Source organism: Gossypium arboreum, chromosome 9, assembly GCF_025698485.1.
Source record: "Gossypium arboreum isolate Shixiya-1 chromosome 9, ASM2569848v2, whole genome shotgun sequence".
NCBI classification, from domain to species: domain Eukaryota; kingdom Viridiplantae; phylum Streptophyta; class Magnoliopsida; order Malvales; family Malvaceae; genus Gossypium; species Gossypium arboreum.
In genome coordinates this window covers 73,929,521-74,001,609 of record NC_069078.1, presented here as the reverse complement: position 1 = coordinate 74,001,609, position 72,089 = coordinate 73,929,521, and the positions used below count along the sequence as shown (strand labels likewise).

General features: G+C 33.4%; 6 protein-coding genes across 10 annotated transcripts; 4 read left to right on the top strand and 2 right to left on the bottom strand.

The window, feature by feature from the left end:
- Nucleotides 1-4,745: 4,745 nt before the first annotated feature.
- On the top strand, nt 4,746-8,516 carry LOC108457308 (leucine-rich repeat receptor-like tyrosine-protein kinase PXC3). Its single transcript, XM_017756295.2, has 2 exons — nt 4,746-7,736; nt 7,842-8,516. Exons 1-2 carry the CDS (start codon nt 5,210-5,212, stop codon nt 8,147-8,149), a joined length of 2,835 nt encoding a protein of 944 aa, XP_017611784.1. The 5' UTR covers nt 4,746-5,209; the 3' UTR covers nt 8,150-8,516.
- Nucleotides 8,517-19,974: 11,458 nt separating this feature from the next.
- On the top strand, nt 19,975-22,786 carry LOC108457190 (protein SENSITIVE TO PROTON RHIZOTOXICITY 1). The gene is made up of 2 exons (XM_017756100.2): nt 19,975-20,347; nt 21,082-22,786. The coding sequence occupies exon 2, from the start codon at nt 21,125-21,127 to the stop codon at nt 22,556-22,558; it is 1,434 nt and encodes a 477-aa protein (XP_017611589.1). The 5' UTR covers nt 19,975-20,347; nt 21,082-21,124; the 3' UTR covers nt 22,559-22,786.
- Nucleotides 22,787-33,091: 10,305 nt separating this feature from the next.
- On the bottom strand, nt 33,092-36,594 carry LOC108456821 (FHA domain-containing protein PS1). Of its 2 annotated transcripts, none has more exons than XM_017755510.2 (7): nt 36,209-36,594; nt 35,911-36,107; nt 35,576-35,662; nt 34,342-35,487; nt 34,107-34,242; nt 33,628-34,004; nt 33,092-33,557 (listed from the first exon to the last, which is right to left on the bottom strand). In XM_017755510.2, the coding sequence occupies exons 1-7, from the start codon at nt 36,465-36,467 to the stop codon at nt 33,315-33,317; spliced, it is 2,445 nt and encodes an 814-aa protein (XP_017610999.1). In that variant the 5' UTR covers nt 36,468-36,594; the 3' UTR covers nt 33,092-33,314. The 2 variants fall into 2 exon arrangements, with proteins under 2 accessions (XP_017610999.1, XP_017611000.1); XM_017755511.2 differs by having other exon boundaries at nt 35,914-36,107.
- Nucleotides 36,595-38,082: 1,488 nt separating this feature from the next.
- LOC108456823 (pentatricopeptide repeat-containing protein At4g38150-like) lies at nt 38,083-39,632 on the top strand. The gene has a single exon (XM_017755514.2). It carries the CDS (start codon nt 38,183-38,185, stop codon nt 39,125-39,127), a length of 945 nt encoding a protein of 314 aa, XP_017611003.2. The 5' UTR covers nt 38,083-38,182; the 3' UTR covers nt 39,128-39,632.
- On the bottom strand, nt 39,392-46,613 carry LOC108456822 (protein-tyrosine-phosphatase PTP1). Of its 3 annotated transcripts, none has more exons than XM_017755513.2 (9): nt 46,098-46,613; nt 45,916-46,012; nt 45,672-45,754; nt 45,427-45,567; nt 44,632-44,766; nt 41,242-41,390; nt 40,976-41,117; nt 40,078-40,163; nt 39,392-39,926 (listed from the first exon to the last, which is right to left on the bottom strand). In XM_017755513.2, the coding sequence occupies exons 1-9, from the start codon at nt 46,296-46,298 to the stop codon at nt 39,923-39,925; spliced, it is 1,038 nt and encodes a 345-aa protein (XP_017611002.1). In that variant the 5' UTR covers nt 46,299-46,613; the 3' UTR covers nt 39,392-39,922. The 3 variants fall into 3 exon arrangements, 2 of the variants coding, with proteins under 2 accessions (XP_017611002.1, XP_017611001.1); XM_017755512.2 differs by having other exon boundaries at nt 39,392-39,922; nt 46,098-46,580; XR_008270831.1 differs by lacking the exon at nt 39,392-39,926 and having other exon boundaries at nt 40,976-41,112; nt 46,098-46,579.
- Nucleotides 46,614-52,259: 5,646 nt separating this feature from the next.
- On the top strand, nt 52,260-55,313 carry LOC108454780 (protein DETOXIFICATION 54). 2 transcript variants are annotated; one of them, XM_017753352.2, is made up of 3 exons: nt 52,260-53,217; nt 53,306-54,178; nt 54,596-55,313. In XM_017753352.2, exons 1-3 carry the CDS (start codon nt 53,167-53,169, stop codon nt 55,178-55,180), a joined length of 1,509 nt encoding a protein of 502 aa, XP_017608841.1. In that variant the 5' UTR covers nt 52,260-53,166; the 3' UTR covers nt 55,181-55,313. The 2 variants fall into 2 exon arrangements, with proteins under 2 accessions (XP_017608841.1, XP_052874766.1); XM_053018806.1 differs by having other exon boundaries at nt 52,293-52,331.
- Nucleotides 55,314-72,089: the final 16,776 nt, after the last annotated feature.

The window sequence follows — 72,089 nt, the reverse complement described above, 5'->3', positions numbered from 1 at the left end:
TTTTGCAGATCACAGACTCTGTCAGGTAAGAGAAGGTAAGTTTCCTTAACTGGAATTTAAAAAATCTGAATTTTTAAAATATTTGGCCTTCAAAGTACGCGCTAGTAAAGAATTAGCGTCAACTTTGTTTTGCCAGTAACGCGATATTAAAAGAATTCATATTACGGAACCCCATCCCACCTTCCTCCTTTGGAACGCATAACGATTTCCAATCACACCAGTGCAGTCCTCTTTTTCTATGAATTTTTTGCCACTAAAAACCCCCTAATATATTTTTCATCTCCACACATAACATTTTTGGTAAAGGAAAACAAGACATTGTATAAGTAGGGATTGCTTGTAAAACTACTCTTATAAATATCTCTTTTCCACCCTGAGAAATATGTTGTATACTCCAACTGTTGATCTTCTGTTTCAAACTGTCCTTCAAGGTTTGAAAAGCCAATTTCTTTTTTCGTCCCACCATATTCGGTAAACTCAGATACTTCTCTGGCTCACTCGAATAATGAACATTAAGAGATTGAACAACCAAGTTTTTATCTTGATCATTCACATTTGAACTGAAAAAGCCCGTGGACTTTTTAAAATTTACACACTGACCCTAACAAAGCTCATATTCTCTTAATATGTCTCAAATCACCTGAATTCACCTATTTGAAACCTCTCCAAACAGTATACAATCGTCCGCAAACCTAAGATTGGTGATTGGTGGAGCCGATCTACAAACCTTTGCACCCAAAATTTTTTGCTCCTGGCTTGCAATTCTCATTAGCGCAGATAGCCCCTCTCCACAGAATAAAAATAAATAAGGACTTAAAGGATCCCCTTGAAATAATCCTCTTGATGGATTAAAATTAGGCTCTTCTTTACCATTAAACAAAATTGAAAATTGGATAGAACTAATGCAGTGGAGGATAAAATTAATGAAAGGAACACCAAAACCCATTTTTAACATTATACCCTTAATGAAAGGCCATTCCACACGGTCATAGGCCTTGCTCATATCCAGCTTAAGAGCCATCAAACCCTTCCTCCCTGTTCTTTTGTTCTTAAAAGAATGAAGTACTTCATATGCCAGCAAAACACTGTCAGTAATGAGTCTACCCTGTACAAAGGCACTTTGAGAGTCGTCAATACAATCATCCAACACTTTTTGTAAACGGTTAGTAACTGTTTTGGCAATAATTTTATAAATTACTGTACAAAGGCTAATCGGTCAAAAACTCTTCAAATTGAGGGGATTCGAGATTTTGGGGATTAGAACCAACTGTGTTCTATTTATCTCATCCAAAGCTTTACCATTATTCAAAATATCCAAACAGAACATGCTGGTATCTTTACCAATAATGTGCCAATACTTTTGGTAAAAAATTGCCGGAAAACCATCAGGTCCTGAAGCTTTTGTGGGCCCAATTCCTTTCAAAGCCATAATAATTTCTTCTTCTATATAAGTAACCACCAAACTTTGATTCATACTGTCAGAGGTGCAACGCGGTAACCTCGACAAGATATGATCCAAGTTTCCAAGCAATATTCCCAGTTTTACTACAATCTGTAGCAAGAGAACCATCATTTCTTTGCAAACCACGAATACAATTTGTACACCTTCTCTGAGAAGCAAACTTGTGAAAAAAATAAATGTTCTTATCTCCTAATATTAACCAATTCGCTGTTGCTCGTTGCTCCAAAAAATGTTCTTCCTTTTCCATCTCCATATTTAGGTGTAATTTGATATCAACAAGCTCGACCAAAGATTCCTCTGAACGCTCAACACAATTCAGAGCCTCCAATCTCCTATTTAATCTTTTGACTTCATGACCTCTTATAGCCTTAATCTTGTACGCCCATTTTGCAAAACTTTAGCTAGCATTAAAATATGATTTGAATAAGAACCCGAGCTGACTTCCCACAGCTTTCTAATTTCATCCTCACAAGACTCTTCCAAAACCCACCACGCTTCAAAATGAAATCTACTAGTTCTATTGTTCATTTCTCCTACCTCCGTCTCGATAAGCAAAATGACAGTGATCCAAAAATGAGTGAGGAAGGTGTCTCAGAGAATACGATGGAAAAAGTTGAACCCATGCATCCGTAGCAACACCCCTATCAATTCTTTCTCTTATATTGTTTTCCAATACGCGTCCCCTCTCCCAAATGAAACATGGTCCAAAGAAACAAATGTCCACTAACTGAAAATCTTCCAAAGTTCTGCGAAAAACCTTCATTCTAGTCTCATCCCTTAAATTCCCCCTTACTTCTCATTAGCGAAAAGAATATCATTAAAATCTCCTCCAACCAACCATGGTAACGAATTATTCCTCCCCAAACTTCGAAGAAAATCCCATGTAACAGCTTTATCCTTTACATCTGGAGCTTCATAGAAACCCGTGAAACGCCACCTTGGTGTACCTTTCTCTTCTAGAATTTCCACATCAATATGATTTTTTAAGAAATTCTTCAAAGTTACCAATTGACCGCCATTCCACCTAAGGCTTAAGCTCCCTCAAGTCCCCTCCGCAGAAACATCCAAACCATTAAAAAACCACAATGTCTCTTAACTTTTTCCATTCGAGTAGCATTCAACTTTGTCTCCATAGAGAAGACAATATGGGGATGATAAATTTTTAGCATATGCTGAAGACGACATATTGCTCGCGAACTCCCCAATCCGCGAACATTCCTGCATAAAATCTTCATGACTTCCTGTTGGCATACCCACTGGTAGCCGCCGATACTTGTTTTTGGTGAGCTGAATAACCCCTATTAATATCCAACGAATCCTGAACATTGGAAACCTTGGAAATTAAAAAATCAGACCGTTGTCTTTTCTTTCCCTCTTCTTTGGAAATTGGGTCCTCCTCCAACTGACAATCCATTCTCGTCAATTCTAATCCGTAACACAATCCACATCAGCCCAGGCCTTCATTGATTCTATTCCATTCAAACGAAATTCCATCTGTTGGCTTTGACAATGAGCCAAATCTTTCCTAAAAAAGTGGCGTGATTCCTACCTCTAATTTGAATCATTTGAAGATTTGAAACCTTCCAAATTAATTCCAAGAATAGAATTAAAATCTACCCATGATCCTCTCCCAAGATTATGCCTAGAATTTTGTCCAAGCTGCACATTAGTACCGCTCTTTCCAAAAAATGAATTTTCTCCCTCCTCCTTTAGCTAGATGCTATTAGCGGTGGTAGTCTTCCTCGGCTGCGCCCTCAGAGTCAAATCCCACCCAATTTCTATTTCCTGCATCCCATATTGTAACTTTATAGGACAGAAACTATCACCATGACCAAGGCAGCCACATAAGAAGCAAAATAAAGTTAATTTTTCATATTTGAATTTTGCATATATAAACTTCGATTCAGACAACTTGATTTTTTTTCTTTTCTTTAGAGGCTGCTTAACATCAATTTGAACGCGAATTCGCAGAAAATTTTTATAGCCATTAGATAAATTCTTCATATCATATTCCATAAATTTACCAATGAAATTTTCAAATTGTATCGCCATTGACTCTTTGATAAACCCCGGAGGCAAATCATGAATCTGCACCTACTAGTCGGAAAACACCAAAGGAATAGACATTGGACCTTCATTCTCTTGAACCCTATGGAAAATCAATAGATGATTGTTGAAAGTCCAAGAGCCCCTGTTATAACACGATGAATATCCACTTCGTTAAAAAACTTGAACATAAATCGCTTTTCACCCAAATCTAAAATTTGAACACCCTCCAAGGGGTGCCAGATATTTGCCAATGTATTTCTCATGGCTAGAAATTGGATCACACTAGCAGTTAGAAAACATCCCACCAAACAGAAACTAAATGCTGGATCCTATGCTTCGTTCCCAATCTGAATAGAAAAAACATCCATTTCACTGTTCTCCAAACTTAGATTCGCTAGCCCTCTTTCCATAAGTTATAGCTCACAAAATAAAACCCTTCAGGAACAGCAGAAAACCAAAACCAAGGCGAGAAAACAAAAAGACGGGGGAATAAAACTAGAGAAAAACAAAAAAAAACCAAAAGAACCAAAAGAAAACCCAAACATGACAAAAACGGCAGATAGAGAGAGCGTGCGGATAAGCTAGCTATATTTAGGGGCGGGCTGGGGGTTGGCATGGGCCTCTACTTCCTAAAATGTAAATTTACTCTTTTAGCCCTTAAAATTTTTTAAAAATTTTAAATTAGTAAAGGTAAAATTATACTTTGGCCCCCTTAAAATTATAAAAATTCGATTTAATCATTTACAAATTATAAAGATATAAACTATAAAAAATTAAAATTTTATCCAAATTTCTAACAATTTGTTCGGCTTACCCCGACTATATTGAGGGTTAATTTTAAAAGAATGAAAAAAGTGAAAATTATTATCTTAAATTTTTTGTTGTTTCCATATTTTGTATATTTTAATCAAATATAGTTGATAATTTTTTTTCTTTTACCTCTTTAGGTGAAAGAGTTATAAAGAGAAGCAAACCACACAAAAAAATCAAATTACATAATGTGTAAATATTAAAATTGAATTTTTAGAATCAAGACTAAATTGATATAATGTATAAATGTTAAGAGTTAATGTTATTATTATGTTAATTGTAATAATTACCATAAACTAAAAAGATAAAATTAAATAGTTAAGTGACGTGGAATTAAAAGAAAAATGTTAATCCCAGTTCTTACGTTCCAAGGACGTGGTCCATAAGGTAATAAAAAAGTCGTTGAAACGCGTTTTCTAAATGCAGACAGTAGCATTCAAAAGTGGGCTCTCCAGTTTTCCTTCCACTCAAACGAAGACTTTGAATTCAGTTGGGTCTTTGTTTTAATTCTTTCCCTTTTTATGGATTGTTTTCTCATTACGTTGCTAATAATGATAATAATAAGGTGATGGAAAGTACGCGAGTATGAACCTGTAAGAATGAAAGTCATGAACAATCTGAAACCCAATCTCTTCCAAGAAAAAGGCCATTGCTGTCATCAGTCTCTGTCTCAGTCTATCTGTGGCGTTTTTAGTCAGTCGGTCAACTCCACTCCCAACACGCCCACCCCTCATCTTTCTTTCCCATGAATTTCCTCTTGGAATTTCTCAAATCCCATCTTTTTCTTTTTCTCTTTCTCTTTTCTCCTCCCCTCCCTAACTCAAACCAGACCCTTTTCTGAACTTATACCAAAAACAAAGCTGAAATATAATCTCCCATTGAGCTAAAATGAAGAGCTCCATTTACGGCATATCCTTCTTTTTCCTCTTCTGTATATTTCCTTGGGTCTCCGGTCAGCTTGCTTCAAAGCAGAGCAACACGATGATCACCTTTTCTCACCAGCTTGCAAATTCATCCTGGAATGTTGAGAAGGAGCAGAACCCCTGCCTTTGGGAAGGGGTTACATGCAACGCTCCCCACAACGACTCCATACTTTCTCTTTCATTGTCGGGGTTTGGTCTCTCAAACTCTAGCTTCTTACCCTTGCTTTGCCAGATTAATTCTTTGCAGTCGCTCGACTTTTCCAGCAACTTGTTCAACTCAATCCCAGTTGAGTTTTTCAACAGTTGTGGAGAGATTGATGGGTTAAAGAGCTTGAACTTTAGCAAGAACATGTTGGTTGGTTCTTTGCCTACCTTTCAAAAGTTTGTTGGATTGGAATCCTTGGATTTATCTTTCAATTCTTTGAATGGAAGTATCGATTCACAGTTGAATGGTTTGAGTGCACTGAAAAGCTTGAACCTTAGTTTCAATCATTTCACTGGTTCAGTTCCAAGCCGCCTTGGAAAATCCAGGGTCCTGGAACAACTTGAGCTTTCTATGAATAGGTTCACGGGTGAAATAGCTAGTGAAATTGGGGAGCATGGGAATTTGATAAAGATTGATCTCAGTGGGAATCATCTTAATGGAATTATTCCTGAATCTTTTGTGAACCTTACCAAGTTGGAAACCCTTATTCTATCTTCCAACCAGTTGCATGGGGCAATCCCTGCAGGCCTTTTAGGTATTACAACATTGCAGCGCTTCTCTGCCAATCAAAACAACTTTGTTGATCTTCCTAGTACTAATCCCTCAATGTCTCTCAAGATTTTAGATCTTAGTTATAATAAAATAACTGGGAGAATTCTACCGCAGTTGCTGTTGGGATCAAACTTGCAGACTGTGGATTTATCTTATAATATGTTGACTGGACCAATTCCTGTAACCATTTCTTCCAGTCTGGTCAGGTTAAGGTTGGGTAGCAATTATCTCAGCGGCCCAATTCCTTCTACGAGCTTTGTATCTTTGTCCAGCTTGACGTATTTAGAGTTGGATAACAATAGCTTTACTGGAACCATACCTCCTCAAATTGGTTCTAATCGAAAGCTGGCATTGTTGAACTTGGCTCAGAATAAGCTGAATGGGACTTTGCCTGATGAATTGCTAAATCTTACCCAACTTGAGGTTCTGAAACTTCAACTCAACAAGCTTAGTGGTGAAATTCCAAATCAGATTGGAAGGCTGAATATGTTATCCGTGCTCAATATCAGCTGGAATTCACTAAATGGAATCATACCACCTTCAATTTCCAACTGTGGAAAGCTTATTAGCCTAAACTTGCAAAACAATGGTCTCACTGGTTTAATACCTGATGCCATCGGGAACTTGAAATTTCTGTTGGAACTCCAGCTGGGAGAAAATAAATTGCATGGTAGGATTCCTGATATGCCACAAAAGTTGCAGATTTCTTTGAATCTCAGCTTCAATAATTTTGATGGACCTATTCCAAAGACTCTTTCCGGACTGAATGATTTGGAAGTTTTGGATCTCTCTAACAACAGGTTCTCAGGTACAGTTCCTGATTTCCTGGTCAGGTTGTCTTCCTTGTCACAGCTAGTACTTTCCAATAATCAGCTTTTTGGTGATCTTCCTCAATTCAAACCACATGTTTCGGTCGATATAAATGGAAATCCGCAACTTCATCGTCCAAAAGATAGTCCTCCAGTGTTGAGTAAAAAAAGAAAACCAGTTGGTGTGACAATTGTCATCACATTTGCAGCTGCTGTTCTTGCTGTAGTGGTAGTTGCAATTGTTTTTCTATTGATCTCAAAACGCTTAAGCAAGGTTAATGAGGAGCAATTACAGTCATTGGAAGTTCTTTCTCCTCCTCGGGTGATTCAAGGCAACATGTTGACAGCAAACGGGGTCCATAGATCTAATATTGACTTCACCAAAGCCATGGAAGCTGTGGCAAACCCTGCAAACATTGTGCTGAAAACCAGGTTTTCGACCTATTACAAAGCTATGATGCCTTCAGGAGCAAGCTATTACGTTAAGAAGCTTAACTGGAGTGACAAGATATTCCAACTAGGGAGCCGTGATAAATTTGAGCAAGAGATAGAGGCTTTGGGGAAGCTTAGCAATTCAAATATCATGATTCCACTGGCCTATGTATTGACAGTTGACAGTGCATATCTATTCTATGAATTTGCCCCAAAGGGTACCCTCTATGATATTCTTCATGGGAGCTTGAAATCTTCTTTGGATTGGGCTAGCCGTTACAGTATAGCAGTTGGAGTAGCTCAAGGGCTTGCATTTTTGCATGGATGCACATCAAGTCCGATTCTCCTCATAGACCTTTCAAGCAGAAGCATCGTGCTCAAGTCATTGAAGGAGCCACAGGTTGGGGACATTGAGCTTTGTAAAGTAATTGACCCTTCCAAGAGCAACGGAAGCCTTTCCACAGTTGCTGGTTCTGTAGGTTATATTCCTCCAGGTAACAAATCTGGCAGACATGCATCCTTATTTTACAATCTCCTTTGAATATGAACTGTTTTGAGTTTTTGTCCTAAGCCTGTTTTGTTTTAATGGTGGTGCACAGAGTATGCTTATACAATGAGGGTAACAATGGCTGGAAATGTTTATAGCTTTGGAGTTGTATTGCTGGAATTGCTGACAGGAAAAGCAGCAGTTAGTGAGGGAACTGAGTTAGCCAAGTGGGTATTAAGCAACTCAGTGCGGCCAAATAAGCTGGATCACATCCTTGATTTTAGTATCAGTAGAACATCACTGGTGGTAAGAAACCAGATGCTTGCTGTCTTGAAAGTTGCACTTGCTTGTGTCAGTGTTACTCCAGAATCAAGGCCCAAGATGAAAAGTGTGCTACGGATGATCCTCAATGTAAGATAAAATCATCTCCACCTACTACTGCCTTTAATTACCGAGTGAGCTTTGTTTCATACAAATTATAAAAGATTGAAGAAAGCCAATATTGGCCATGGTGGCTAGGAAGCCAACAACCTGCACGAAAGAATCGTTTGGTTTTGAATTCATTCTCATACGTAGTATATGCTTTTGTAATTTAATGGTGCCATTGTAAAACTCAGTTCTATAATAGGTGAATTCTCACATAATTTCATGGTTGCTAGTGATTATATTGTAGATTTCTACTATAGATATTCCCAACCCAAGAGGTTATAGCAAAAAATTGTTACAAAATAGAAAACAAACACGTCAACTTTTATTGGTATAATTAATTCACAATTTAGCTCCTAAATTATTTTCGTTTTCTCATTTTAGTACCTAAATTTTTTTCTCATTTTGGTACATAAACTTTGCATCATTGCCCATTTTGATACTTAAAAGCTAACCCCGTTAATAAAAATTTGGTCACCCAAAATGTGTCATGTGATTAATGACATGATAGGTTGACCAATGACATGACACATTGACCGTGACATGGCAGGTTCATCAATGACATAGCACGTTGATCAAGTTGATTGTCATTAACCAGTGTTGACTCATGTTGATTGGCAGTTGATCGATAAATAATCATTAAAAATTATTATAAAATTGAAAAATAAAAACATTTTAAAATTAGTTAATAAATTTTAAATTTTATTTAAAAATTTTAAAAATTGTTAAAAATTAAAATTTGTAAAAATTTATAAAATGTAAATTTTGTTGAGGGTAAACTATACAAATGGTCACCAAACTAAGGTAACATTCTGGTTTTGGTCAACAAACTTTAAAAATTTTCAATTTAGGCTTTATCGTTTAAGTTTGTTCCTGTTTTGGCCAACCGCTATTAAATTGATAATGAAAGCCTTTTTCTAACATAATAACACATTTAGTCCTTAGTACTTGCACATTCTATCAATTTGATCCAACTTCTAAATAATTCAATAATTTAATCCTTCACATTTACAAATGTTATTAATTTGATCCTTAAACTTTATAACCAAAGTTTTCGCTTTTAAAATAGAGACATTCAACATCTATTAGTTGTTTTATTTATGGTTGAAATTATCTAATTCGATACATAACCCTTTCTATTTATATTTTTAAGAAGTTAATGTTAGAAATTAACTAAACACCATTAAAAATAATAAAAATACAAATTTTAAAATGTAATATATAATAAAATTATATAAATAATTTAATATTTGTAAAAAATTCACTTTGATTGGTATAATTTTAGTTTTAAATTAATGTGATAAATGATTTGACACTAAATCATATTATTAGTGATATGTATTGCTTCTTGGGCTTGTATATGGTCTTGAACACTTCTGAACACCCGGAAAATGTTCCTAAATGGTTTTAAATTGATTTTAAAACCTAATAAATGTTTCACATTGTTTACTCAGACGTACCGTGCAAACAAGAAGGTAATAACATCTATAATTTTATCTAAATTGTTTAATGTTTTAATTATAGTAAAATCTTACATACCTCCACCTGAAAATCCTCGATTTAAGCCGATAAATCTCAAACATTGGGTTTACATTTCAAATGGGTCCTAAGATGTGTTCAATGACCCAAAATAATTTCAAATTATATTTTATTTTTTTTAATGTTGAGTATTGTCTTAAAGAAATTTTATATGGTTACTAAATGGTGTTTTATTTAGAAAAAGAACTTTGCTTTTAGTTTGAAAATGTTCCTATAACACGTTCCATTTGTGTTGTATGTTGAAATGGTTGAGGGATATTATAATAGAACAACCATCAAAACCCTTAGAGTTCTCCTTAAGATTCTCCAAAATAGAGACACCCCACAATCTCATTAGCATATCAATTATCTTTACATTTTCTTTCCCTTTCCTATGCCCCGTACCTTCAACCCCTTATGTGAGCCCTATGTTGTGAGCCCTATGTTCGATACATTGACATGCCAAAAGATTGTGAGTACTCAGCTATAAGTTATGTGATTTGGGCGTTGTGGCCCTAAGACATTTGGAGAAATAAGGGAATGTTGAGCTATGCTCCATTCAAAGGGACATGTTGGTGTATAGAAGAGTGTTTGGTTTTATGCTACACTTGTGAGACATGTTAATGACTCTCTGAGTCACAAGTGTTATAGTCCAATTTTGGGCCGTTTATGAGACTCAGGCCCAAATACATTACAATAGGACTTAGCTAACCCAAACAACAATATTAGACCCACCTAAGCCCATTAAACCTAACTAAACCCATTCAATAACCCCCAAACCCTTACAAACCCAAAACCCAATACACAGAAACCCAATAACCCCAACTAACCTAAACCCATAACACCAGCCCAAACCCGAATGGCCCATTGAACCTAAACCTAGCCCCCACTTGCGTCTGACCAGCACCGAACTCCACCAGCACGCCCAACCTTGGCCACCACGCCCATCTTGTCGACATTCCCATCACCTGCACCTCCACACCTGCACATAAACAAAAGAGGACAGGAAAGGAACGAAGAAGCATGCGAAGCAGAAAATAAAATAAGCAAGAGAGCAGTGGGAATCACATGTAATCGGCTATAAAGCCGAGAGAGAACTAATGTAATGGGTTCTGGTTTTTTTTTTGAAAAAATAAAAACGATAGAAAGGTTCGATTGTAGAGCAAAAAATAGCAGCCTAATTAGAGTTTGAACACAAAATAACATCCAAGCGGTGAATACAAAAGATCGAAGATTCAAAAGTGAGTAAAACCGAAGGTAGTTCTTCATTTCAATAACTGTTTTAAGTCTATTTTTTTCACCACAAATACATAAACATTTACAAATAAACATAAAGAAATAAAAAGCAAAAAAAGAGAAAAAAAAATAAAAAAATTACCTTTTCCACCATCGTCTGTGGCAAGGCCCAAGCAAACAGATATCCCGCGATCGGACCGAGCCTCCCCTTGGCGGAAATCGCTCCGGCTCCCTCTCCTTCTCTCCTTTTCTCTCCTTTTTTTTCTTTCTCCCTAACTCAAATGATTTTTTAAAATTTTTGACTTTTATAGGGGTCAAACGCACCGTTTTGGACCCCGGTTTTAATGAACAAAACGACGCCGTTTACTTGGCCCGACCGATTCGACCGAACCCGCCTCGGGATCCGCGTGTTTTTAACTCAATGGGATATTTGTGCAATCGGTCCTTCCGCATTTTTGTTGTTTGAATCAGTTTATATTTATTTACAAATCGACCCTAAAATTTAAACCGATTTGTGATCTAATCCTATTGATGCTTTGCGTTTTGATAGAGCGGATATATTGTTGTTTCAGTCCCCCATGTTTCATGCGCGTTTCAATTCGGTCCCGTGGCTTATTTTATTTAAATTTCGCCTAAAATTACATTTTGAGCTCGATTTAGTCTTTTTGCTAGATTACGGTTTTATTTTCAAATTATTTGTTTCTTATTTTCATTAATTATTATTATTAATTATAATCTTTATATTCTTATTATATTTACTATATTTAATATATGTAGTGGTGTATATTGTGTTATGTACAGATATGCGTATGTGTTCTATATATATTTATGGAATATTATTATTAGTTATTTTAATATGTGTATTATGTAAATATTTTAATATTGTATTCTATACATTATTCCACATAATATTAAAGAACACGTGTTCTCAATATAACCATGTGCATTTAAATATATACCTGTATATATTTGGGGAAGCATTGTCGATAGTTTTTTATTATCTTTTAACATGTATGTATCATATAAATATTTGAGTGTTATATTATGTATGTATATATATATATATATATTTTCCAATGTGTATATTTTTATTGTATTTTTATACGTCATATATATTTTTCAAGCTATATTACATTTCACATATTATCATATAAATATGTACATATATTTTTAACTACTTTACACACATTATTTTTAACTTCACATTATGTATATATTTTGAACACCATACATATTGAGTATTTCTAATGTCCGTTTATTTATACCCACGTCATTTAACATATCCATGTAATGTACTAGTAAGTTCATTCTATGTCGTTATCATTTCTAATGTATATGTATATTTCATGCAATATAATTAATAGTTACTCTTTTAACATTATTTTGAAGTACGTGTATATTATATGTATTCTTTTAATATGTATTACATGTATATATATAAATATATTCGATTCTACATTGTGTATATATATATTTTCAATGTTATCTTTTTAAATCATACGTCGTTTTATATATTTTCCATAGTCTTAACTAGATTTTATATTTTATATGTATATTATTACATTTATTTTATTCTTATCATATATATTATCAATACATGTACTTTATTATATGTATATATATACGTCATGTACACATATTAATATTATTATGTAAATCTTTTCATCCCTATTTTTACGTATATATTCGTAATGTCACTTTTACATATGTATATTCAATGTTTTTCGTTTTCAATATTATTGTCATATTTAATCTTGCACGCATGTTATTGTTTTAATATTTTTGTGATGTTTGTCATTTGCTTAAATATGTATACCTAGTCCTTTCATTTGTTTATTTATTTACGTATTCGTTTTGTCTTACACGTTTTAAAAATCACGTTTTGTTTCTAAATTAATTTTGATAATCAAAGGCAACATATCGGTTTAATACCAAGTCGACGGTTCCATTGCTATGTTGAGTGGAATTTGTCGGTTCGTGTTTAATCGGTATACCCTTCTCAAAAAGGGAAATCAAAATTGAAAGTTTTCGTGTTTTGAATCGGATCACGATTGAATATTACTTTGAACTCATATTTTGAAAATCAAGACAACACTTGTTTATGAGATACCAATTTTTGGGCGTCATGAGGTGCTAATACCTTCCTCGCGCGTAACCGACTCCCGAACCCTAATTTTTCTCTGATTTTTAACGTAGACCTCAACTCGGCCTTTTCCTCGTTTTTAAAAAAAAAAAATCTAATAGGTGTCCGATCACACCTAGAAAAAGGATCGGTGGCGACTCCTGGTTCATTCTAAAGCCAAATTTCAACTTCCAATTTTCTAAATCGCCACAATTTAGCGACCCGAATCCAAACTAAAATTTTTACGTCGCTACAACAAGTGAGGCGTTATAAGGAGATCTACTTATCCAACTATACAGATATAACAAGTATAAGAACATGTTTTGTAATCAGTATAAGAACAATAACAAGAACAAACTCAATGACTTGTTAAGTACATGAATATATTTTATGCTTTCTTACGAAAACAAGCCAAGTTTTTAAGTTTGATTTTCAACTAGTACATGTGAAACTATTTTACAAACTTATATGTTCTTCTGACAAGCAGGTAACTAAAACTGGGTCTCGCACCTTCACGGCGAGACTAGCTTGTGAAACGATTTTCAGTTTAAGTTTTGTTTTAACTCCGTATTTTAAGCATACTTTGGTGTTTCCTATATAATCACTGAGTCTCAATGAGTTTACCCACTCCCCTCTTACTTCACAGGTAAATAGTTCGCGAAAGGTAATGACAAAGTGATTAATCCAAGCAAGGCTTATCAAGATGGGTACCAACGAATCCTGAAAAAAGGTGATGTATTTGTTTTGCTTGGGATTAGTGATATTGTGTCCAATGACTTTGCTATTTTTGTCAGACTTAATTTTTCCTTAAGTTTTTTTTTTTTCATTTTCGCGAACCATAGAGTTAAATACTTTTTTGTTTGATTTTGTCGAATTCTTTCAGTATGAATAAAGAACTAAACTTTCTTTATCCTTCCTTTTGTGCATGCCCTTTTGTGTTCTTTAAATTCAGATTGAGTATGACTTAACCCCCTTATGCAAGCCAGAATTGATGCGAGATATCCATGAATGTGACCCCTTTGAGTTTGCGACCTCGATTTTGCATGCGAACCCTTATTAACCAAAACCTTACTTGTTAGCGAACCCAATTAAAGTATGAGAACCCTTGAATGTATGACATTTCTTGTTGCGAAGCCTATATTACATGCGAACCTATGTTATATGAAGTATGCGAACCTATGTTGTTGAGCGTGCCTTAATATTGAGTTCTAAGTACTTGTGTATTTTTGTTCAAATATGCGAACCTTAAAAATCTCTGTTTATGACTTCATGCGAACCCTGAAGCCTTTACTATTTGTTGACATGTGAACCTTCCTCTTTACACAGATTTTATGTGCTCACATGTCTTCTGTAACGGCTCAATTTTCGGGAATTCTGTAAATGTTGGCAAAATTTCATGCTTTAATTTTGTCATTTGTGAGTGAAATTATGAAATAGGACCTATGTGAAAATGTTTGAAAATGCTATAGGCTAAATTGAAGTGGCCAATTAAATAGGAGTGCAAAATAGGAGGATTTGCATGACAAACCTCCCATTTTACATGAAGTAGCCAGCCATCATGTTGTTGTAGACAAAATGTGCACTTGATATCCATAATTTATGGTACAAATAGATACAAATTGATAATGGGTTAGGTAAATGTTCCATGATAATGGGTTAGGTAAATGTTCCATGATAAGAATTTCATGTCTTTTGTATTAAAGAATTAAATGGATGAAATATGAAATTTTATTAAAAGAAAAAGGGGTGAAAAGAACAAAGTTTTGTCCATCTTTGTTCATCATAGCCTAAAGTTAGAGAAGAAAAAGGAGAGGAGAAAGCTCTTGAATGTTCGGTCACTTGGGGAAGAAAAGGTAAGTTCATGGTAGTTTGCTTCTATCTTGATGTTCATGAGTTCTTCTTGATTCTACCTTAACTCTTGAAGCATATTTTGGTTTTTGGTTGTGTTGTGAGCATTTGGTCATGAATTAAAATGAAGGAAATGGTTGTTGTTTCATGTTCTTTTGATGAAAAATGGAAGATATGTGAAGTTGAGCCAAACAAATGAGCATGCATGTGCTTAGATGCTAAGGGGAAAAATCGGCTAATATGTTGTGCTTTAAAATGATGAAATGGAGATTATACTTAAGTAAAATCATAGATATGTGATGATTGATTGGTGATATACATGTTTAAAAAAAAACATGCATGCAACTTATGTGTGAAAGAGTGATTTGGTAATAAATCTGCTTGGGACAGCAGCAGTAACGTGACTTTGGAAAATCACCATAAATTGTGGGAGATGAGTTAGAAGCTGCATAAATTATATAATTAAAGCTTAATGAGTCTAGTTTCAAATGGAATAAATGAGAACATATTTTGAATTCTGTACAATGAGAAATTTGATTCGTAATGAAGAGTGGTCAGATTAGTCAAACAGTGAAACATGCGAAACTTTAAGAAAAATCTGGTATTGATTGGGCAAACCAAAAATTCTGAAAATTTTATGGATAGAAGATATATGAGTCTATTTTCAGGGAAAATTAACGGCACTTGATTTGGAGTTTCGTAGCTCCAGTTATAAATGATTTAGTGACTGTTGCTCAGGAAGACAGCTTGCAGTGAAATTATGATTATGTGGTAAACATTGACAAAAATTTGTTAATGAGTTGCTTATTGATTTCTTATAAGCTTACTATGATCTGTAGGTGTGGTTGGCCGAATATTGTAAGGGGTTAATACGTAGTTTGTATTTGAATAGTTAGATTAACGTGTTAGTAATCCAATTGTAGGCGGTTCGTGTGTGGATCTCGTCAGCATATCGTCGCAAACAGGTGTGTAACTAACACCCTCTTTCTTAGTCTGGATCGGCAAAAGTCGAAAAGCCGAAAAGCCGAAATGTCAAAAATCGGTATTTTGTAGATTTGCGAGTGTGCGAATGCTCGTGAGGTAAATCGATTAATGTTTTTGGTAAGCTGCAAAATTTGGATTGCAAAGTGCATGATTTACGTGCCTCGATATTTTTGGGCTTAATGGGCCAAAATTGGAATGATGGGCCAACTGCCCAATTCGGTAAGAACCCTTGGTACGTGATTCTGTTAGTACGTGAAAAGTAGGAATATGCATGAAAAACCTTAAAAACAGATAAATTACTATAATACCCCTATGTATGGAAAATTACTGTTATACCCCTAGGTGAAAAATTACTGAAATACCCCTAGGGTTAAATTAACCTAAATGCATGTTTGACTGTTGTTATTTACTGCATGCCATGTTGTTATTATCTGATGCATGGGATTGGGATATTGACGGAGGAAGTCTGAAAGTGGCTTGTCCACGTCTTGGAGGCTTTGCCTCAATTCTCGATAATCGAGCGAAGAAGGTCAGAATCGTGGAGTGTTAATGGGTGGGTTGAGCTATTCCCCACATGGAGTGTATGGCTGGTACGGGTGGAGTGTAGTGGTTGGTGGGTTGAGTAGTCTCCCAAATGGGCTTGCATATGTTTATTGATGTTGCATGTATTTTGAATCGGGCCTATGGGCCATCTTGTTATCTGAATAAGGGGCTAAGGCCCGGTTTATTGTAATCTGAAAAGGGCTCGCCCAAGATCACTTTATTACTGAATGGGCTTAGGCCCAATGGGCTTGAGTGACTTGGGCTTTGAATGGGTTTTCCTTACACACCGAGTTTCCCCAAACTCACCCTTTTATTTTCATCCACGCAGAAATCCCCAACCATAGTGGGCTTGGAGTGTGAGGGAATTGAGTGGCTACCCGCTCAAAGTTTGGTTTTCTTCGGTGAACTGGACATCCTATTATTTACGTTTGAAGTTTTGGGTTTTAAATGTAATAAGGCCACTTAATTATTTTGATGGTTTTAATATGTATTACTAAGATAGGTATTACTTATTTTAACTGTTGAAATTGGATAGCTTTAGGGCGCGTTTTCAAAAATAACAATTGATTTCAAAATAACACGACAACAAGTAAAGCTTCCGCAATGAAAGTATTTTCCAAAATTAATCACTTTTCCTAAAAATGACATAATCAAATCGGTTTCCTAGAAATATCCATGACATTAAGGTGTGGCAATGGCAGTATGCATGTCTAGGATTGGATCAGAAAGGAGCTTGGTACTTAAGCAGTCCGATGGACTCACCACCTCTTTTCCGGTTTCCTACCTGGTGCACAGCTTCCATTCACTTTAACCTATAATGAAATTATCTTTTAAAACACTAAGTAGGTTTTTCTGGATCAACAATATAAAATGTTTTGAACGCTTCGATGTGGCATGTCGGATCGGGCCATAACGTCTGGGCCGGGTTTGGGGTGTTACATCTTCTGTTTCGTGCATGTTATTATGACACTATTGTTGCATTGTGATAACTTAGCACATTTTCATGCTGTAAATCTGTGGTGTGTTGGAGGTTAGGTCGAGAGTTAATAAAGAGTCACTCCAGTGGTTAATGTGACACACTAGATTCAGGTCAAAACAACTCGGCGAGTTTTGGGTGTTACAGATATCATGAGCTTTCATTATTGGCTCGTGATCTTTTGGCAATTTCAATATCGACTGTAGTTTCCGAGTCAGCTTTTATATAGGGAATGAAGTTATCACACCTTTGAGGAGTTCACTTAAACAAAAAAACGGTTCAAGCAGTTATTTGCTTTGATGATTGGATGCAAGCTAAGGGATTTTCAACATGTAATTCTTTATTGTTTTATTGTTATAATTTTATAACATTTCATCAATTTGATATCTAACTATTTATTCTTATTTCATATTAGGAATTGATTGCGAAAATGATGAAAATGATGAGGACGATGATTCTTCAATTGCTTTCTAGGTTACCTTGTTAATTGTTAACAATTTAATTTAGCTTACAATTTATAGCTTGTTATAAAATTAAATGTTGATTGGTTGATATACAGATATTTTGATTGGTTGATTACATATTGCATGTTGTTTTTTTGTGCTATTTTGGTTGTTTTAGTGATGTTTTGGAGTTTTTGCTTTTTTGTATTATTTTTGGTGTTGTTTTACTGTTGTTTTTAATATTATTTGAATATTATAGAACTTTTGTTTTATTATTAATTTTACTACTATTTTAGTTGTAACTATTTTACTATAAACTTTTTAATGTATTTTTAATTTGTTAGAATATATTTATTTTAACGTTTTAAGTATATTTGTTATATTATATTTTTAAAATTATTTTATATAATAAAATAATCTAAAAATTTTGTTATGGGTCAGACTTGAGTTTAGAATCTAAAATTCGGATCGAATTTGGACAAAATCTTAAGCTCATTTTTCGGGCTGAACTCGAACCTAAAAAATAAACCTAAAATTCTGTTAAGGTATGCTCTACTACTACTAACTTTTCCTTCGAATCCTTATGTATTTTTTATTCCCAAACTTTGTAGATTTCCTCTAACCACATCTGCCTTCATTAATAAGCCAATTTTCTTTTTACTTAAATCTCCCCGAGATCTATCTTTCCCCCATTTACAATTCCTCTATCCATGTCTCAACCCTCCACACAAAACAAAAATAAATTATTTTTTCTTATCTCACCGTTCCCTCGGTCTTCTCTTTGCGTTCCTTAGGTACCCAATATCCAACAACTAATGGTTTACTAATATCAATTGCAACTCTCTTCCTTAAGAAGCTTCTTCTCATACCATTCTCCCAACACATATCATCAATTCTTACAACATCTTCTTATACACAACCTAAACTAGAATTATAAAATTATATTAATTATTATAATTATTCGATTATAAATTTAGGTTTTGATTTAGATTTATCTCGAGTTTAGGTTATATTAATTTTGGACTTAGATTTTTTCAAACTCGAGTTCTATTAGATTCGGGTTTTTTTTATCTCGAGTTGTCTTGAATTCAAATTTTTTTGAACTCCAACTTTTTCGAGTTTAAATTTTGATCATTGTGAACTCAAATTGGTACAAACAAGCTTTTAAGTTTAAGTCTGTTTTGCCAATTACTTACTAAAAGAATAACGGAGTTTAAACATAATAATTGATAAAGTATTTATTCCATATAGGAAAATTATGTAATATTCTACTTAAAAGCTTAGCTCATTGAGTTGATTTAATTCATGTAAATGCAATCCTACTCAAACCATACTATTATTTTAATTGCGGTATATTAATGAATTATGATTTTATAATATATTATGTGGATAATTAGTAAAAGTATTAGGAAATCTCTCTACTTAGGAATAGATTACATTTTGGTCTCTCTATTGAAAAAAGAGAGAAAAAATTAGTCTTTATACATATCGAAATATGCAAATTAGCCTCTCTGTTAAATGATATCATGAAATGTTAATTTAAGTGGTTAATTACTAATTTAGACTCGAACTATAAATAAAATATAATTTTAAATGTTTTTCAAAAATTTCTTAACAATAATTCTAAAAGAAATCTTAAAAATATAATTTATTAAAAATATTAAACCATCAATTAGTAAAAGCATCAAGGAGATAAAGATGTAATTAAATCATGGATATTGTGCTCTACTTGCTCTTTTTCTTGGGAGGTGGCTGGAGTTTGAGAGACATTGGAGAAGTAATTTTGTTTTGGATTGCAGGGACTGGTGGTGTAAGGAGGGGTTAATTTGAGTTGGGTTTGATAAGGCTTTTTCTTCTGACGGTGTTAATGATTTTGAAGATTTTATTGGTGATTCAGGCTCTTGTTCATGATTACAATTACTTTGTTTTTTGACTGCATCAATTATTTTTGAGCTCATGGAATTCAGCTTATATGCTTGCATGCTGATTATTTTTAATATTTTTTTACAATTATTGTTAAGCAAAATTTTAAAAATAATTAATATGTAACGTCATGATAAAAAAAAAAAAAAAACTAATTTACATATTTTAAAATGTATCCATTTTTTCTGCCTGATACTTTTTAGTTTTACCGCAGTAATCTAAAAAATATATATTTTAGTTGAAGCGAAACAAACCACAAACGCAATAATAAACAATATAAAAGTGTTAAATTCAGAGAAGATTTGGAGGGCCAATCTGCTCGGGTTGAGATCGAAATCTGCTCGGGCTATTAGACGCGGCGGTGCTCATGGGGACCAGTGTCTGGCAAATCGACGGTGCTACTGCGCATGTTAACGTCGCAGGGGACTCTTACGGTTTTGATTAATGGGGTTGACGTGTTTATTGTCCCACATACCACCCAGTAACCATCTTGTGATCCTTTTTTCTAATAATTGACTGGGTCGACCGTCTGTTCTTTTTTTCCCTCTCCGTCTCTTTAGAAGCATGAGCTGAAGAGCATCCAAGCCATCTTGAATCTTGTAAGTCTCTTTTGTTACTGTTTTTTTTAATTAACCTTTAGTTTAAAGTTTTAATTTTTAAGCTTTGTTATCTCTAAAGATTGGATTTTTGCATCTGGGTATTAGCTGAATGTTAGGATCTTTCTAATTTACTTGCTTCAACTGTTTCTGCTTCTAATAAATTTTGATATGCTATGGTGAGTTTTTAAATTACTAATTTGATTGGGGAGAGGGGATTTAGGTATGTGTCAAAAAATTATTTGAAAATGGGGTTGGCAAACAAGAAAGTGGGATTTTTTTTTTTGTTGATTCAAGTTGGTAAGGGTTAAAACTCTTGCTGGAGCTTTCAAATGAGTTCTGGGGTTTTGGTTCAAGCTAAGGAAGAGTTAACGGTGATTTGACTTTCAATTTAGAAAACCAGTTTTTATTTTTCTGCACTTCTAGGACTCTTCAGTTACTTTGTTTTCTTTTATGACTTTGAATGGGAAAGGAAAAAAAAGGCAGTTTTTAGTAATTTAATGGTGGAAAAGAATGGAGGTTGTTTGATTTGATGAGTCAACTTGGCTGTGAAATTTGATCTTTTTTCTTGATGAACGTTGCGGATTTGGGGTAATATGATTCTGTTATGATTTTGATGCCTCAACTGTTCCTTCTTTCTGCGTCCCCCTCAAATTTGATAGCCATTTTTCATTATTTCTCTATTCAAATTTGTTGGAAAATTTACTAGCATTTTTGAATCCCTTGATGCTTTCCAGTTTTCGCCCGTATTTATATCTTGATATCTAAGAAGGCCCGAAAATGGATCTTAAAGAGAGGGTATGTGATGAGCTACAAAAGGAAGTTCCCAAAGGCGCGTCTTCTACTAATTTCAATACACAGCATCAGCAGAAGTGGGAAGATCCATCATCCACTTTAGATTACAGCACCAGGATCGAACCTCCTTTCCAGGCATTCAACCAGACCTCTCAAACTCAATCTTTGTTGTTGTGTAATAACCAAATCAAAGTCCCTATGCAAGATGGTTCCATTAATGACTTGCTTCAAGCCAGTAAAATCCAAGATTGGGATCCAAGTGCAATGCTAAACAATCTCTCATTCCTTGAGCAGAAGATCCATCAGCTTCAGGATTTGGTGTATTTAATCATTGCGCGGAAGGGTCAAGTGTTGGGGCGACCAGACGAACTTCTTGTTCAGCAGCAACAGCTAGTTACTGCGGATCTCACTTCAATTATAATTCAGCTGATATCTACTGCTGGTAGTCTTCTCTCGTCTGTAAAGCAAACACTTTCTGCAGCCACTACATCTCTGGGACAGTGTGGGGAGTTTGGTGGAGTTGTCTTCCCTTCTTCTGCACAAAGGCTGAATGATGGGGTTCAGCCACAAAATGCTGGTGGAAGCAAAGTCTCTGAGCCGCCAAATTCTATTGATATTACTAGTAACAATGGAAACGAGCAGAATAATCATATAGTCGAGGAGCATGAATTGAAAGATGAGGAAGATGCTGAGGAAGGAGAAAACCTTTTGCCTGGCACGTATGAGATACTGCAGTTAGAAAAGGAAGAAATCCTTGCGCCCCACACTCATTTCTGCACTATATGTGGAAAAGGATTCAAGAGAGATGCAAATTTACGAATGCATATGAGGGGTCATGGAGACGAGTACAAAACACCAGGGGCCCTTGCGAAACCCACTAAAGAATCCAGCTCTGAACCAACTATTATTAAGAGGTATTCCTGCCCTTATGCTGGTTGCAAGCGGAACAAGGATCACAAAAAGTTTCAGCCACTGAAGACCATTTTATGCGTCAAAAACCATTACAAGAGAACCCACTGTGACAAGAGCTACATTTGCAGCAGATGCAATACCAAGAAATTCTCAGTAATTGCTGATCTGAAAACTCATGAGAAGCATTGTGGTAAGGATAAGTGGCTTTGTTCTTGCGGCACCACGTTTTCAAGGAAAGATAAGCTGTTTGGGCATATCACTCTTTTCCAAGGTCACACTCCAGCCATTCCTTCAGATGAAATTAAAGTAGCACCCGCCGGAACATCTGATGGAGCCACTAATAAGGTTGGAAGCGTGAATTTCAACCTTTCCTCTTATGTTTCTAGTGAAAGTGAGGTTCAAAGTAGTAGTATGGACATTAAAGGGGGGATTGATGATGCTGTTGGTTACTTCTCACCGTTGAGCTTTGATACATGTAATTTTGGTGGGTTTCATGAGTTCCCTTGACCACCATTTGATGACTCAGAGAGTTCATTTGCATTTCTACTTTCTAGGTCCTGTAATTACAGTCAGAAAAGTGGAGAGGAGTAAAGCCCTTGATTGTGGCTAATTTCTTCCTTCACCAGTAGGGATTCAGGGATGTGTTAAATTTGTGTTGGAAGGCAGCCCTATGTACTTGGTTGCTTAAATAAATGCTCTAACCTTGTTAGAACACAGTTTTTTTTTCTTGTTAAAGTCGTAATCTTGACAATTGTTTGTTTTTAATATTTTTTTCACTCAGTGTTATTAACCATCGTATTGTCTTGCTGTTTTAATATTTGGGTCAAGTTATCAGTTGGGTTTTGTGGCGCCTCAAACCCGGTCGGGACAGTCCGACCTGAATTCAGAATGTCACATTAATCACTTGCGTGACTCTCCTTATCAACCATCAAACACACCACAAAATCATCATTCACACCATACAATATGCAAGCTAACATATTTATATGCATAAACATCAATCATATAGTTCAAAGTAAACATATAAGCCTTAACTCATGTTTCCACCGCGCTACTCTAATCAACACAACATCAGGGGTGAAATTGTCTTTTCACAAGCAATATACAAACAAACTTAAAACATTAAATTGAACGCGCATATCGTTAAAGCATTTTAATTAAGACTATATTTGAAAGAATCAACTGAAATCGATAAGTAATGCTCGTTTAATTTCAAAATAAAGTTTAAAGGATTAAATCATAAATTTAGTAAAATATATTGAAAAACCTTTTTTGTAAAATGGAGGGTATAATTATGAAATTAACCATACAAGACTTAATCATGCAAATTTTCATGGCATTTCATAGCATTTAAAGACTCCAATTGCATAGCACAAAAACTAGGACTAAATTGCAAAGATAACAAAACATGCCAGAAACACTCACAGAGTATCGTCATGACCATACGATTTACCTCGTCAAACTACGTGACCTAGGAGTTACCTCTCGTCACGACAACGCAACATTGGGAATCTTGACAACGATCCCTCGTCCCGATGACGTTCGAACGTCGTCTCGACGTCACTTGCAAATTTCAGTAGAAACAACCCAAAACTTGCATTTGACACTTTGAATCAATACCAAACATTCCATTATGCGCTTTCATGACAATTTCTCTATTTTAACATATCATATAACATTCATAGATCATATAAATTATGCTCAATCATACTAAATCATACATTAACATACTTTGACATCTTAAGTAAATTGCTATGCTAGCATGCAATCTAAAGTCACAATTCAATCACTTAACATGTCAAATTTGCATCTCATGCATTTCTAAGTGCAAAATAGGTTCATTTTACACCAATATAACTTTTAAAACTAATCCAAATGTTTAACATACCATTTTAACAACTATATCATCGATTCACCAGTGGACATACATACCATTCATCATGCAACTTCAACAGACATACATATTCAAGCATTAAAGTCTTTTAAAACAGACCTTAAAAGTCCATTTACAAACCAGCAATTAATAAAGTCTAAAACCCTCAAATTTGGTCTCACATTGCCTTCCTTATTGAAATTGAAAGCACAATACATACTCCAGATAATTTACCTTGCTTTGGATCATTTGGTGGATCACAAAGAGAGTGAGCTTTTTCAAGCTCAGTGAGTGCTCAAGAATGCTACATGTAAACACATACTCATGGTTAAAAGAAGGCGTACTACAACAATTAACCATGACATGACATTAAGCATACACATAACATTCATATTGATATATTGGTATAATGTGATTATGAAATATGTATAAAACATATTGTATTAGATAAACGGATCTCCAAATGTAACACCCCTTACCTGTATTCGTCGTCGAAATAGGGTACGAGGCATCACCAGAATTTACCGAATTAATTTTCCGTTATTACGAATTAAATACTGTTCATTTACCGAAATATGTTCTAACGTCCTTTAGATGGACCTCCAAAGTCCAAAACATACTTCGGGACCAAACCGGAACTAAACCGAAACTGTAGGAAATTTTTAGCAAAATCCCAAATTTTTTTTATAAGCTCAATATAACTCCTTTATAAATATTCAACCTTCCCTGCAATTTTTAAAATCGAAACCAACCTAAACCAGCCAATCCATTTCAACCAATTTGAAACTAAATCATACTTTTATTATAATTATACCATTTAGCATATTCATCACTCTTTACTTTAATACTGTTAGAATTAAGTGACCCGAATTCTTATTTAAATAAAATACGATGGAAAATAAAATAAAAGTAAAATCCATATAGAACTAGACTTCTTTTATTTTATTTTAGAATAAGGTTTTTTAAACCTTATTAAACTCCATCTATTTTATATTGATTAGGATAATGCGTTTCAATCCTACTAGAATATGGCTTTACAAGCCTATAAATAGACATAGTCTATTCCTCTTGTATTGATTCAAAATTTTTCGACATAGTGAATTTTCTTCTCCTTTGCCCGTGATTTTTTTCCCGAAAGGGTTTCCACGTAAAATTTGTGTGTTATTTATTTTATTTTTTATTTTATTTTATTTTTCACAAATTGGTATCCGAGCTTCCGGGTTGTTCATCTCAATCACAGTAATGGCGTCTTTGAAGTATGAAATTCCGCTGTTGGATCGCAACACCAGATTTGCATTGTGGCAAAATAAGATGCAAGCAGTTCTTGCGCAGATGGATCTGGAGGATGCCCTGTAGGGATAGATAAGATGCCTTCGATATTAACAGATGAAGAGAAGAAGCGTAAGGATCGAAAGGCATTAACACAATTACATCTGCATTTGTCCAACGAAACTTTGCAGGATGTGATGAAAGAGAAGACTGCCGCTGCATTATGGAAGAGGCTAGAACAAATATGTATGTCGAAAACTCTAACAAGCAAGTTGCATATGAAGCAGTGTCTTTATGCTCATTGTTTGGAGGAAGGTGTGTCTGTACACGAACACTTAACAGTGTTTAAAGAAATTCTCTCAAACTTGGAGGCCATAGAGGTTCAGTATGATAAGGAAGATCTAGGGTTGATTCTACTTTGTTCGTTGCCCCCGTCTTATTCAACCTTTAGAGATACGATTTTATATAGTCGCGAGTCTCTCACAGTTGATGAGGTTTATGATTCTTTAACCTCGTATGATAAGATGAAGCATCTTATGGTTAAACCCGACTCTCAGGGAGAGGGTCTCATTATTCGTGGGAGACAAGATCGGAATGCTGATGATGATCGTGGTAGGACACAAGAACGGAATCCTCGTGGTAAATCTAAGGGTAGATCGAAGTCTTCAAACAGAGGTAAAACTTGTAACTTCTGTAAGAAGAAATGGCACATTAAATCTGAGTGCTATAAGATACAAAATGAGATTAAAAGGAGGTCTGCGAATCAAAAGGAAAACAACCGTAAAATTCGGTGAAGGCGATGTTGTAGAAGACTACAGCGATGGTGAACTTCTAGTCGCTTCTGTCAATGATTTTAAAGTAAGCGAGGAATGAATACTTGATTCAGGCTGCACCTTCCACATGAGTCCCAATCAGGATTGGTTTACAACTTACGAAACAATGTCTGAAGATGTTGTTTTGATGGGAAATAATGCTTCGTGTAAAATCGCAGGTGTTGGAACAATTAAAGTTAAGATGTTTGATGGAGTTGTTAGAACACTTAGTGACGTACGACATGTTCCAGAATTGAAAATAAATTTAATTTCGTTGAGTACTCTTGATTTAAAAGGGTACAGATACAAAGCTGAAAGTGGGGTTTTAAAGATTTCCAAAGGGTCCCTTGTTGTGATGAAAGGGCAGAGAAAGATTGTCAAGTTATATGTTTTGCAGGGTTCTACTGTTACTGGTGATGTAGCTATCGCTTCCTCTTCCTTGTCAGATGATGATATTACTAAACTTTGGCATATGCGCCTAGGGCACATGAGTGAGAATGGCATGGCAGAATTGAGCAAAAGAGGACTTCTTGATGGGCAAGGAATTTGCAAACTGAATTTCTGTGAGCACTGTGTTTTTGGGAAGCAAAAGAGAGTTCGATTCACTAGAGGAATCCATAATACGAAGGGAACATTGGAGTATATTCATTCTGATCTGTGGGGGCCATCCAGAGTACCTTCGAGAGGTGGAGCTAATTATATGCTAACCTTTATTGATGATTTTTCCAGAAAAGTTTGGGAATTCTTCCTGAAGCAGAAAAGCGATGTGTTTTCCGCATTTAATTCTTGCAAATTTATGATTGAAAAACAGACGGGAAAATAGATAAAAACTTCTGCACAGACAATGGCTTAGAATTCTGTTCTGATGAGTTTAATAGATTGTGCAAGTCAGAAGGGATCATGAGACACTTGACAGTTTGTCATACTCCACAGCAAAACAGCATTGTAGAATGAATGAACAGAACGATCATGGAGAAGGTTCGATGTATGTTGTCAAATGCCAACTTACCGAAGTTATTTTGGGCAGAAGCAGCCTCTACTGCATGTTTTTTGGTCAACCCATCTTCATCCGTTGCCATTGAGAAAAAGACTCCACAAGAGGTATGGTCTAGAAATCCTGCTAATTATTCTGATTTAAAAATTTTGGGGTGTCCTGCGTATGCTCATGTTGATAATGGAAAATTGGAACCGAGATCCATTAAATGCGTTTTTCTTGGTTATAAAGCTGGTGTAAAAAGGTATAAGTTATGGTGTCCTGAAAATAGAAAAGTTGTGATTAGCAGAGATGTTGTTTTTGATGAAACTGCTATGCTACCTAACTTATCTCTTAAAGACTCTTCCAATAAAAAAAATCAAAAGCAGGTGGAGTATCAGATTAATACAGAGTCAACTCCTCAAGCCAGAACAAAAATTGAGAATAGAATTGCTTCTTCACCACAATACTCTATCGCCAAAAACAGAATTAAAAGAGAAATTAAACCTCCAAAGAAGTATGTCGAGGCTGATCTAGTTGCTTATGCTTTAAATGTGGCTAAAGATATAGATGCGAATCAAGAGCCATCTAATTATTCTCGAGGCGGTTAGAATGTGAAGACTCGAAAAAGTGGATGTTTGCTATGCAAGAAGAGATGGAATCACTCCACAAAAACAGAACATGGGACCTTCTGAAACTTCCTAAAGGTAAAAAGGATGTTCGTTGTAAATGGGTGTTTAAAAAGAAAAAAGGGACTCCAGAAGTTGAAGAACCCAGATATAAAGCAAGGCTTGTTGCAAAGGGTTACAATCAAATTCCAGGAGTGGACTTCACAGATGTGTTCTCTCTAGTTGTTAAGCATAGTTCGATTAGAGCTTTGCTTGGTATTGTGGCCATGCATGATTTGGAGCTTGAGCAGTTAGATGTAAAAACAACATTTCTGCATGGAGAACTTGAGGAGGATATTTACATGCAACAACCGGAGGGTTTTATAGTCTCAGAAAAAGAGGACTATGTTTGCTTGCTGAGAAAGTCCCTTTACGGTTTGAAACAGTCACCAAGACAGTGGTACAAGAGGTTTGATTCCTTTATAACTTCTAATGATTTCAAAAGAAGTAGTTTAGACAGTTGTGTTTACTTTAAGAAAAACAGTGATGGTTCTTTTGTGTATCTACTTCTTTATGTTGATGACATGTTGATAGTAGCAAAAGATAAAGGAGAGATAAGAAAGGTCAAAGCCCAACTAAGTGAAGAATTTGAGATGAAAGATTTAGGACCAGCAAAGAAGATACTTGGTATGGAGATTCTCAGAGATAGAAAATCAAGTAAATTGTACCTAAGTCAGAAGGGGTACATTGAGAAAGTTCTTTACAGGTTCAATATGCAGAGTGCTAAGCCTGTTAGTACTCCTTTAGCAGCCCATTTCAGACTTTCATCGGCTTTGTCTCCACAATCAGATGATGAGATTGAGTACATGTCACATGTTCCATACTCTAGTGCAGTGGGATCTCTCATGTATGCTATGGTTTGTTCACGTTCAGATTTATCATATGCAGTCAGTGCAGTTAGTAGATACATGGCAAATCCTGGTAAAGAACATTGGAAAGCAGTTCAGTGGATTTTAAGATACTTACGAGGCACTACTGATGTTTGCTTACAGTTTGGAATAACTAAAGATGGAGTCATAGGGTATGTTGATGCTGATTTTGCTGGAGACTTTGATAGAAGAAGATCTCTCACAGGTTACATCTTTACAATCGAAGGTTGTGCAATTAGTTGGAAAGCCACTTTGCAAACTACAGTCGCTTTATCTACCACTGAAGCTAAGTACATGGCGATTTCTGAGGCTTGTAAAGAAGCTATTTGGTTGAAGGGACTATTTAGTGAACTCAATGAAGACCTTCAAATCAGTACAGTATTTTGGGACAGTCAGAGTGTCACATCCCTTACAAAAGATCAAATGTTTCATGAGAGAACAAAACATATTGATCTTCGGTATCATTTTGTTCGTGATATTATTGCTCGTGGTGATATTGTTGTGAGCAAAATTAGTACTCATGAAAATCCTACAGATATGATGACTAAGTCACTTCCTATAACCAAGTTTGAGCATTGCTTAGACTTGGTTGGTGTTCATTGTTGAAGTTAAACCCTTAAGGGGTTTTATGGAAGAGGTGGAGAACTTGTTCATTAAAAGTTCGCGATGAAGAACTTGTTCATTGAGAATTTGTGTCAAGGTGGAGATTGTTAGAATTAAGTGACTCGAATTCTTATTTAAATAAAATACGATGGAAAATAAAATAAAAGTAAAATCTATATAGAACTAGACTTCTTTTATTTTATTTTAGAATAAGGTTTTTTAAACCTTATTAAACTCCATCTATTTTATATTGATTAGGATGAGGTGTTTCAATCCTACTAGAATATGGCTTTACAAGCCTATAAATAGACATAGTCTATTCCTCTTGTATTGATTAAAAATTTTTCGACATAGTGAATTTTCTTCTCCTCTACCCGTGGTTTTTTTCCCGAAAGGGTTTTCACGTAAAATTTGTGTGTTCTTTATTTTATTTTTTATTTTATTTTATTTTTCACAAATACATATTCATTAAACAAGTCTTAGCATTTATATAATCATCAAACTATATGCATGCCATATAAATTAAAAAGGGAAATTTACAAAAGCTACCGGAGATAATCTGGATAGTGTGATCCTTAGTGTTGATCCGATACTCTGTATATTTTCACGCCAATCTACAAGATACATTGAATACGCTCAAGTAAGCTTATAGAAGCTTAGTATGTTCATTGGCATAAAACATAAATATTACCAAACATTCATACATTTATACAATATACACAATTACTAAGTTCACCTATCAACCACAATTTCACATGATGAATTCATTTCATTGAGCTCAATTTTAAAACATCAAATATCCAATCATATTCCAGCATTTAGTTTCAACTATCACTTACCAATTAGAGAACATCTTACGGATTTGAGTACGTTGTTCACTCATTGTCACATTTCACTTTGCCATATTTGGCACACTTTATCACTTTGCCATAGTTCAACTATGGACTTGCATTTTCACATTTTTCACTTGAACACTTTGTCGCATTGCCATAGCTTAGCTATGGTCTTACACTTGAACACTTGCACTTTGCCATGATATAATCATGGTTTCATCCGTCAATTCGTCATTATTCACTGAACAACAGTACTCAATCCTGCATTCTGCTAAATTTGAACTTTTGCTTCGATTTTCATGTTATTACAATATTCATGATTTAATAACAAATATATATAAAATAATACATGTAACCATTCTTAGTTTAGCAAATAATTATGAAAGTACAACCATATGAACTTCCCTGGGTCGATTTACAAAATTTGTGAAAATTCAGTGACTAATCAGCTACTTTCTCTTTTCCTCGATTTGTTTCAGGTTCTCGATCTATCATTGTAAAATCATTCACTTACCAGTATTGAATTCACCTTCGTTCTATTTCACATCCTTAATGCTTATAACCCGCTTATAAGTAACATTATCTGTAATTTCATTATTTACTTATGTATATTCAATGCTATCCATCCGTGTCAGAGTTGCTAAATTATTTTTATTTTAAGCTACAGAACTCCAAATTAGGATCCACTAATTTTTACTGAAACTAGACTCACATATATTTTTACCATAAAATTTTCACAATTTTTGGTTTAGCCAATAAGTACAGTTTATTCTTTAAAGTTACCCCTATTGTACTGTCTGACAGTTCAAATCTTCTTCACTAAAAATTAATTATCTCCTCGTACAGAATTCAGATGATGTTTTTGTTCATTTCTCTTGAAAATAGATTCATTCAGGATTTTAAAAATATAAATTTAAGCTTCTAATTATTTTTATCCAATTTTTTATGATTTTCCAAATTCAAAAAAGGGGAACCCGAAATCATTCTAACCTTGTCTCACAAAATTTATTATATCTCATAATTTACAATTCCATTACTTTCAACGTTTCTTCTATAAGAAACTAGACTCAATAAGATTTAATTTTATATTTTATTCATTCTCTAATTGGATTTCTAAAATTTTTGGTGATTTTTCAAAGTTAAATTACTGCTGCTGTCCAAAACTGTTTTAGTGCAAATGTTGATTTCGATTTTGCCCCAAATTTCACAGTTCATACAATTCAGTCCTTGCTCAATTAGCCCCTCAATTAAGCTAATTTTTCCCAATTAATACTTTACCTAGAAATTAAAATTTATTTCAAAACTATTGAAATTAAAAAATTCCACATAAGACCTTAACTTCAAACTCTTTTACAATTAGGTCTCAAACATTCACTTTCTATTCAATTCTTTCAATAAAATCAGCATATAAACAATGTAAAGCTCTAATTCCATGCTAAATCATCATATACTTCCAACACATATTCATATAAACTTTCAAGTTCTTCCATAGGATCAAAAACTAATGAATTCAACAAGTGGACCTAGTTGTAAAAGTCACAAAAAAACAAAAATTTCAACAAATAATCAAGAATTGAACTTACTTGCAGTAAAAATATGAAAAACCAGCTTAAGGAAACCCTTTTATGGTGTTTTTGCTGATGAGAATGCAGAAAAATAAAGAGAAATCTAGATAATTCCACTTTAGTCCTAGCTTTATTAAGTAAATTTTGTAATATTCCAATTTTGCCCTTAATTCATCAATTTTCCTGTTGATTTCACGCCCCTTGCCGTCCAGCCCAAAACATTTTGGGTCTAATTACCTTTTAAAACCCTTCTTAATAGTCACCTAAGCTGTTCAATCATTATTTAACTAGTTTTGTATTTTTTTTCAATTTAGTCCTTTTTAACCAATTGACTATCCAAACGTTAAAATTTTCTAACGAAATTTTAATACCAACTCAATGACACTCCATAAATATTTCTAAAAATATTTATGACTCGGTTTATGAACTCGAGGTCTCGATACCTCGGTTTAGACCCAATTTACTTATTAATTTCTTTTTAAATAAAAAAATCCACTAATCCAAAAATTCCCTTTTCATCACACTTGACTCATATGTATTTATTTATTAAATTTTAAAATTTGTTTATCGGATTTAGTGATCTTGTATCACTGTTTCCGACACCACTGAAATTTAGGCTATTACACCAAACACAACCAATATAATATGTAGCATAAAGCTATCACCCTCCAAACACAACCATAAGTGGTGAGTACTCACCATCCTATGGCATGTTAACTATACCTAATAGTTCCAAGAGATCACAATGTCATCATATCCATGTAAACACATATACTTACTGTTTTATGCACATTTTCACATATAATATAACACATGTTCATAGCACTTTCATATTGCTTGTAATGCACTTTCAAGTGTTCTCATAATGCTCAAAGAGCCATATCGTATAGATCTCATATATTGTGAATAAAGCCAGCATTTCACAAGTCATTCTGACATTCTCACATCACATATAAGCTTTATTTGCAAAGTATCTTAGGGTTGAGTAAAAACACATACTCTTGGAAATTCGGATAAGAGATTAGGCTAAGCTCCTCTTTAACACATTAAAATGTGCCTAAACGCAGAATCAAACTCCGATATCCAAATCAAACTCTCAATTCACTAATCTGATTATACTAACCCGATTTTTAGGATGCGATAGGTTTCCTTTATCATGTTTTTCATCCAAGCATGGGATCTTTTTCCTCAATAGCAACTAAGGGTTGGACTCCTGTGTTTATGATAACATGGACGTTAGCAAAGCTCAGCAGCTAGCATCGTCAACTGGATTGGATTGGTTTTGGAACCAATCAGCTTTCAGAAAAGAAAGGTAGTCCCCAACCAAACCAACATATAGTGACCACCAATCTAGATTTATCCACTGCCCACTTCCTTAGTATCTTCTCCATTCTCTAATCCCGCTGAAGCACTTTTATACCAGTGAATCTTGGTAACATGTCATGTTTATTAAACACCATGCCACATCGGAACAACAAATCATGTAACATTTTATAATTGAAAATACTGCAATGTTTCTTCCCATGTTGCTTTATGATTATCCAAATTAGTTTTACCTTGTTTTGCATCAAAGTATCATTTAAATTCATTTTAGAATACATGAAAATTAATTATTTCAAGGTTTAACAATAATTTATACAAGACTATGCTTGATTGAGAAAAAGAATTGCACTCATGGCAAAGCTTGTCTTTGGAGGAAACAGTATTGATCCCATCAATGGTGTATGCTATATTGCAATATATGTAAGCAATTACTTGAGATTTCAAAACATAACAGCTGGAACATATCTCAAATGTTTCAGCGGAATGAATTGAGGTGGGAATAGTGGGAATTATGAAGCAGAATGAGTTTCAAACCCTTGATATCTCCTCCCTTGGATGGCTTCTTTAGGGGACAACGGTTGTACTTGTCCCTCAAAACTACATCATCCATCACTGACCAGGTGTGTCCTCTAGGAGAGCTGTCTGCCCACATGAACCGCTCTGAGAAGGGGTTCACCACACTCTCCCGGAATTCTTGCACTGTCTCACACATCAAACCCTGCAGTATAGCAGCCTATAATGAAAAACGGAACAAGAGAAAGAATGTGGACCATAATAATACGTCATACCTCTGCCATGGCCTTGATCTTTAGAGTGACATCATTACTCAGCACCACCAACTGTCCATCATCACTCTTCATCTTCCTACACAGTAGGGCATAATCAAGGATATGATCTTCGGCTGTGGGTGTAGCAATTTTCATCAGACTTCCCCCAGCTGAAAATGGTCCAAACGAATTCCCCATACTGCCTTCACTAAAGTGAGAGTGGGGAGTGGCGGGTGGTGTTGGTGCGATTGGCCCTCCTTCCTCCATAGTGCTTTGGACATGGATCCACCATTTCGTTTTCACCATGCACTCTTCAATCCATTCCAAGACGGATGAGGCTTCTGTTGTTCTTCTGAATAGACTACCACGTCGCTTCAAATAATCTAATTCCCTTATGACTTTTAAAAGCAAAAAAGAATATATATGACAATTAGTATGGAGATTACGAATCACCATCACAAGGTGGAAGAGATTAACCATGATGCTCATAATTAAGTTACCCATTCTTGGAATGATCAGTCGAGTCCCTTTGAGACCTTGTAAGAGCTTTAAAGTCTTCCTTGATTCCTTATCCAGCAAAGAAGTGGTGTCTGCTATCAGGGACCAAGTCCTCCTTGGCTCTCCAGCAGATTTGTTCTGCAAATGAATTTCATATATTACATATATAAATGTCCTTGGCAAATAAATAGTGATGAATTCTTCAAATAAAAAGTAAAACGTTGTTTCAGGACTCACCAAAGATGGACAAGCAATCCTCTTCTCTATTTTCTTGGAATTGGAAGCAGTAGACTTGCCAGCAGAGTCCACCATCAAAGATTGGAATGGCGCCCTTTCTGCTATTCCCTTTATCATTATATCTTGTTGATTTCGAGAGGCCTTCCTTGTGGATTTCTGCTCTTTTATAAGTTTGGGCGTCTGGTTTTCTGTGTCTGAGGCAATCATCATGTCCTCTTCCAGCTTGCCCTTTCTTTTCAAGGCTTTCATCGAAAGAGTATTTGGGGTGAAATTCTCCTTGTCGGGGGTAAAAATTTCTTTTTCATCTGAGCTAACAAAAAGAGATTTGGGGTTGGGTTTATTTTCAGCACCAGCTTTTCCAGCGCTCCTCCCAGTTTGAATCTGAAGAACAGAAGCAGGTTTACCTCTTCTGGACCAAATACTTTGCAAGTTGGATTTCGTTTCTAACCTCAGGGGAGAGCTGTCTAAATTTTCATATTCAGACGACAGCAGTGCAGGAGCAGTAGGCAAAGGTGAGTTGACTACTTCCTTCAAGAGAGAAGCAGAACAAAAACTTTTATTTTCGCTCTCATAGTCTTCAGGTTCCTCAAACTTTCCATTCAGGTTCCTTTCCTCCGTTGGTTTCAAAGCAGAAAGCGGCTTGGGAATCTGGCTTTCTTCATCACAGTCCATTACATTAATCAACAATATATCCTCCTCATCCAAAGTTGGTTCTATCAGGTGAAGTTGGCTTTCTTGTATCGATCTTCTGTTTTCAACTTCTTTTACAACTGAAGGATGCATGTTCTCAGTGTCTGAGTATCTCTCTGAATTCTCTCCTTCAGAGACAGAGATTGCTTTTGTGACAGCCTCTGGAAAGATTGTCTTGCTATTTTCTCCCAACTTCTGATATTGGGACTCAACATCCAAACTCAATTCCCCTGAAAGCTCAGAAATTTCCCCCCTCGTCTTCTCAACATCATCATCATCGTCATCGTCATCATCGTCATCGTAGATCGAAGAATTCAAATTTTCAGGCATCGGGGGTGCTGATGGAATCTCTTTCTTCACAAGCACTCCTGAACTTCCATCACCAAATAAAAAAGCTAAACCCTCCAAAATGCAATCCATTGAGAGAAGCTCTTCCTCTTCACCTGGCACTGAACTCTGAGCTTGTAAAAGCCCAACATTGATCAGAAAAGACAAGTTTAAAAAGCTAAAACCATTTACTTCTTTAGAAGCAATATACCCTCACCTGAGATGTTTCTTCTTCTTTGTTTTCCACCGGCAATGAATCTTTCTCCTCAGCACCTTCACTTTTGGGTGATAACGTATTCACCGCCTATATAGTTTAATTCAAAAAAAAAGAAAAGAATCAGAAGAAACAGGAAAATGATTTCAATCCTACAGGCTACCACTTGAAACCCAAATTCGTCCAGAATGCTTTCCTTCTCCCTAAATAAATTCATCCTCGACCAATACAAAAAAACCTTGGACATGACTTTCTGTGAAATTTCGATTGTAAAAGATAAATACATACAAGAAAACCAAAGATTAAAAGAAAAAGGTCAAAAGAACAATTTCACCAACCACCTCCTCTTTCTCTTCTTCCATGGGCACGTCCATTGCAGATACGTAGGGGTTTTCCATATCATAAGCACGACTCATAGGAATCCAATGCAGTTTATAAACCCTAGTCGAGCCACCAAGTTTTATGGTATCACCTTCATTCAGTTCGACCGCAAGTCCTGGGTCAATCTTCTTCCCTGAAACCCAGGTCCCGTGAACTGCACCCCAGGAAAACAACAACACCGATAAACCAATGAAACTGGAACGAAAACCCAGACAAGAAAGATGAAAAAGAAAGGAGAGGGAACCAATTTAATACCAGAAGAAAGGTCGAGGACAGAGAGTTTGAGGGAAGTGGGTCTGGAGTGAATTTGGAGGTGAAATCTGCTAATACTTGGATGAGTTAGCATGATGTTGCAATCTGGGTGTCTTCCCACTATCAAAACTTCCTCGGGGGTTTCTGATTCTTCACCATCTTCCATATATCGTGATTTGTTGATGACAAAAATGTTCTTAAGAATTGCTCCATTCTTTACCACTGTAAACACCGGAATTTTCATCTCTTTTTCCTCACCCATTGTTGACAGGAAACTTGAAATCTGACTTCTTTTCTTTCTTTTAGTACTTTTAATTTTTGGATTTCTGTATAATGATTTCTTGAAAGTTAAATGGTCTCTTCTTTCTTTCTAATGGTTGGGTTGGGATTTTGTTGGAGGGATTTTGATTTTGAATCTTTAAAAAGGTGACCGTTGTAGTAACGGCTATTGGAGCCCACCTCTAGTAGAAAAGGTTTGGGAACCCCACACATGAGAACCCGTAAATTACACTGCAAATTATTTTTGGTTAATTTAGTTACTTTAATTAAAATAATTATTTGAATTAATTATAGAGAGATTATTAACTTTAATCAAAAATAAAAAAAGTGTCACGTTAACAATCCGTTAGTAAATTAATAAATTTTTTAACGGTAATATCCAATTTGAACAATCATCTTAACTAAAGTAACTAAATTGACAAAAATTATAAAGTGTCCAGAATAAGAATGCTATTTTAAAGTGATCTGTTGTGTAGTTTACCCTTTTTTATCACTCAACTATCAATTTATTTAATTTGATCACTTAACTATTTAATTTTTTGTTATCACTCAACTATTTTTTTTTTTTTGTAAATTTGGCCACCCAGCTTATCAAGATTTTTATTTTTATCAATTTCTGTTAAATACAATTAAATCTGGGTGAATTACCATATCAAATCTTCAAGTTAAGAACATGGTGGAGAATAAGTAATGGAGTCAAAATATAACACTTAAAACGATTTTGGCAATCTCAAGTCAAAAGATATTTACACAATTTCCGACAAACTTGTTTTTCTAATAAGGTGAACTTTAAGCATCACTATGTCTATAGCTTGTGAGAAATACTACTTGAGCTAGTCAAGGAGTATAACATCGGCTAGTTTATCAACATTAGCAATGTTCTATCTTGTTAATACTATGCTCAACGATAATTTAGGTATCTTTGCATTTGCATACAATAAGAATCTCACATCATAAACTTCTCAAGATTTTCTTTCCACAATGATTTATGTACAAAAAAAATTATCATATCATTTAAAAAATTTTAAAATCAAGCTAAAAAATTAACGTAAGCATAATAAATAAAAAATGTCGCAATATATAAATAGTCAATTACATGAAATTATTCCTATTACATCATATGCTCTAGAGCATATTACTAACATTTGTTATGTCATTTTGCTGCATTTTGGTTGTTAGTTAAAATAAAGATGTCTGAATAGTTTGATTGTAGATTTTTTTAGGTTGTGATTTTGGTCGAAGGAGAGATGATGATTGAGTTAAGAATGAAGAGTTGTTGAGTTGATTGGATTAGATGTGAGGCATGAGGTTGATACTAGCTTTCCTAGAGTTTAGGGCTTGAGAAGTTGATATTGTTTGGATTATCGAGTTAGGGAGTAATGGTGTAAAAATTGAGTGATCAAAGTGTAAACTTATTAATGGCTTAATGACCAACTTGTAACTTTTTGAAATTAAGAGACTAAATTATTAATTTACTTATCCCAAATCCCACGTTGGTTACAAAATTATCGAGCCGGTGATCAACTTTCAAATAGTTTAATAATAAAATTATAATTTTTAGGAATTGATAACCTTTAGATGGAATTTATCCCTTTTAGTACTTTATGAATAGTTTATCAATCAAATTGGACTAAACTTCTCTGTTCGCCTTCTTCCAGTTCTGGAACTTTCTTCTAACTGGGATTAATACCGCAAAAAATGCCATCCATGGCCATGGCTAAGGTAAGAATATGTCGTTGCCTTTTTTCATCTAAACATTCATCATCCCTGTCTTTCTTCATTAGAAAAGCCTATTTCTTCCCACTTCGAACGTTTCTCAACAACTCAAACCCCACTACTTCCTCTTCATTTTATCTACCCACTGCAACCCATAGTAGATTTACAATACTCTCATCCCCCTTCTCTTCCTCTCCCCGCACCCCAAACCATACCAAAATTAACACCAAGGTCAACTTTTCTCCCCCTGACTCAGACTCTGAAGATGAACAAGAACAAAAAAACAATTCCAAACAAGAATTTGACAAATCCAAATTCCGTCCTCCTTACGACCCCTTTAACAAGAAACCGGTTATCGAAGAAGTGGAAGACCCCAAAAACCTGCAACAAGTGTTCCACAATATGAGAGGAGACAGCCTAATCAACAATGCTGTTAAGATGTTCGATGCATTGTCAAAAGACGGACTGACCCATGAAGCATTGGAACTTTTTTCAGAGTTTAAAGATAAGGGCCAGATGCCGGACGTTGTTGCTCATACAGCAGTTATTGAAGCTTATGCCAACGCGGGACAGAGTAAAGAAGCTCACAAAAGTTATATGCGGATGTTGGCATCTGGGGTTGCACCCAATGCTTACACTTATACTGTTCTCATCAAAGCTCTTGCCGCTGCTGATGCTAAACATCTTGTGGATGCAAAAAAGTATTTGATGGAGATGATAGGGAAAGGGATGAGGCCTAATGCACTTACTTACACGGCGGTTTTTGAGGCGTTTGCGAGGGTGGAGAAAATGGAGGAGGCCAAGGAGTTTTTGGGGCAGATGAAGGAGAAGGGATTTGCGGCTGATGAGAAGGATGTGAGAGCGGTTCTTAGAAATAAGAGAGGGCCAGTATTTCGAAGCATTATGAGTGTGCTGTTTGATAAATGATTAGACAAGTTTTCTTGGTCGGTCTTAGGCTCTTGAATTTGCTGCTTGTTTTCCTTTTCCCCATAATGCATGCTCAGCCAAATCTTAGATTGATCCCTTTGCAATCGTATTTTATGGTGGCATAATGAAAACTGATTCCATCTGTTGAAATCAAGCAAAGACCAACAGGTAAGCTGTCTCTATCGGGGATCCTAACCCAATGGATTCCCTTATTTACCTAATCCGTTGCTATTTGGGACTAACAATTTCAGCCGAGCAATCAAATAAAAGACAAACCAACACAACATATTCCCATTGTATCGAAATCTCTTAACAATGTTGACCCCTGCTACAATACTAGTAGATCGCAAGTCACATTAACAGATTCCTCTGCTTGTGCAAAACCAAGATAATGGTTTTTCAAACAACTATTGAGTTGAAAATTAGAGAAATACAAGTATGCTTAATCAACAAATAGTCTACAATTGGAAGACCGGTTTTGAAATACTCCTTATTCTTTCGTGTAGTTCAGAACCAAGTGCAACCTGGGTGAGGAATGATGTCGTGCCTGGGTAAAACAGTTTAATTTTTTGTTCATATTCCTAGATTTTGCAACTAACTTCAGCAAGATTGAAAATAAGGTCAACTGATTAGCAGCGCTCTTTATTTCCAGTATGTCATGTCAACCCAAAGATACTTCTAGAGTCACAGATATGAAGGACGCATCATTAAATATGCAGTTCTCCAGCTTTTGAAAAATAAGCAAATAGCTCTGATTCTAGTAGCTTTATCCCGTATCAGCTTCGGTTGGGAATCCTAGCTGCCATTTAAAAATAAAATAAGCAGATAGACTTTCAACAAGGGAGGCCAATTATCAAAGCTAACAACTGATACTTCAACCTTCTACAACAGTAAAAAATGTGATAAAAGTTAAGCAAAACCTCAGGGGAATTCAACGGACAGAAACGTACCATTTTGAACTGTGTTCACTGCTGAAGTCTGAGATGAGCTCTTTCAATTCATCAACAATAGCTTTGTAGCAGAAAAAATATTGGTCCTGTAAAAAGGTAAAGTAGATAAAGTCAGTTAAAACTTCATAAGTGGGAAGACAAGGATATGAAGGGAAAAAAATAAAATGTAATCGAGCTATTTTGAAAGCTCCCATCAAAATAAAATGTAAAAATCTTTCTTCTAGCGTCGCTTATGAAAAAGAAAACTAAACAAGAAGTCTTAGAATTTATCTTTCTATAATACTAAAATCTATTCAAGATTGGATCAAAGAGCTATCCTAGCCCCGATTTTTCACCTTGTGAGCTAAAAATGATGAACAATAATACATCCAGTAATCGAACAATAATGTAGCTATTTTCTTATGTTTAGTTTTTTTTTTCCTTTTCAGGTAAAATGTTGCTGAGGTTTGAACCCAGCCTAAGCTGGCATCCAGCTTCTTAAGAAAGGTGGTGAACCATTTGAGTTAAGCTCCACATTCTCAGTGGCTATCATCTTTACTCGCCAAAGATGTATTCATGAAATACTGTAGGAAAGAAATATAACAGTAAACGTTGCAGAACTTACTATAACTCTCAGAAGAATACTTTTGATGCAATTAAACTTTAAAAGAAAAGATATCTTCAAATAATTGCATAAAATGTTCCAAACCAATAATTCTATTATTATAACTCTCAGAAGAATACTATAACTCTTGTGGTCTTATTGCAGGAAGTTCCTAATAAAATTTCTGCCATACTCAGCATTAATGCTGATCATGATTTCGGTATAGCCCCTGATACAACTTGGAAAATCCTAATAGCTTAACAAACAGATGCCTCAACTTAAAACTGAAATTCAAGACACGGAAGGAAGTAATACCATGGTTTGAACCATTCCGATGCGCTGGGACCTGAACATAGATATCGTATTAGCAAGGTCTAATGCAGACATGTCCCCAATGAGGATTCTCTGGACGGTGTTATGAATAGCACAGTATGTTCCAGTCCTCCCAATACCTGCACTGAGCCAGAGAGACATTGTCTCAGGAAAAAAAATAACACAGCCAGAAAGAAATTGTCCCAGGCAAAATATGACAGACTCCGAACCCTTGAACCATATTTTAAAAAAATAAAGCTCAGTTGAACCTGCAATGCACCAGTATTGGGCCAATATTTACTGGTACTTGTAATACTCTTTTCAAGATTTCACGAACAGCAAGAGTGTCAGTGGGAACTCCATGGTCAGGCCACTCAGGATATTGAATGTGCAAAACTGATAATGGTGGGTCCTCTGACTGCAAAATCGTAATCATAATTATACCCAAATGAATCAGGAAAATAGTTCTTTAGATGACAACAAAGAAGTAATTACTTTTCAGTTCCTTCCTAAGGATAATTTTTTGTCTTAAACACGCAATACAACCATTTTCTGAACTACTTAAAAAATGGATGTCCAAACCACAATCAGTCTACTGAAAATTTGCAGTTCGCAACAATATATACAGGTACTACACACCAACCTTTTACTTTTTCCCACCAGAGGAGCTGAGGCTACAAAATCTTCTCAATCAATCTTTATCCAGAACTGATAGAAAAGGATGGCCAAATAACCAACAAACTACTGAAAGTTTACAGTTCCCAACAATTGTACAGGTACTAATTGTAAGATCATCAATAGCACACTAGAATTGGATTGGTTCAACACTCATCAAGTTCACTTCAATTAACTCCGAAAAGGGCAATTTTCTTGTCTCATGCCTAGTGGTATATTAAAGCATTAAGAAAATAAAAATATAACAGATGTCACCGTAATGTATCTGTGCTACTTCAACCACGGAGCATTGCTTCCTAGATGACTGAGCCTGGTGACTTCTAAGCCAGAGTTAAGAAATTTGGGCAAGAGGACTTCAATGGAGAGATAAAAAGTAACCTGCTGACTTATGTCAACCATATTCTAGCCATCTTCTTCTCTCAATTCTATGCACTGTACAACTTGAAATTATTGTATTCATCAATTCTTAGCATCACGGTTTATGCCAACTCAGGTACATGCGCCTAGATCTAATCTGCAGCGAATCTTAAATAAATACTTCGTAGGGCAAAGGAAATTAGTTGACATTACTGATGGCTGATTTAGTAATTAAGTAACCAGGTGGCTTCTTTGCTAGAGTTTAGAGTAAGAAAATGGGGGAAGAGGGGCTCAATAGAGAAACTATTATGTTGTCAACCAATTTCTAGCCATCATCTTATCTCGATTCTATGCAACATAGAACTTGAAATTATTGTATTTATTAATTCTTAGCAGCCACAGTTTATTCCAACTCAGATAAACGCGTCTAGAATCTGATCCGCATTAAAACTTAAACAAATACTTCGTAGGAAATTGGAAATTTGTTCACCTTAGGTGAATGAATAAATTTGGTGGGGATTTTAAGTAAGGAAAGAGTGCTCTATTACCATTAGCCTTAGTTTTCATGTCATGCATACCAATAACAGGAACCAGTTGACCACTTTTTTTGGAGTAGATACTCAAAACATTATACTCTAACTTGACAAAGAAAACAACCTTAGATATTACATCAATATTGCAATACCCTCCAGAAAAGTAAATTAAAATTTATCTCGCTTACAAGTCATTCCAGAATCTCTTGCAAGGTTACTACAGAAAAGGTTACTAATATGCATATGGGCTTAATCTCCAAATAATTTTGGAGATTAACACCTCTAAAGGAAAGTGATACCAATCAAACTAACTCCTAAAGGAGACCAATATGCATATTACAATCTACATGAAATAAACTTCAATATATAATATACATATGTTGTTTTAGATGGAGAGACCATCATTATATTGTGAGAAATAATCTCCAGCCTTTCTGCCCAGTGCATTATACAGGAGCTTTACTTCTATTATTATGTTATTTTATTATTTTCCTTTATTAATTATTAGATATATGGATAGATTATTAGGATTATTTGTTATTTTGAGGGTTTAAATCTAGGTGAGGATAAACTTGTAACCTAGTATAAATAAGCTGTAAAATAGCCTTACTATTTTATTCAAATTAATAGACTTCAGAAACTAGAAGCATATATAGCCCTATCTTTTTTTCAGCCTTATTTCTTTTGACTGCTGCTGCTTTCTCCCTACACCATACTAATTTTAGCATTAAAGCCTGATTAGATCCGAGGGTTCATGATAGGGTTTGCATTTAAGCCATGTTTGGATGTGTTACAGCTTGAAGAAGAGGAAATCAGGTCAAGGAACACAATTTGCTGCGCTATGAGTCAGCCTACGACATGCAAATGAAGAATTGTTGTCTGCAACTTATGCTAGGATACAATAAGAACAAATGGGAACCCAGCTGGAGATTTTGGAAGGTCCCCACAATCAATTTAACCTGCTAAAAGGTAGTATTGCTGATCAATTTGAATGATGAGGAAAACCCATTTTGTGATATTGGAATTTGGACCCGCAAACCCTATGATACGAGGTGGATTGGAGGAGTGGTTAGTGCATGACCTTAAGTTAAACAAGGGCAGAATTACTATAGATGTTGCTGATTTTCTTCACAAGATGAATGTAAAAGAGCAAGAGAATGATATGCTAGAACCCATTTATGACAGGTATCCTGAAGGAAGTGAAGAAATTGAAGCATTTCAAGTTGAGGGAAAATCTCCTATTGTCCATAGGGTTCCTGCCACAATTTTAGAAGAAGGGCAAGATTGGCGGTAGGCTGATTATATTTTGGATACCTCAAGGGACACAATGTCGGGTTATGACTCTGCAGTAAAAAGAATTGATTCATTTTCTATCAAAATAAACTCAATGCTAAACTCAAGAAAAGCAGGAAAACTTGAAAGAAAACAACAATGTGAAGGTGATGCAGTCTTTCAACCAAAAACTATTTAAATTCAACGTGAAAGCTAAGTCTTTGAAAGCTGCAACCGGAAATCAAGTTATAGTGGTTTCAGGAGAAACAAGTTCTGCTAGAATATCCTTAAACAATGTAGAGAAACTTGGCAAAACAATGTTTTATAAAATTCATCTGAAGTCAAAGCGCTTTGCTCAAACTCATTTCCTTTTTTGCACTACTGGCTTGACGCATAGATAGTTTGGAGGACCCAGCTTTAAATGGTGTAAGCCAGTTGCTAGGAGATAAAATTCATGAAAGAGTTTTAGACCGAAATTTAAGTGGTGTGAGTCAGTTGCTAGTGGATGTAATTCATGAAAGAGCATGAATGAAGATTGTTTACTAATATTTTGTGTCACATTCTCCCTTGGTGTTTGGCCAAAAATTATTTGTCTGAACCTCATGGTTTAGTTTGTTTACGGTATAGGACAATATTTATGAGGTCACTATATTGAGGACCAGAACAAGATCTTGTTGCAGAATTAAACTAAATAAATATACACTATTCAAACAAACAAGAGCAGAATAATCTCAAGTACGGTTCCATTGTAGAAACTGCGGCATATGATGCTTTCTTGGAAGTTGTAACAAAAGGTCAGGACTTTCAACACAGAAATCATACCTCCTTATAATTTACTTCCAAGTTGCGTATCAATAATGAGGTTTCTGTTTCTTGTATCCATTTAGTATCAATACAGATATTGCCAAATTGTCTAGGACCATTTTCTGCTTGAAAGTAATCTCCACATTTTACCGTCTGCACATAAATTGTAAATAAGAATAGAGCCAAAACAAAAACAAATGAATACTAGAAACATGAAAATGCGCATACTCAACCAAAAAGTGAAGAGGTAAATGATATCATACAAAACTCTATCATCAATGAAATATCAACACCAAAATCAACCAGTTCAGATGATAACTTTAAGTGGCAATTCTTATGGTTTGCTAAAAGGTACAAGTGACAGTTAGGAAACAAAAACAAGCACCGAGACTGAACAAACAAAGTTGCCTAATAATTACTGTCTCTATTTAATTTACACAACCAGATATTATAATCCTCAAAGAAACCAATATGATCATTTTATAGTATATTAATCAATAACATTTTTCTTTAAAAAGAAAAAAAGTATGAGCATACATGTTCTCAATGGTTATCAAAAACACAAGCAAGAGCTCAACTCTAAGATAATGCTGGAAATACAAGAAATAATCATCTAGATTAAATTTTAGGGGAAAAATAGTTAGTTTTATCATGCACACACAACACCTAGAATCAGTTACTTTTATGAACCAACCAAACTTTGAATGGGGGAACCCTCTGGTTTAATGAAACACGCCTAGCTGGAAACCATGCATGCTCAACCACTTTCACAGAATAGAAGTGCTTTGCCTCAGCCCCTATATAACTAAGTACCTTATAATTATCAACCAACCGAGTAAGCATCACAATGACAGGGCAATGGCATTGGATAACCATCTCCCAGAAGTCCTCGTAGGTGTGAGGTAATGGACCTTGCGTGGCTATAAACTTAGAAATGTTTTCAGAAGAAGAAGTCTGCATTCAAGAATATCATGATCCAAATAGGTCAATTGGAGGGAAATAGTTTTAAATAGATATAAATTCCTTTCAACTAAAACACGACAAAAGTAGAGATCTACCGTGACAAAGCTGGCATTGATATAACCCTTTGCAGTTGGCCTGTAATCTTTACATGAATTAAGAACTACCCTGTTCGTGTCGACTGAAACCATTAAAAGAAAGTCTTTAGCAAAATCACTTTGATGTATAAAAAAAAAAAAGGAAAAAAATAGAAGGAAAAGCTCTTGATCATTTACTACAAATTAATCGTGCAAACGACTTAGGCAATTTACTTTGGAAAAAAAAATAAACTTTTTAAAGTACATGGTATGACATCAGAGTATCGATTCTTGTCCAAATTAGCACCGTTAAAACCCACTGTGCATCTCCTCATCATCTCCGAAGGTGTAATCCTATTTGCCTAAAGATAGTGAAAAAACCAAATTAATAACCCATTTCCGATAAACAATATTGAAATGCAAAAGAAAAGAAAAGGTAAAAAGCACCTGTAAGTGCGAGAACTCGCGGTTGATTTCGTCGGGCATCTGGGGCTTTTGGGAGAACAATTTGAGAGCCTCAGAGCAGTAGTTGAATTGATCGGGAGTGAGTGAGATTTTGGGAGGAGGATCGGCTGAGAAAACAAAGCGGTTGGGGTGAGGAGGATTGGAACCCGAGTAGAAAGAGCGGGGATTAGCGGCGGCAGCCATGGCCGGTTTCCGCTTTGAAGAAACGCAATTCGAAATAAGATTACCCGTTGTAGTCTAAGGAATGAATGCGGTTTGTGGGAATTTGGGAAAAACTTGGATTCAGATTTTGATGATTGACTGGATCTCAATCATCTCATGGTTATAATTAACGCTTTAATCATGTGAATTCTTTTTTCTCCTTTTATCATTTGAGTTACTGAAACTTGATAAATTACGCCCTTCCTCACCCAACCATGAATATATTTCTGTTTTCGTCACCAAACTCTAAAAACATTTTTATTTAGTATCTAATATTATCACCTTTCATGTTTTGGTCTAATAACAAATTAGCTCCTTATTTCATCTTATATTAATCATTCACCTATCCCTGACCACCTTACTTTTTCTATCTATCATTCGGCATTTATTGGGTTTTGACGTCCACTATCATAAGTGGATGTATGTCTTATAAAAATCGGATATTTAATCTACCAACTTTTGACTCTATTATCAATTGAACTTAGGCTTTTAATATATCAAAATAGACTAGTCACACACTCTGTTATTTACTCGGGATTGAGGTAAGTCACACAATGAACATAACGAAATCTAGGTAATCCACGTATATTATCAAATGAATCCATTTATGTTTATCTAATTAATTATTTATTTTAAACATAAAATTTCAAAAACATTAAATTAACATAAAGTTATAGATAATATATAATTAATTAATTAATTGAAATTTTATTTAAGTCTAATTAAATGAATAGCTTAACTTTTAATTTTTTATTATCTGATTAACTATTTATCTTAAACATAAAAAGTTAAAAATATTAACTTAGCAAATAGTTATTGATAATATAGGTAATTTATAACTAAATAAATAAAAACTATTAAAGTCAAATTAAATGGATAAATTAATTATTTAATATTTTTATCTATTTATTTATTTTAAACATAAATTTTAAACAAATAATATTTATATAAATTAAAATAAAAATAAATTAAAATATTAAATATTTTTAAGTTAACATAAATAAATTAAAAATGTTGGATTAAGTTTTAAATTAAAATTTTAAAATCTGTTTATCTAATCTATATTAACTTTATATAAAAGGAAACACCTATTGACACGTTTTCTTTTCTTTTCTTTTATTTTTAACATTTTAAAAATAGTTAAAATTAAATTTTATCTTCTTAATATGTTTAAAATCGAGATTTAACTGTTACACTTTAATTTCTAACATAATTTAATCTCTATATTTTTATAATTTTATTAATTGATTTAAATATTTAATATTATTAATTTTTAGATTAGAATGTTACGTGATTATATACAATTTGAATGCCCTAAGATTCTTAAAAGCGAATATGCTTTTCGTTTCTTTTGGGTTTGGTTTGCTTCTTCTTCTTCTTTTACATTGTAAGACAATGATCAAACTTTTGTTAGCATTTATACTATGCTGAAACTTGATATTTAATCTTTATATTTTAATTTTGGACATAATTTGATCATTATATTTTTATAATGTTATTAATTAGTCTAAATACTTAATATTATTAATTATTTCAATCAAAATGTTAATGTCAATTTGTTTAAGAACACTATTTTTGTAACCTCCCCAACTCGGCTTAGACGTTATACCTGAATTCAAGAGATTACATTAGTCACCGAAATGACCTAGTAGCGATTGGGGTTCATAAAACGGTCATTTTAAATCATTTTTTTTTATTTTAGAAGAACACTTAATTAAATTTCAGAAAACTCATGTGTTGATGAAAACTGATTAAGTTTAACATTTTTCTTATAACGGTAACTATTTTTGAAAACTTAATTAATTTCTATTTTATTAATTCCTTCCCAAAATTTTACTTATACTCTAGGAGCGGAAAAATGATAATAGTTTATATTTTTAATAAAAATCAAGTTCTTGCTTAATTAATTAATATTCATATTAATATCCTAAAATCAATTTAAAAGACATGCATGCTAATTAAAAACCAAAACTTGGGTGCCATGCCACAGTTCAAAAATAACATACAATCTTTGAATAATTAAATTGTCAAATAATAAATTAAAAATATTTATAGAGAAAAACAGATTCAAGCTGAGCCCTCCGTATGCCAAGTCTGTGTCCTAACCTGGTGGGTTATCTGTGAATATAGAATTAAAATAATAGTGAGCTATGAAGCTCAGTGTGAGTTCTATTACAAGAAAATCAGTGCAAACAGTAGACAAAATATACAGAATATCAACTTAAAGGATAAACACAAATTGAATAGCAACTTGGAATTTCGGTGTTTCAGATTAACTCATTATCATAATTTCTCAGTATTCACAATCATTCAAATGCTTATAAATACAGTGCAATTTCAATTTATCAAAAAAGGGTCCTACCCCACCGCTACACACCACAGTAGGAGTTCCCCAAAACTCTTCTACATTTATACCATGTTGTGGATAAAACCACTCATCGTTGTGGACGAACCACTCATTCTGGATAAACCACTAGTAATAAAAAAGGGTGAACCATCGGTTTTTTTGTTAAAAAGTTTTTGCAAACAAGCTGCCAAAAGGTTATGGATGCACAACATGTTTGTATATTGAACCTACTAATGCAGTATGGTTAAAACACTCAAACGGTGTGGATAAACCACTCAATAGTGCAAATAAACTGTACAACTTCCCTCTGATGAACTTAGTAAAAGTCTCATATACGAGGTTACGTGTTGATGCCTAATGGTGTCGAGCTTTAGCATTTGTTGCGGACTCGAGGATACATGTATATTAAGCCCTGGCCAGGCTATATGTTGTGTATGTTTAACCCAAATAGGTAACTAGGCACTATTATTTTATGACTATCTGGAACGAGCAATTGATACTTGTTGTGTAGGTTTAACTCGAACAAGTAATCAGACACTATTGTTCATGATTAGCTCGAATAAGCAATTGATATTTATCGTGTAGGTTTAACCTAAACGAGTAACCAACACTATTATTTTCACTTGTATACTACGTTCTTTTAGGATATTTCATCGAGTAGAAATAAAAATGGACATGTGAATATATGAAATTGATGTTGGCAAAAGATACAAATGAAATGTGGAAACAATGATATTGATGCTGGAAAAAGATAGTCGTGAAATAGATACAATATGTATATTTGGGTTGAGCTTGATATATTGCTTATTGAGATTGAAAATATGATTTTTGATCCAAAGTCTTACCTATTGTTGTTTTGCCATGCTTTGATAGGGAATTTGTGTTACATAATAGATTATATATTTGTTAAATAATAAAGGTAATTATATTGTTATATTGTATAAGCTTACTAAGAATTTTATAATACTTACCCATGTTACTACTTTTCTGTAGATTTTGGATATTTAGAACTTGTCGATCGGATCAGCGAGACGCATACACTTATCATCTCTCAATTTCAGTAGACTTTTGAATGTTTCGAGCTTGATTATATATGGCATGTACATAGGATGGTCAAATAGTAATAATGAAATAAATGTGTTGTGTTTTGGCATTGTTGAACTTTAGATATATGAGTATATGCATTTGGTAACTTGATAAAATAATGAATGGTTATTTGTCTATACAAATGGTAAAGCCTTGAGGTTGAGATGCATACAATCTTGCTTATGACAAGATAAGAATATGAATTATGGTATGACTTGTGTTGGATTATGCTTATTGATTGGATGGTGTCAAATGTGATATATTGGTTGTATATTTAATTGAGTATTGGCATCTATGTTTTGGCTTGGAATATACATGTTTTTGGATGGGTTAAATTGGTTATGGAATGCCTTAAAGGTTATTTTGGAAGGGTTGGTTGAACTTGTGCAAGTTGATGAATATGCTTTGGTATAGTTGTTCTTGCATATATGTATATATATGGTAGCTAGTAAAAAGGATATATGGATTGTGGCTACGTTTGTTATTTAATATGCTAATGTGAATGTCAAAGCTTTGTTGATGATTTGAATATTAACTAGTATGTGGTATGAAATGGTTATAGGTTAAAGTATGACTTATAATAAATTGTATCTAATGCTTGTGATGGTACCTATGAAGGTATATCGGTTAGAAGTAGGAAATTAACATGTTTAAGTATGCTTTTGGTGCATTTTGTGTAGGTCTAATGAATGGTTAAAGGCTTGTTTATGGCACAAGTAAATAATCAATTGTGTAACTTGATTTTAAAAATATTTTAGCTAACACACGACCATATGTCACACACAGGCTAGTGACACGGTTGTGTGCTCTTTATGATCAGGATGGTTTTAATCAAACACGATTACAGTCTCTTACACGGTTTGACTACATGGCCGTATGAATGATTGAAAGATTTTACATTTACGTCTACAAGACCTCAGTTTGTTACACGGCCTGGCCATACGGCCGTATGACTTCTGTTTGCAGATTTTTCCTTACTTTTTGCTATGTTTTCAATTAAGTCCTAATTTGTTCTAGGGTTAGTTTAAGAGCTTTCGTAAGCTTGACTAGAACTTGTATTAGTTTGTAAATCGTATTTTGTATGGATTATGAAATGATTATTTTGATTTTAAATCTGAATAGTGTATATTTGGTTGTGAATCATGCTAAACTTGACTTATGAATTATTTTGTTGATTTATTGAATATAAAGTTAGAAAAGTTTGTGAATTGTTCTGTTAACGGTTGTAGTATTCTGTAGCTTGAGTCTAGTGACCGAATCAAGTAAAGGACGTTATAGTACAATTTTCTCTTCTTCTTTTTTTTTTTTTCAAAAAACTTAACTTCTCATCTATCAACTGTCACTCACTGTCAAAACCGTCGCCTTTATTTCCGTCGATGATAACACAATGCCAAGCCGCCAACTAAACCAACATCTTATCTGGCCATTGGTATTGAACACATGAGATAAGTCATTTTTTTCTCTTGTTCCCCTTGTTTTATTTATTTATTTTTTGATATTTTCCCTTTCTCATTTTTGCAGTTCACACTTCGAGCTTGCTTCTTAGTTTTTTATTTGGTTGCTGGATTTTTATCATGTTAGGTCTCTAGTATGGGTCGTTGATGGTGATCTTAGACGATGAGGTGGTGAAGTGGTTAGTAGTGAAGATGAGTGAGGATAGTGGGATTTAGGTAGGTGAGTGATGTAGGTAGTGGTGAAATGAGGGCATGATAAGAGTAAACGTTGCAAGTCTTGAAGTATGAGGTGTTGTATTCACACTTTTCTGGTTTACTTGAAATTTAAGGTGATGTAATCAAGCGAATAGGATTTACAATATTTATAGTGTAAAATGATGTATTGAATACAATATAAAAAAAAAATACTCGATTTATTGATTAATCACGGAAAAATAGATATTTACAAGTAAAATAAGGAATCTTACCGAAAAGAAATCTTCATATATAATATTGAAACGTAAATGACATTTTATATTAATTTTGAAACTAAATCCTAGAAATTACATTCTCATTGATAATAAAAAAATACTTGTAACTTTCATTTTCTATTACAAACAATGAAAACAAATTTAATGGATAATGAATAATTATAGAAATTAAATATAAAAAAAATGCACCACTTTATTCTTTTGCATTTTGTTATATAATTGGATTCCCTTGCACGAGTTAATTATTTTTAAAAATAAATAAAAAGTGATGTAAATTTAATATTAAGATAAGAATTAGTATATAAATAAAATATATGTTTAATTATGAAACTCGAAAATATAATAAATAAAAATGTCAATTGTTAAAATAAATTTAAAAATTTAGATTTGAAATATTACATTAAAAAGATTATAATAAATAGATATATAAAATTTGAGTTGAGTGATTCAACTGTGAATTTAATATTTTCAATTTCGAACTAACCTTTAAAAATAAAAAAAAAATAATTTCTAAACAGTAAAGCGAATCAATTGGAGAAATAAAATAAAATCAAAGGCGAAAAACTTTTTTTAGAAATTTGGGCTATATACCAAACTAAGTTTAATGTGTTTTACCCTTCCTCTAATTAAGAAGGGAAAGATAAAGCGTTTAGAAAATGTAAGTGAAGGAGCATTCCCAAATTCCCCGTCTCTAACTCACACAAACACACTCTCTCCTCATTTACAGTTAAAAGCCCCAAAACAATTGATATATGGTTGCAGCGGCGGCAGACACAGCAGCAGTCATAATGAATAATCAAAAGGCTTAAGAAGAGAGGAGTGAGTGAGGACTGAAAGTAAAGGACTCTCTCTGCCTCGGTCGCTTTCTCTTTTCTCACACCCTGAATCAACCTTTTCCATTTTATTTCTCTCTCTACCTAGCCGCCATCACCCAAGTCCCTTCCTTTTCCATTTTTCCCTTTCTTTCCCTCCTGCTCTAAAACTTACATCACTACTATATATACATGTCTCATTTATTTTTTATAGCTACAACGAAGCAACAAACCCCCCCTTACTCCTAACCATAACTCTTCCCTTTCTTTCCCTTTTTACTCTTAAAACGTTGCACCCCTAACATCTCTCACAACCCCTTCCTCTTCTTTTTCTATTTAATGCTTCCTATCCTTTTCTTCTCTTATTTCCCTTTTGAGATTTCTACAGGAAAGACCCAACCCAAATTGAAGTTTGTTCTTCTCAGCTTTTTATTTGATTTATTGCCTTTTTCTTTAAGTTCTTGATCATAAAGTTGTGGGAAAAAAAAAAAAACGTAAGACGCATTGAAAAATAGGGACTTGGGGGTATATACAAGGCCATATCTGTCCTTGTCTCACAACTTGATCGAAAAATAGAAACTTGGGCTGGTTATGAATTTTCCTGTTTGATTATATTACTCCCTTGCATATTTCATGCCATCTTAGAAATCTTTTGTAACCATTTTCTTTTTGGTGATACTCATGGCAAATGGCACAGATTTCTCTTCCCACAAATTCCCCTCTGCTTCCGAGGTCAGCCCTTGGAAAGGGATATAAATATTGATCTTACATTTATTGATTTCTTACACCATACTGACATAAGGTTTTTTTTATGTTGTAGGTTTTTGAAGAGGTTAAAGAGCTATGGGGCATGGCGTTGCCTATAACAGCCATGAACTGGCTGGTCTTTGTAAGAGCAGTGGTTTCGGTTCTGTTCTTAGGCAGACTAGGCAGCCTTGAGCTAGCGGGTGGAGCTCTCTCGATTGGGTTCACCAACATCACTGGTTACTCTGTGCTTGTTGGTCTTGCTTCAGGCCTTGAACCTGTGTGTAGCCAAGCCTATGGGAGCAAGAACTGGGAGTTGCTATCACTCTCTCTCCAACGCATGATCATAATCCTTTTTCTTGCAACCATACCAATCAGTCTGTTATGGGTGAATCTTGACAACATTATGGTGTTCATGGGACAAGACAAAGATATCACAGCAATGGCAGCAACTTACTGTATGTATTCTTTGCCGGATCTTTTAACTAACACTTTGTTACAGCCGTTGAGGGTTTATTTAAGGTCACAGCGGGTGACAAAGCCTATGATGTGGTGCTCTTTGGTTGCTGTGATGTTCCACTTGCCGCTTAACTATGTGCTGGTGATGATAATGGGGCTGGGAGTACCAGGTGTGGCAATGGCGTCCGTGGTTACAAACATGAACATGGTGGTGCTGATGGTGGGGTACGTATGGGTTAGCGGACGGTGCGAGATGAGATGGACGGCTGGGATTGGGGGAGTGTGTGGTGGGGTGGTCCCACTTTTGAGATTGGCAGTGCCTAGTTGTCTTGGGATTTGCTTGGAATGGTGGTGGTATGAGATTGTGACTTTGATGGCTGGTTATCTGTCGAACCCAACACTCGCTGTGGCTGCTACTGGGATCCTGATTCAGACCACCAGCATGATGTATACTGTCCCCATGGCTCTTGCTGGCTGTGTCTCCGCCCGTGTAAGTTCCACTCTCTCTATCCCATTATTCATTCATATTTTAACAACCCAACACCACTAATGGAATGATTTTATGATATATGACAAAAAAAAAAAAGGCCATTAACCTTTTTTTTTTAAATGAACAACGGTTTATGTAAAAATGATCATGGGATCCCAATTGGATGTGTTGGTGATTGCATCACCTTTTAAAGGACTTCTTGTGTATGGATCATACTCATACATGTAATGTGATTGGCCAGAATTAGTAAAAGACAAGCAAGAAGTTGTTTACTTTGTCATCGAAGCCCGCATTCAATTCTTGTGTGACGAAACGATATAACCAACAAAAATGAGCCAAATGCCCCTTGTTTTCTTTCTTTATTATTATTATTATTATATTTTATCCCTTACGCATCTTATTGGGGAAAAAATGCAGGTAGGGAATGAGCTTGGAGCCGGTAAGCCATATAAAGCCAAGCTAGCAGCCATGGTGGCATTGGGATGTGCCTTTGTGATTGGCATAATCAATGTGGCATGGACCGTGATCCTTAGGGAAAAATGGGCTGGTTTGTTCACCAAGGATGATCTGGTCAAACCTTTGGTTGCAACAGTCCTGCCAATAATCGGGCTATGTGAGCTAGGTAATTGCCCCCAAACAACCGGGTGTGGCATCCTACGTGGCACGGCAAGGCCGGCGGTCGGTGCCCGCATAAACCTCGGCTCATTTTACTTTGTGGGCACCCCAGTGGCAGTGGGCCTAGCCTTTCTCCTAAATGTGGGGTTCTCTGGGCTTTGGTTTGGACTGCTGTCTGCACAAGTCGCTTGTGTTGTGTCTATTCTGTATGCAGTGCTCTATGCAACAGATTGGGAAGGTGAGGCATTGAAAGCTAAGAAGCTAACCACCATCGAAATTAGCCCCGCATTCAAGAAAGGATATGAAAGAGATGAAGAAGAAGAAGACGAAGATGAGAGTAAAGGGTTTTTGGACAAGGGAAATGATAAAATAGAAGACATATTGTGAAGAGAAACTGACAAAGGGTGTGGGTTTTGGTAATGGGGATGTTGTTTTCTTAGCTTTTTATGGGATACTGCTTTGTTTTTATTGTCTATTTGCTTTTGTGCAAGGTAGCTGACTCATGTTTGCTTTTGCTTTATTTTATTTTATTTTGTGTGTGTGGGTGTGTTTGCTTTTATTTGGCTTTCGGGGCTGAGTCATATGAGAACCTATTCTTTGGGGGGTTGTAATGGGGTTTGTTTTGTTGGCAGAAGGAATGTCACTCCCCATACAAAATGTTAAATATTCTACTAAGGATGGCCTACGTTTTGCTGCTGCTTTTAGAGTAGCTTTTGTTTTTATTTTATTTTCTTCTCTCTCTCTCTATGTATTGGAGGGACTGGGGGAAGCACTAAAACAGTGGTACGTCTAGTAGTAGTAAGAATTGATATGGCAACAGCTGCAAGGTTTGTTGATTAAGGTACGATATGTGGATGTACGATAGCAACATCTTTGTTGTGCCGCACCTTTGCCGTATTCTCGTGATATTTTGCTTCCTTTTTTATGGAAACTGTTACCCAACCCTATGACAACATTAAAATTTCCCCCTACCACTGAAATTTAGACAATTTGACCCTATCAACTTTTCTTTTTCATGAAAATCTAACCCCAATTGATCTGATTCGATATCAAGTTAGGGGTCTTTTAAGTTCATTGTACTCAAAAGGGTAAATTACATATATGATTGCTTAATTAAAAAAGTTATAATTGAGCCATTCAATTATTTAGGATTGTATTTTTAGTCACTTAACCGTTAATTTAATCCATACATATTATAGATGATATGGTAGCATTTTTAGTTGATATAGTACAAATTTAGCTCAACATTTATTCATTATGTTAATTTGGCCATGATTCTAGAAATTTTAAAAATATTTATATATATACCCAAAAAGCATAAAAGAAATATAAAAAGTTAGAAAGGTTAATATTAAATCTACAAAATCTAAAAAAATTCAAGATATATATAATTAATAAAAATTATTCAAAATATCGAAGAGTACAAAATGGTCACTAAACTATTGTTCGCGTTCTATTTTAGTCATTGAATTTTAAATTTTTTTTATAGTCACTAAACTATTCAAAATCAAAATTTTTGGCCACTGAGCGTTTGACGGCAATGCTTATGTGGGCTTTTTTATTGGTTTAATATAAATTTAGCCCTTTAATATTTACACATTCTATTAATTTGATCATAAATGTAAAAAAAACAAATTTAACTCTCAATGTTTTACAAAATTTGTTATACTGATGGGGTAACCTAAATTGAACACAAGAGCAATAGATATGCCAACTATTCTTACATTTTGTAATATCTTGAGTTAAACACATTTTGTCAACTATTCTTACACTTTCTACTATATTGAGTTAAACATATTTTGTTCATATCACTTTTTGAAAAAAAATAATTAGCTTGCAAATATGATCAAGCAACTTTGTGAAATGTTTGTCATAACAATAGTTAGAGCAAAGATAATAGCACAAAGGAAGCAAGAGTAGAAATGAATCAACACAACCAATCTTTGTTTATGTAGTTCAGACACAATGGTCTTACGTATACGGAGTCTCGCTTTATATAGATATTTTATTCAATCACCAAATGATTCAAAAGTACACTTCTTCCTTATCGCCTAAAGGCCACAACTTCTTCTCCAAGCAAGTATATGCAACCCTGATAAAAAAACTCACAATTCCACAACTCATAAAGATCACTCAATAGTGATTCGATTAAGGACAACAAATATCTTTGTCAACTAAGCAAACAATCAAAACATAAAGAAACAACCAAGTTAATCGAAACGCAAGAAGCGTACACTTTCGGTGGAACTCAGCTTGTAAAACTTGCTAAATTCTAGGGGAGAATGACACCTATTTATAGGTTCAAATAGCCAAAAAAAAAAAAAAATCTCCTCTAAAACAACTAATAAATGCTTGAGAAATTCCCTTGGAAAAATCTTATAATTATCTCTAAAGAGTAACACCTTAATCATTAAGAGATAATAAGACTTCCATGCTTATCATACCACCTCAAAGAAGTTGACTGAGAGACTAAGAACTCTAGTCAACCTATGCTACTGTTTTGTCGAACATGCCATAATCAAATGGATCAAACTCAGCCTAATTGAAACATATATAGGACCCAAAACGATGACCCAAACAAAGAAATAAATTTGTTATAATGGTACATAGAACGAGCAACAACTACCCCAACAATCTCACACTTGGAATTTTGACAAAACTAAGTGGTGAAAACTCTCTCTACACATATGCATCATATACAAAAGAATGTAGCATGATACAAATAAAGCAATAAAAAAGCTTTTTCGTAGCTCCTCTTATGAAAATGCACAATAGAGTTTCAACACAACAATGCCAGGTATTAGAACAAATCTAAAAGTATCACTATCCAACAATTTCCATACACTATAAAGTTTAAAAAATAATCCAATCTTTATCCATCAACAACAACAACATTCAAACACACCAGTAACCACCAACCATTATCATGAACCACTCTCTTTCCCCTTTTTTGACAAAATGTCAAACCTTCTCCTTTCACCATGTCGAATGCTCCAAGTCTTGAAGTAGCTCAGTGAGGCGAGACTTTTGTGCATGGAGTTGTTGAACTTCTAAGCTAATGTTGTCAAATTCGTTTATGAGAATGACCATTACTCTTACCTTTTGATACGTGATAGCACTTTGAGTTCAATTAGCTACTATCGTTGTAACAGAAGGTGGAATGAGCTCTCTTAGCACCAAGTCATTCACACGGCTTTGTTTAAATATTTTGTTGGAGATTATGTGCTTCGAAACCCCAAAAACTAGAATATCATTCTTCACTTTTATATTCTTTTGAAGCATCAAAATTTGGCAAACAAGAGAGGGAAACACAAGAAACTTATGGTTCAACACGGACTCGTCATGTTTTATCACTTACTCAAAAATAAAGTCTTTAAGGTTAAAACGCATCCCTTGGCCCACCATATATAGAAGTCAAGCTAGTGTTTTATTGATAAAGGATTTATGGAATATAAACTATATGGGAAATAAGAAAAGAATATTATTGCTTATATATTTACAATTGTGATACAACGCCTATATATAGGTAATAACAGCTCAACAATCTAGGAGTAATTTAATCATTTCCTAATCTATACAAGTTAATTATTCTATAATTACAATAATCTTACAACTAGCTATTCAACTAGATCACTGAGGTTAAGCAAGCACTCTCAATGTTTAACTCTCCTTTAGCTTATTCCTACAACAACTACAATTGCTATGAAAGAAAATTAAGAACTTAACAAAAAAATAATGCTGAGACTTTTTTTCTTTTTTCGATCTCTGTATTTCTTCCACTTATATTCAAACTCGCTTCTCATTCTAAATTGAACCTAATTTAAGTCAAAATACTTATTAAAAGATTTATTACTCGAATAACTAAAATTAACTAAAACAAATAAAAATAACATAAAATGTAAATATGATGCTATGCATTTTGTAATAAATATGCAATATTTTACTTTAAAACTCACATAAACGTAAGTGAAAAGAGTACAATTACATATGATGAGAACTCATCACCATTCAACATAGCTTTCCATGCTTTTTCATCAGTTAATTTGATAAAAGCTCCCATTCAAGCTTTCTAGTAAATATAAATGGATCCATCTAAAAGTGGTGGACATATATTTAAACTATCTTCTTGATAGACTCGATTGTTGATGGCTAGACAAAAGATCTAACCAATTACGTTAGGTGGGATGCTCTGATACAAGTTAAAAGAACATCTGGCCATGTTGTAATATGGGTTGTGGTACACAATGTGGCTACAAGCTTTGGTAGAAGTATTGCAACAACAATACAAACAAAACAAAAACTATTGAAATGAACACAAACAAATTGGTAACTCCATTCGATGCATCACTTACATCTACATGACCTTACTTAAAGAAGGCATTCACTACTAAACTTATGGTACAAACAATGATTCATGCCCAATTTAGTATAAATTCTCCCCCAAACAACCTTTCTTTCTAAAGATTGTTAACTAATCACTCAAAGGTGAGTAAATAATAAAATGTATTAAATAAAAGTTCCTTACTATGAACATATAAGCTCTTTCTAAATACATCAAATTACATCACACAAACCATCCATAAATATAAAGGCTCTAAATAATCTTAGAATTAATTCCATGTAAAATGGGATAAAATTAATTTAATTTCAAAAGCTTTATCTTGAAGTTTTATCTCCAAGTCGTTTTCGAATAAATTATCTTTAAGTATTTTGAATAAATTATCTCCAAAAATCATGTTTGAATTAGGACTCTTCCAAAGTTTGCTGTCAAGATAAGGATAAGATCTCTTTAAGAGTTAATCTTGAAGTAAAGCTATTCTATCATGGAGCCTTTTAAATGTATTGCATCAAGTAGACCAAGATATCTTGTATAGTTCTAACTTTTATTTTCATAATCTTGAGTAAACCAAGATATACAGATGAACTATCTTATAACGTCTCATTTGAGCACATTCATGCATTTCTAGTCTCACTCTATTAATGGCCCAAGATCGTTCCCATTATGTAAGGGGATGGATCTTATCTTGGTCATGCATCATAATCACTATGAGAATTGCTATGACTTAAAGTATAATAATAACATGCACCATTATCACTATGAGAATTACTATGACTTTTCACATAATAATTTAAGAAACGCCCTTATGGCAAGTCAATTAAGTACATTTTTCTCAAAAACACACCCATTTATAAATTTACAATCATCTAAGAAAAATATATTTTCTTTTTAGAGCTGTCTTATGAATTTAAAATCAAATTAGAAGTTTACTATTATCAAATATGATGAGATTATATTTCATTGATTCAACAATTACCCCAAGCCGATACCATAGCACAATGATTATACTGCATGTATTATATTTATTTCAACAAATATCCAAAGGTTGCATTAGGCATTGTACTTTTATTGAGCTTGAGCATGGGGCGGCAGCTTCTAGTTAATAGTGAAAGGACCAAGCTATAATGTGTTTTCCAATGCATTGATGGCAGTGAGCGTGCTAATTTTATAACCGGCATCTTTGTTCAGTCCTTTTGTGCATGGCTAGTATTACATAGAGTGGTTCAGTCTAGGCGGCTGCTACCTTATATTGTCCCACCTACAGGGTTTAATGGAAAATAAAAATTAAAAATGAATTCTGACATTTGGGTTGCAGTGAGTTAGGATGAATGCTTGATGTTATTTATGTCCAAGGTGAAGGTAATATCTGGAAAGCAGCTGTACTGGACAATAAGAACATCTTTAATTGCTTTCAATATCTAATGAAATCTCACAATAAAGGCAATTCCCATAGTTAAATATAAATAAAACTGTAAGGTAGTTCCTTTATTCTTATTCTTCCCAGTCCACCAACTTTTACTTGGGGACTGGAGATGCTCCTTTACTGGTGCCAATTGCCAAATAGCAAACTTCAAAATTATATTAAAACTTTAATTATATTGATGCCAACACTGATGTCAATTTCCTGTTTATGGTCTCTTTCGGACTGCATCCCACCATTTTATTTTATTTTACTTTTTACTTTTTGTGTTAATGAAGTTTCAGATGAAGGACCATTTATTGATGAAATATTGTGCTTACAAAAATCCCTCATAATACCTAATTTATTGCTTTGCATCAATACCAATTGAAAAGGCAGCATCGTCCTTTGAGAATTTTTCAATAAAAATTTCTCCTATTCTAATCTTCATCTCTGCCACTGTTTTTCTAACACCAAATCCCATTTTTAAGATATTAACTTTCATCTTACATTTATTCTAATCTTCATCAGTGGCAGTGTCTTCACCTTTGAGCCACGTTATTAAGAAAATAACCAAAAATAATTCACTTCCATCCACTTAAAACAAATGAAGTCCTATAATAATTACACAAATTATAAATTAATATATAATATAATTACACTTTACTCTCCCTAAAATAAAACATTTTAATTCAATCCACTTATAAATTAATATAATAAAATTACACTTTAACCTTCTAAAAATAAAAACAAATTGTTTAACCCTTTTAAAATGACGAAATTATAAATTAATACACAATACACTTATATTTTAATCTATAAAAATTATAACTAAATATCGAGGCTTTGTATCTTCGTATTTTTTTTTATCTTCATACATTGATATTTATTCGTCTAAGTAATTTCTTTTTAAAAATATATTGTTTATATATTGTCCATACCATAATACTTATGACTTATTGATTTTGTTTTTTAATGACCTTAATTCCTTTAATAATTTTTAGTTTCATTTATAATAATTAGTGGACGCGATTTTTATATTTTTAATTTATTAAATAATGTTTTTATACTTTCAAATATATATTAATTAAATAAGGAATAATTTAATTTGTACTAAAGTTCAAATAACTTTTTTTAAAATAATTGAGAGAATAAAATAATGTTTTAAAAATAATGAAAAGAAAATTTGAATTAATACATAAAACTATAAAATAATATACAAATTTAAAACTATATAATACAAAAGATATTTACATTAAATTAATGATCACACTTAATAATAACGGTTAAAAATAATTTTTGAATTTTGAATTTCTTTTCAAAATGAATCCATAGGGTTTTTACATAAATAAATTTTAAAAAATTATATCTTTGAAATAGGTTGTCAACTGGATTATTTACGAAAATGATATGTTTTTTTTAGTCGCGCCTATCTAACAGGCGCAACTCCTTTTTTTATATTAAAATATTTTTTTAAAATAAAATATTTTTTTATTTTTATTAAAAATATTTAAATTTATATACAAGTAAAAATAAGGTCAACGGGTCAAAATACGGGTAAAAAATACTCGAAACAGGTTGCGCCTGACAGGTAGGCACGAATGTTCCTGCCCTCCGCGTTGCTCGCACAGTCACGCACAACCCCCCACCATCTGCTGCTGCATGCCCCCTTAGTAATAGTGATGCTTATGATCTCTTTACTTTGTTTCTGTACCAGTTTGGTTGATGATAATATCGAAGATTGTCGATTGAAATACTTTGTTTTACGTTTACAGTGGCCTTTCTTTTTCTTTTTTTTTTTCTAGTGGATTTGGTAAATCATTTGCCCAAATTTGTTCAACTAATCTTATATTTGCTTGCCAAGCTGGTTTTTGGGTGATTGAAATTATTTGAATGACTCCAATTAAGTGCGGGCAACGCAGGGGGCAGGAGTATTCATGCCTACCTGTCAAGCGCTACCAATCACGCCTATTTGACAGCCGCGACTTGCTTCGAGTATTTTTTACCCATATTTTAACCCGTTGACCGTATTTTTACCTGTATATAAATTTAAATAATTTTAATAAAAATAATATTTTATTTTTTAAAAAATTTTAATATAAAAAAAGGAGTTGTGCCTGTCAGATAGGCACAACTAAAAAAAAAATACCATTTTCGTAAATAATCCAAATGACAACCTATTTTAGTATATAATCTTTTAAAATTTATTTATGTAAAAACTCGAATCCACAAAATATTTTTCACTTATATCAAACAAATAATGAATAAATAAAACACAGATTTAAGATGGTTTGTTTCAGCATAGTATAAAGAACTTACAAATTTGTTTTTCAAAATAACATCATAAAATGATATTACCTCATCATCGATTAACATAAAATTGTATCTCATTCATTGTTATTTGAATATGATTTGATATATATTTTTGAAAAACTATTACTTTAATACTACATTCTTTTTATATAATTCTAACTTATCAATGCTATTAATTTAATTTTTCTTAAATGTTACTTGATTGAATATACCTAACTATGGAATGTTATTTATAAAGTTAAAATTAAATTTTAATTAGTATATAACTCTAATACTAATTAAGTGATAATTAAGATACTTAGAATTCTTATTCAATTAATAACTTTACTTTACATTTATTAACACAATTTTTTAAAAACAAAAATATTTTTTATAATATGGTCAAAATTATAATTAGAAAAATTTGTTTACATTAAGCTTTTAAATTATAATTATTATATTGTAAATATATTAAATGGATGTCTATAACCTTTAAACATTTATGAAAGCAATGAGTTAAAACCCCATTTATTACTAAATATGCTTAATGCACGTGTTAATGAAATAGTTAAATAAGCTTTATTTATTTATGTTGCATTGAATGCCAATGGCTTATATATAGAACTCTTTTGTAAATGAAAAAGAAGATACGAAAAAATTCTCTGTTTACTTTAAGTGTTCTTTTATTTGATTGTTTTATAACACGTTATCAACATAAGCTTCTACAAGTTCATAGTGAAGTTCACGTCATTTCGACTTTATATAATTTGCCCGTATAACTCCCGTTAAACTATATATGGTATACGTATTTTCATAATTCTTTTATTTTATTTTCTAGATGAAATATTTGCTTTGGGTAACATTTGCACATTTATTTTTACAACTCAAATCTAATAATGATAATTATATATACATGTTTTCTTTCTTTTACTAAAAGAAATTTCAATTAATGTAATTTGTGTTATGTTATTATTATGACTATTGTAGACACTCAATTTTGCCTGGGCACAGAAATAAGTCCAAAAACAAAAATAATTGTAACACCCCTAACCCGTATCCATTTGCCGAAAGCAGGGTTTGAGCATTACTACCATTTACGATCACTAAAAAATTTAAATACTTACCGATTCAATGCATCATATAAATAAATATATTACCATTCAATCAACAGTTTGACAGTTGTATAAGCATCAAACAGCAACATTGTTAGTATACTTGCACATATCTCATATAAATTCAACACTGATATATCTATTTTCTCGACATATCGTACTTGAGTTTAATAATAGTCTCAATTACATAATTTCCTTGTATCAACATATCAAAGATAATCATATATGTACATGTCATGAAACATATCATGCTCTTACCGTTTCTTCATAAGCATATATCATTCATTTTATTATATCAATATTTCATGCTCCATCATTTCCATATATTTTATGTATATTTATTCCGTAATAGCTTATATCAAACTTAACATAAATTATATTTCATGTACTTGTACTTATTTCGTTTATCTATCTTCATAATTATTTCATATAACCATTAGTCATCGATACATATTACACGAATATCAATTGTTCAATGAGATGCTAGGCGTCTCCCATCCACGGTCTTATTTATCTTTGACATGATGCCATAGTGTCTTTCAACTATGGTCTTACTCATTTTTGTCATGTTGCCATGGTATCTTTCAACCATGGTCTTACACATTTCATATCGAGAGCACACTCATGAACCTCATCCTTGCAGCGGGATTACCATCCGAGCTAAATCCTCGCAATATAAACTCATAGAGTATTGTCGGGATTACCACCAAAGCTAAATCCCACAACGACAATTACTCTAATGAGCTTGGATCTGAATTACCACCGAGCTAAATTCAGACCCTAATTCGGATTACCCGTCCGGCTAAATCCATTTTACACATATTCTTCGGAGGGCTATATCAGATAGGATCACCCGTCCGGCTAGATCCTTTTACCGTCAATTCCTTTTCGAAATCCATCGAATTTTCCTTTCATTCAACCGGATTTCTTCCCATTTTATCAAATATATCAATGTTTTATAAATTTTCATACAATGAACATTCAAATCATATTCACATCAATAACATACAATCTCAAGCATTTGAATATAATTCAAGTTACGAACTTACCTCATTGATTGCTCGTGTTTATTATTTCATTATTCGATATATTTTCTTTTCCATGATCGGTCTCGTATTTGTGTCGTCCGGATCTTTATAAATAAATTTGATCATCATTTTCATTCATTTCATATTCTAATACATTTAATTAATGCTCTAGGCAAAATTACCATTTTGCCCCTAAACTTTAATTAATGACGATTTCATCCTTAGGGACGGAAAGTAAAATTCTTGCAATTTAATCCTTATTTCCAACTATTATTCTCATATATAATGATAACAGTCCATGAATTCTATAAAATATCAAAATTTTCCATAATTTCAACACTTTTCAATTTAATCCCTAAAACATGTTTTCCCGATCTTGAACTAAATTGATAATTTCGTTAAATTTTTGTAATTTAAATAATAAAATAATCTATTTCATGCAATTTAGTCATTTCGACATTTTTACAAAATTGCCCATAAAATTTTACTTTTATTCAATTTAGTCCACGAGCCTAAAACATGCAAATTAGCCATGCTAGATGAATATTCATACATATTTTCCTCCTCCTCCTCTCCATTCCACATCCTTAATTTATATAACATACAACAAGTAACATTATCAATAATTTCACTATTTACTTATATATACATTCAAAACTGTCTATTTGCGTCATAGTCACTAAATTATTTATATATTAAGCTACAGAACTCGAAATTAAGATACGTTAATTTTTCCTGAAACTAGACTCACATGTATTCTTATCATAAAATTTTCAGAATTTTTGGTTTAGCCAATTAGTACAGTTTATTCATTAAAGTCACCCCTGTTCTGCTGTCTGACAGTTCTGACCCTTCTTCACTAAAAATTAGTTATCTCCTTTTACAGAATTCAAATGATGTTCTAGTTTGTTTCTAATAAAACTAGACTCATTCAGGATTCTATAAATATAAATTTAAGCCTCTAATTATTTTTCTTAATTTTTTTATTATTTTTCAAAGTCTGAATAGGGGAACCCGAATTCATTCTGACCTTGTCTCACAAAATTCATTATATATCAAAATTTACAAATTCATTGCTTACACTGTTTCTTCTATGAGAAACTAGACTCATTAAGATTTAATTCCATATTATTTTCATCTTCTAATTCAATTATAAAATTTATGGTGATTTTTCAAAGTTAGACTACTGCTGCTGTCCATAACTGTTTTAGTGCAAGATATTAATTACCATGTTATAACACCCTTATTTTCTTTTTCTACACCATTTCTCATCACTTTCTCTTATTTTCTCTTCACTAACATATCAAGAACATAGGACCTTATGTAATAAAACTCTACTATAACATTATTTCCATGATTTATCAACAATAACAAACTTAAAAACATATTGAAATCTTGATGTACTTACCTTATTCTCTTGATACCAATCTTTAACTTGATTTTCTCTCTCCTCCAGCTTCTATTTCTTGAATCCAACTTGATATTCTAACTCCCCATGTTCTCCTTAACATTTTTTCTCTCTTGGTAGCTATGGAAATTCATTTGATTTTTGGGTGAAAATGGTGAATTTTTGGTAAAAGGACCAAATTGTGAAGAAAGTAAAACTTTCTTTCTTCCTCTCTTTCTCTCACGTTAGTTTGCATGGAAAGGAAAGATGATGAAAATTCTTCATCTTTCTTTCCTTATATACTAAATAAATAATAATAAAATAATATTAAATATCTCATAAAATATTAATAAAATAATATTTATCTAATTAATGAATTTAAAATATTATTAACATAATCATTACATTCTAGAATTCTCTCTCTTACTAATTGACCATTTTGCCCTTCATGATCTTTTAGAATTCCATCCTTGAGTCATCATTTAATTTGGTAAAATTGCAATTTAGTCCCTCATAGTTCTTCACTTATTCAATTTGGTCCTAATTCATCCATTTTCCTTAGTTTCTAGATCATTCTACCCTTAAAATATTTACACTATTGGTCCTTCAAAATTTTCATATTTACACTTTAACCCTTTAAGTCTTGAGTATTTACTCTTAGGCAACAAAACTTTTCTAACTTTTACAATTTAGTCCTTTCTGAATCAAGATATCATAATTTACTTCCCAATGTTGCCATAACTCAAAACTTCCCTTTTATCACTTTATTTCCTTATTTTATTATATCAAGGATAATATATTCTTGTAAAGATTTCGTGGTATTACATTTCTCTCCCTTTAAAATAAATTTCGTCCTCGAAATTTTCTTGTTTTCTTTGATCATGAATTTCATTATTTCTATAGTTCTATAGTTTCTTTCTGTACATATTTACCCAGTTTATCATTTATATCCATTCTCTATCTTTTCATTTCATAATTTATTTTCAATACAATATTTCACATTTACCTTTCAGAGCTTCTACCAATAGAAATAGAAAATAATATCATATGAATCTTATTATCAAGTGTTCTATCACATATATTGGCTTGAAAAACCAAAGAAAGATAGAGTAGTACCACTTGTGAATCAATCAGACTTGCGATAATTTCTGTCTATTAGCATATTGTCCAACCTTTTCATATATTGATTATAGCATCCAAACATGAACAGTTCCATATGCCTCTGAAAATATCAATATATATAAGATACCCATATAAAATCCCAAAAATTTACTATAATATACCCAGTTATAACGGCTATATTCAAATATTTTTGCAATCTATTCACCAATCTATTGACTAGTATAGTCATCAATAATTTCACATCATTTACTCCACTCAAAAAAAACTAATTCGGAAGAAATTTTCAGTTAACTATTTTGTAAATACCATATTTAAATAAATCGATTTTCCCATAAATAACTTCTTTCTTTAACAGTGATACTGTATATCTCAACTAGTTTAAGAAAAATCTGATATCTTTATTCAAAAACCATCTTTACTTATTAACTCATTCTCAGTTCCGACTGCATTATCAATTGTTCAACCATTGAGTTTTTCACTTTCCGCTTCTGAACTTAATCAATATAAATCTCATGAATTTCATTGCATATAATTGTACTAGTAAAGGGCATAGATCGTAAAGTCTCATAATTTAATTGTCATATATTTACTCATATAACATTTATCTTTCTCAAGTACTATAAAACATTTATTCGTACTTTTACGAGTTCTACTTCATCATAACTAACATTTTTACTCGAGATAATCCTTTACTTAGAATTGAAAATTGTTTACTTTTTACTTAGCAGAGGCCCAATGAGACTAGATAGAACACTTGGATATATGGGACTTATATAGAGGTGCATTATTATGCACTATTAAACAGAAGAACACTGAAGTGCTATCTGAAAGTACAAATGTCTTTGAATGTGCTAATAATCGAAAGCATCTTGAGGTCCCTTAATATACTAGTAGTTCTAATCTTGTCTACTTGGGCAAATTATTTCATGCACGCATATCACTTTTACACCTTTCGCATGATACTTTTACATGCTTTACAATTTAATCCTTGTACCAATAATTCATATACTTATATCTTCGTATCTTCCATACATGTAATATATTTCAAAATTCACTATTTATTCATAATTCTCTAATAATCCTTATCATGTACTTCATATATTACTTTTATATATTTTGTAATTTAGTCATCAGCACAATATTTCATGTAGTAATATAATTTGCTTTTAATAATACATATAGCATCATATTCATCATCGACATGTATTATAAAACATTTATTCATACCATTTTTTTTATACCGATTCATCATAATCAACTTTCTACTCATATACTTGAGTATCGCTTTTAACATTATCGAATTAGCTTGGTTGAAAAACATCTCTTTCTATAAATAAAACAAATCTCATCAGTCGAAAGATATCACACTATCACATATTATAATGACATGTGTTTTAGACTTCACATGTACTACGTTTGGTCTGAGAATCGACTAAACCATAGCTCTGATACCACTAAATGTAACACCCCTAACCCGTATCCGCTGCCAGAACAGGGTTTCGAAGCATTACTACCATTTACAGATCACTAAAAAAAATTTAAATACTTACCGATTCAATGCATCATATAAATAAATATATTACCATTCAATCAACAGTTTGACAGTTGTATAAGCATCAAACAGCAACATTGTTAGTATACTTGCACATATCTCATATAAATTCAACACTGATATATCTATTTTCTCGACATATCGTACTTGAGTTTAATAATAGTCTCAATTACATAATTTCCTTGTATCAACATATCAAAGATAATCATATATGTACATGTCATGAAACATATCATGCTCTTACCGTTTCTTCATAAGCATATATCATTCATTTTATTATATCAATATTTCATGCTCCATCATTTCCATATATTTTATGTATATTTATTAGGTAATAGCTTATATCAAACTTAACATAAATTATATTTCATGTACTTGTACTTATTTCGTTTATCTATCTTCATAATTATTTCATATAACCATTCGTCATCGATACATATTACACGAATATCAATTGTTCAACAGATGCTAGGCGTCTCCCATCCACGGTCTTATTTATCTTTGACATGATGCCATAGTGTCTTTCAACTATGGTCTTACTCATTTTTTGTCATGTTGCCATGGTATCTTTCAACCATGGTCTTACACATTTCATATCAGAGAGCACACTCCATGAACCTCATCCTTGCAGCGGGATTACCGGTCGAGCTAAATCCTGCAATATAAACTCATAGAGTATTGTCGGGATTACCGGTCGAGCTAAATCCTGCAACGACAATTACTCTAATGAGCTTGGATCTGAATTACCATCGAGCTAAATTCAGACCCTAATTCGGATTACCCGTCCGGGCTAAATCCATTTACACATATTCTTCGGAGGGCTATATCAGATAGGATCACCCGTCCGGCTAGATCCTTTTACCGTCAATTCCTTTTCGAAATCCATCGAATTTTCCTTTCATTCAACCGGATTTCTTCCCATTTTATCAAATATATCAATGTTTTATAAATTTTCATACAATGAACATTCAAATCATATTCACATCAATAACATACAATCTCAAGCATTTCGAATATAATTCAAGTTACGAACTTACCTCATTGATTGCTCGTGTTTATTATTTCATTATTCGATATATTTTCTTTTCCATGATCAAGTCTCGTATTTGTGTCGTCCGGATCTTTATAAATAAATTTGATCATCATTTTCATTCATTTCATATTCTAATACATTTAATTAATGCTCTAGGCAAAATTACCATTTTGCCCCTAAACTTTAATTAATGACGATTTCATCCTTAGGGACGGAAAGTAAAATTCTTGCAATTTAATCCTTATTTCCAACTATTATTCTCATATATAATGATAACAGTCCATGAATTCTATAAAATATCAAAATTTTCCATAATTTCAACACTTTTCAATTTAATCCCTAAAACATGTTTTCCCGATCTTGAACTAAATTGATAATTTAGTTAAATTTTTGTAATTTAAATAATAAAATAATCTATTTCATGCAATTTAGTCATTTCTAACATTTTTACAAAATTGCTCATAAAATTTTACTTTTATTCAATTTAGTCCCTGAGCCTAAAACATGCAAATTAGCCATGCTAGATGAATATTCATACATATTTTCCTCCTCCTCCTCTCCATTCCACATCCTTAATTTATATAACATACAACAAGTAACATTATCAATAATTTCACTATTTACTTATATGTACATTCAAAACTATCCATTTGCGTCATAGTCACTAAATTATTTATATATTAAGTTACAGAACTCGAAATTAAGATCCGTTAATTTTTCCTGAAACTAGACTCACATGTATTCTTATCATAAAATTTTCAGAATTTTTGGTTTAGCCAATTAGTACAGTTTATTCATTAAAGTCACCCCTGTTCTGCTGTCTGACAGTTCTGACCCTTCTTCACTAAAAATTAGTTATCTCCTTTTACAGAATTCAAATGATGTTCTAGTTTGTTTCTAATAAAACTAGACTCATTCAGGATTCTATAAATATAAATTTAAGCCTCTAATTATTTTTCTTAATTTTTTTATTATTTTTCAAAGTCTGAATAGGGGAACCCGAATTCATTCTGACCTTGTCTCACAAAATTCATTATATATCAAAATTTACAAACTCATTGCTTACACTGTTTCTTCTATAAGAAACTAGACTCATTAAGATTTAATTCCATATTTTTTTCATCTTCTAATTCAATTTATAAAATTTATGGTGATTTTTCAAAGTTAGACTACTGCTGCTGTCCATAACTGTTTTAGTGCAAGATATTAATTACCATGTTATAACACCCTTATTTTCTTTTTCTACACCATTTCTCATCACTTTCTCTTATTTTCTCTTCACTAACATATCAAGAACATAGGACCTTATGTAATAAAACTCTACTATAACATTATTTCCATGATTTATCAACAATAACAAACTTAAAAACATATTGAAATCTTGATGTACTTACCTTATTCTCTTGATACCAATCTTTAACTTGATTTTCTCTCCTCCAGCTTCTATTTCTTGAATCCAACTTGATATTCTAACTCCCCATGTTCTCCTTAACATTTTCTCTCTTGGTAGCTATGGAAATTCATTTGATTTTTGGGTGAAAATGGTGAATTTTTGGTAAAAGGACCAAATTGTGAAGAAAGTAAAACTTTCTTTCTTCCTCTCTTTCTCTCACGTTAGTTTGCATGGAAAGGAAAGATGATGAAAATTCTTCATCTTTCTTTCCTTATGTACTAAATAAATAATAATAAAATAATATTAAATATCTCATAAAATATTAATAAAATAATATTTATCTAATTAATGAATTTAAAATATTATTAACATAATCATTACATTCTAGAATTCTCTCTCTTACTAATTGACCATTTTGCCCTTCATGATCTTTTAGAATTCCATCCTTGAGTCATCATTTAATTTGGTAAAATTGCAATTTAGTCCCTCATAGTTCTTCACTTATTCAATTTGGTCCTAATTCATCCATTTTCCTTAGTTTCTAGATCATTCTACCCTTAAAATATTTACACTATTGGTCCTTCAACTTTTTCATATTTACACTTTAACCCTTTAAGTCTTGAGTATTTACTCTTATGC

Bases quoted from the DNA above. Each gene is read 5' to 3' on its own strand.
- LOC108457308 (XM_017756295.2), top strand. From the start codon at position 5,210: ATGAAGAGCTCCATTTACGGCATATCCTTCTTTTTCCTCTTCTGTATA. The intron at 7,737-7,841 runs GTAACAAATCTG...GGTGGTGCACAG, and splicing joins TGTAGGTTATATTCCTCCAG to AGTATGCTTATACAATGAGG.
- LOC108457190 (XM_017756100.2), top strand. From the start codon at position 21,125: ATGGATCTTAAAGAGAGGGTATGTGATGAGCTACAAAAGGAAGTTCCC.
- LOC108456821 (XM_017755510.2), bottom strand. From the start codon at position 36,467: ATGGGTGAGGAAAAAGAGATGAAAATTCCGGTGTTTACAGTGGTAAAG. The intron at 35,663-35,910 runs GTTGGTGAAATT...TAAACTATATAG, and splicing joins AAGAAGAGAAAGAGGAGGTG to GCGGTGAATACGTTATCACC. The intron at 33,558-33,627 runs GTATGACGTATT...GCTATACTGCAG, and splicing joins AGATCAAGGCCATGGCAGAG to GGTTTGATGTGTGAGACAGT.
- LOC108456823 (XM_017755514.2), top strand. From the start codon at position 38,183: ATGCCATCCATGGCCATGGCTAAGGTAAGAATATGTCGTTGCCTTTTT.
- LOC108456822 (XM_017755512.2), bottom strand. From the start codon at position 46,298: ATGGCTGCCGCCGCTAATCCCCGCTCTTTCTACTCGGGTTCCAATCCT. The intron at 46,013-46,097 runs GTGCTTTTTACC...CACTATCTTTAG, and splicing joins GCGAGTTCTCGCACTTACAG to GCAAATAGGATTACACCTTC. The intron at 45,568-45,671 runs GTAGATCTCTAC...TCTTGAATGCAG, and splicing joins TCAATGCCAGCTTTGTCACG to ACTTCTTCTTCTGAAAACAT.
- LOC108454780 (XM_017753352.2), top strand. From the start codon at position 53,167: ATGGCAAATGGCACAGATTTCTCTTCCCACAAATTCCCCTCTGCTTCC. The intron at 53,218-53,305 runs GTCAGCCCTTGG...TTTATGTTGTAG, and splicing joins AATTCCCCTCTGCTTCCGAG to GTTTTTGAAGAGGTTAAAGA. The intron at 54,179-54,595 runs GTAAGTTCCACT...GAAAAAATGCAG, and splicing joins CTGGCTGTGTCTCCGCCCGT to GTAGGGAATGAGCTTGGAGC.